At 43.1% G+C, this 72,089-nt stretch overlaps 2 protein-coding genes and 1 long non-coding RNA gene across 4 annotated transcripts; 2 read left to right on the top strand and 1 right to left on the bottom strand.

The window, feature by feature from the left end:
- Window positions 1–30,888: 30,888 nt before the first annotated feature.
- Window positions 30,889–33,010, bottom strand: LOC127326147 (uncharacterized). The gene is made up of 2 exons (XR_007867652.2): window positions 32,011–33,010; window positions 30,889–31,927 (listed from the first exon to the last, which is right to left on the bottom strand). It is a non-coding gene; the product is annotated as an uncharacterized lncRNA (long non-coding RNA).
- Window positions 33,011–50,213: 17,203 nt separating this feature from the next.
- LOC127326170 (uncharacterized) lies at window positions 50,214–53,485 on the top strand. Of its 2 annotated transcripts, none has more exons than XM_071819092.1 (2): window positions 50,214–52,311; window positions 52,955–53,485. In XM_071819092.1, exon 1 carries the CDS (start codon window positions 50,281–50,283, stop codon window positions 52,204–52,206), a length of 1,926 nt encoding a protein of 641 aa, XP_071675193.1. In that variant the 5' UTR covers window positions 50,214–50,280; the 3' UTR covers window positions 52,207–52,311; window positions 52,955–53,485. The 2 variants fall into 2 exon arrangements, with proteins under 2 accessions (XP_071675193.1, XP_051208994.1); XM_051353034.2 differs by lacking the exon at window positions 52,955–53,485 and adding an exon at window positions 52,398–52,457.
- Window positions 53,486–56,084: 2,599 nt separating this feature from the next.
- Window positions 56,085–59,247, top strand: LOC127326178 (tyrosine N-monooxygenase-like). The gene is made up of 2 exons (XM_051353041.2): window positions 56,085–57,044; window positions 58,493–59,247. The coding sequence occupies exons 1-2, from the start codon at window positions 56,094–56,096 to the stop codon at window positions 59,135–59,137; spliced, it is 1,596 nt and encodes a 531-aa protein (XP_051209001.2). The 5' UTR covers window positions 56,085–56,093; the 3' UTR covers window positions 59,138–59,247.
- Window positions 59,248–72,089: the final 12,842 nt, after the last annotated feature.

The following is a 72,089-nucleotide window of genomic DNA, read 5'->3' as shown; positions in this document are numbered from 1 at the left end:
TTAATTATAGTAGATTGCATCGTAGATTAAAAGTTAGAGTTTGTCTCGTGCACGGTGGGGATTATTCCCACGTTAGAAAGTCCCCTGGACTATAAATATGTATCTAGGGTTTATGGAATAAACAACAACCAACGTTCAACCAACAAATCAATCTCGGCGCATCGCCAACTCCTTCGTCTCGAGGGTTTCTACCGGTAAGCATCATGCTGCCTAGATCGCATCTTGCGATCTAGGAAGCATAAGCTTCATGTTGTTCATGCGTTGCTCGTACTGAAGCCTTTTTGATGGCGAGCAACGTAGTTATCATAGATGTGTTAGGGTTAGCATAGTTCTTCGTATAACATGCTATCGTAGTGCAACCCTTGCATATCTAGCCACCCTTACACCTATCTTAGGTGTAGGGGCGGCACCCCGCTTGATCATTATTTAGTAGATCCGATCCGTTACGGTTGCTCCTTGTTCTTCAAGGATTAGTTTAATATCTGCAATAGTTAGGCCTTACAAAGGGTTGGAGGATCCAGCGGCACGTAGGGTGTCGTTTGCTAGTCCTAGACAGGATGTTCCGGGGATCAACCTCGTGTTGGTTTTTAGGCCCTATCTAGGATCGGCTTACGATCACCGTGCGTGGCCGCGAGGCCCAATCGTGAGTAGGATGATCCGATTATGCGGTGAAAACCCTAAATCGTCATAGATCGCATTAGCTTTATCTTGATCAAGCAGGACCACCATATATTCGTGCACCTCGTACGAATCATGGGTGGATCGGCTCCTTGAGCCGATTCACAGGATAACCTGAGAGCCGATCGAGGCTCGTATTTAATGTTTACGTGTATGCCATGCAGGAAACTAAGCGAGGCATCTCCATCACCTTCCTGACCAGGTATAGGTCAGGTGGCACGCCCTTGCATCAGCATCGGACGTGTGTACCAGAGGCTTTGCGGGCCGTCGCTCGGAGGGACCAGGGCCAGCCGCAGCCCTAAGTTGTTCCCGGCTCTACTGTGTTGCCCGTCGCTGCCCGCCGGTGGGTTTTGACCGCAACAGACACGCTCCGCTGTTATGCATGTTTATTTTGGAGTGAGACACGCTCCACTGTTATGCATTTTGCGTTGGAGAGAGACACGCTTCACTTTTATATTTATTTGTGTATCAATAGCTCTCTGGACATTTACTTGTTTTTAATATATGAGAGTTGTTTGGTTTCATTTGGTTGGCGTTGGAAGCATGAATTTTTTTATGTGTATGTGATACGTCTCAAACGTATCTATAATTTCTTATGTTCCATGCTAATTTTATGATGATACACACATGTTTTATACACACTTTATGTCATATTTATGCATTTTCCGGCACTAACCTATTGACAAGATGCCGAAGAGCCAGTTGCTGTTTTCTGCTGTTTTTGGTTTCAGAAATCTTACAAAGGAAATATTCTCGGAATTGGACAAAATCAACGCCTAGGGTCTTATTTTTCCACGAAGCTTCCAGAAGACCGAAAGGACTACGAAGTGGGGCGTCGAGGCGCTGCCACACTAGGGCCGCGCGGCCAGGATGGGTCCCGCGCCGCCCTGGCGTGTGGGGCCCTCGCACCGCCTCTAAACCTACCCTTCCGCCTACTTAAAGCCTTCGTCGCGAATACCCCAGTACCGAGAGCCACGATACGGAAAACCTTGCAGAGACGCCGCCGCCGCCAATCCCATCTCGGGGGATTCAGGAGATCGCCTCCGGCACTCTGCCGGAGAGGGGAATCATCTCCCGGAGGACTCTTCATCACCATGATCGCCTCCGGATTGATGTGTGAATAGTTCACCCCTGGACTATGGGTCCATAGTAGTAGCTCAATGGTTGTCTTCTCCTCATGTGCTATCATTGTTTGATCTTGTGAGCTTCCTATCATGATCAAGATCATCTATTTGTAATGCTACATGTTGTGTTTGTTGGGATCCGATGAATATGGAATACTATGTTATGTTGATTATCAATCTATCATATATGTGTTGTTTATGATCTTGCATGCTCTCCGTTGCTAGTAGAGGCTCTGGCCAAGTTGATACTTGTAACTCCAAGAGGGAGTATTTATGCTCAATAGTGGGTTCATGCCTCCATTTAATCTGGGACAGTGACAGAAAGTTCTAAGGTTGTGGATGTGCTGTTGCCACTAGGGATAAAACATCAATGCTTTGTCTAAGGATATTTGTGTTGATTACATTACGCACCATACTTAATGCAATTGTCTGTTGTTTGCAACTTAATACTGGAAGGGGTGCGGATGCTAACCTGAAGGTGGACTTTTTAGGCATAGATGCATGCTGGATAGCGGTCTATGTACTTTGTCGTAATGCCCAATTGAATTTCACACTACTCATCATGATATGTATGTGCATTGTTATGCCCTCTTTATTTGTCAATTGCCCAACTGTAATTTGTTCACCCAACATGCTTTATCTTATTGGGGAGACACCACTAGTGAACTGTGGACCCCGGTCCATTCTTTTACATCGAATACAATCTACTGAAAACATTGTTCTTTACTATTCTTCGCATACAAACATCATCTTCCACACTATACATTTAATCCTTTGTTACAGCAAGCCGGTGAGATTGACAACCTCACTGTTAAGTTGGGGCAAAGTATTTGGATTGTGTTGTGCAGGTTCCACGTTGGTGCCGGCATCCCTGGTGTTGCGCCGCACTACACTCCGTCACCAACAACCTTCACGTGCTCCTTGACTCCTACTGGTTCGATAAACCTTGGTTTCTTACTGAGGGAAACTTGCTGCTGTACGCATCACACCTTCCACTTGGGGTTTCCAACGGGCGTGTGCTTTACGCGTCAACAAGCTAAATTTCTGGCGCCGTTGCCGGGGAGATCAAGACACGCTGCAAGGGGAGTCTTCCACTTCCAATCTCTTTACTTTGTTTTTGTCTTGCTTTACTTTATTTTATTTACTGCTTTGTTTGCTTTCTTATATCAAAATACAAAAAAAATTAGTTACTTGTTTTACTTTATTTACTGTCTTGTTTGCGTTCTCCATATTAAAAACACAAAAAAAGTAGTTACTTGCATTTACTTTACTTATTTCATCATGTTTCCTCCTAAGTTCACTCTGAAAGATATACCGGTAGGACGAGGGTCTATCATTGGAAAAGATAATATAGAAGATTTTTTCACTCATATTAGTACGGTTGAAGATTTTGAAGATAGGCACTTGGTAGAACTTGCTCCTACTTATGAAATTGCTGCTGCTTCTTTAGTACACATGTTAGAAGCTAGATTTGTTAATCTCAACCCCGTAATGCAACATATGTTTCTTACACTCTGTGATATGGAAGAAGGAGAAAAGAAAGATTTTTTCTTAGAAACCCTTCTTAAAGAATTTGGTGATGTAGCAAGAGAAGCTAGAAAAGTCTTTACTAAATATAAGATGCTTGGCTCTTATACCAACTTTGCTAGTACCCTTGAAAAGATGGAAAAAGATAGACAAAAGTACACTAATAAAGTTAATTATGAGGGGGATATTAAAACATCAATACCTTGCAAGCTCTTAGGAATGTGCGAGGCACTAGAAAAGAATTATGATTGGATTGTTCCTGAAAATTTGTTTGATGAGAATAGCAAGCCTAAGAGTAATGAAAGAGGAGCCTCTGAAACTTACATAGATAAGATACAATGCATAGTTGAGGAAACTCCGAACCCCTCTGTTGATGCTTCATCTCTTGATAATACTTGATTCACACTTTCTGCGGCTAGCTGAAAGGCGTTAAAGAAAAGCGCTTATGGGAGACAACCCATTATTTTACTTCTGCACTTTTGTTTTATATTTGAGTCTTGGAAGTTGTTACTACTGTAGCAACCTCTCCTTATCTTTATTTTATCGCATTGTTGTGCCAAGTAAAGTCTTTGATAGTAAAGATGATACTAGATTTGGATTACTGCGCAGAAACAGATTTCTTGCTGTCACGAATTTGAGTATTATTCTCTTTAGGTAACTCAGAAAAATCTGCCAATTTACGTGCGTGATCCTCAGATATGTACGCAACTTTCATTAAATTTGAGCATTTTCATCTGAGCAAGTTTATTGCCCCAGAAAAATTCGTCTTTACAGACTGTTCTGTTTTGACAGATTCTGCCTTTTATTTCGCATTGCATGTTTTGCTATGTTTGATGGATTTTTTTGTTCCATTAACTTTCAGTAGCTTTGTGTAATGTCTAGAAGTGTTAAGAATGATTATGTCACCTCTGAATATGTGAAATTTTGATTATGCACTAACCCTCTAATGAGTTTGTTTTGAGTTTGGTGTGGAGGAAGTTTTCAAGGATCAAGAGAGGAGGATGATACAATATGATCAAGGAGAGTGAAAGATCTAAGCTTGGGGATGCCCCCGTGGTTCATCCCTGCATATTTCAAGAAGACTCAAGCATCTAAGCTTGGGGATGCCCAAGGCATCCCTTTCTTCATCGACAACTTATCAGGTCACCTCTAGTGAAACTATATTTTTATTCCGTCACATCTTATGTGCTTTACTTGGAGCGTCTTTATGTTCTTGTTTTTGTTTTGTTTGAATAAAATTGGATCCTAGCATTCTTTGTGTGGGAGAAATACACGCTCCGCTGTTGCATATGAACACATATGTTCTTAGCTTTATTCTTAATGTTCATGGCGAAGGTTGAAACTGCTTCGTTCATTGTTATATGGTTGGAAACAGGAAATGCTACATGTGGTAATTGGTATAATGTCTTGAATAATTTGATACTTGGCAATTGTTGTGCTCATATCGATCATGTTTAAGCTCTTGCATCATGTACTTTGCACCTATTAATGAAGAAATGCTATAGAGCTTGTTGACATTTGGTTTGCATGATTGGTCTCCCTAAAGTCTAGATATTTTCTGGTGAGGGTTTGAACAACAAGGAAGACAGTGCAGAGTCTTATAATGCTTGCAATATGTTCTTATGTAAGTTTTGCTGTACCGGTTCATACTTGTGTTTGCTTCAAACAACCTTGCTAGCCTAAGCCTTGTATTGAGAGGGAATACTTCTCGTGCATCCAAAATCCTTGAGCCAAAAACTATGCCATTTGTGTCCACCATACCTACCTACTACATGGTATTTCTCTGCCATTCCAAGTAAATACTTCGTGTGCTACCTTTAAACCATTCAAAATTTATTATCTCCTATTTGTGTCAATGTTTTATAGCTCATGAGGAAGTATGTGGTGTTTTATCTTTCAATCTTGTTGGGCAGCTTTCACCAATGGACTAGTGGCTTCATCCGCTTATCCAATAATTTTGCAAAAAGAGCTAGCAACGGGGTTCCCAGCCCCAATTAATTAACCTTCATTAATAATTCTCTTCACATGTGTTTCTCTGATTCATCAGTAAGCAACTTAATTTTGCAAATAGACATTCCTCCATGGTATGTGAAAGGTTGGAAGGCACCCGAGGATTCGGTTAGCCATGGCTTGAGAAAGCAAAGGTGGGGAGGAGTGTCATCTAAATAAAACTAAAATAAATAGACACTCCTTCATGGTATGTGATTGTTGGAAGGCACCCGAGGATTCGGTTAGCCATGGCTTGTGAAAGCAAAGGTTGGAAGGAGTGTCACCCAAAAATAAAATAGACCACACTAAAGTACATGTGTAAACAAAAGAGAAGAGGGATGATCTACCTTGGTGGTAGAGATAACGTCCTTCATGGGAGCCGCTCTTTGAAAGTCTGCTTGGCAATGGAGTTAGAGTGCCCACTACCATTCGTTGACAACAACAAACACCTCTCAAAATTTTACTTTTATTCTCTCTATATGATTTCAAAACTTGAAAAGCTCTATGATACGTCTCCGACGTATCGATAATTTCTTATGTTCCATGCCACATTATTGATGTTATCTACATGTTTTATGCACACTTTATGTCATATTCGTGCATTTTCTGGAACTAACCTATTAACAAGATGCCGAAGTGCCAGTTCCTGTTTTCTGCTGTTTTTGGTTTCAGAAATCCTAGTAACGAAATATTCTCGGAATCGGACGAAATCAACACCCAAGTTCCTATTTTCACCGGAAGCATCCAGAACACCCGGGAAGGACCAGAGGGGGGGCACTGGGCCCCCAGACCCTAGGCCGGCGCGGCCCAGGCCCTGGCCGCGCCGCCCTATGGTGTCGTCGCCCCTTCGACCCTCCTGCGCCGCCTCTTCGCCTATTTAAAGCCCCTGGATCGAAAACCCTGATACGATTGGCGAAAACCACAGAAACCTTCCAGAGCCGCCGCCATCGCGACGCCAAGATCTGGGGGACAGGAGTCTCTGTTCCGGCACGCTGCCGGAGCGGGGAAGTGCACCCGGAAGGCTTCTCCATCGACACCGCTGCCATCTCCACCGCCATCTTCATCACCGCTGCTGCTCCCATGAGGAGGGAGTAGTTCTCCATCGAGGCTCGGGGCTGTACCGGTAGCTATGTGGTTAATCTCTCTCCTATGTACCTCAATACAATGATCTCATGAGCTGCTTTACATGATTGAGATTCATATGAGTTTTGTATCACTACTATCTATGTGCTACTCTAGCAAAGTTATTAAAGTAGTTCTATTCCTCCTGCACGTGTGTAAAGGTGACAGTGTGTGCACCGTGTTAGTACTTGGTTTATGCTATGATCATGATCTCTTGTAGATTGAGAAGTTAACTATTGCTATGATAATATTGATGTGATCTATTCCTCCTACATATGCATGAAGGTGACAGTGTGCATGCTATGCTAGTACTTGGTTTAGTCTATTGATCTATCTTACACTATAAGGTTACTTAAATATGAACAAATTGTGGAGCTTGTTAACTCCGGCATTGAGGGTTCGTGTAATCCTACGCAATGTGTTCATCATCCAACAAAAGTGTAGAGTATGCATTTATCTATTCTGTTATGTGATCAATGTTGAGAGTGTCCACTAGTGAAAGTGTAATCCCTAGGCCTTGTTCCTAAATACTGCTATTGCTGCTTGTTTACTGTTTTACTGCGTTACTACTGCTGCAATACCACCACCATCAACTACACGCCAGCAAGCTATTTTCTGGCACCGTTGCTACTGCTCATATATATTTATACCACCTGTATTTCACTATCTCTTCGCCGAACTAGTGCACCTATTTGGTGTGTTGGGGACACAAGAGACTTCTTGCTTTGTGGTTGCAGGGTTGCATGAGAGGGATATCTTTGACCTCTTCCTCCCTGAGTTCGATAAACCTTGGGTGATCCACTTAAGGGAAAACTTGCTACTGTTCTACAAACCTCTGCTCTTGGAGGCCCAACACTGTCTACAGGAAAGGAGGGGGAAAGTAGACATCGAGCTATTTTCTGGCGCCGTTGCCGGGGAGGAAAGGTAAAAGGTACTCACACTCCGGACCTCGGCTACCAAGCTATTTTCCGTCGTCGTAAGTACTCAAAGCTATTTCCTTTAGATCCTGCAATTGCAACTTTTTGTTTCTTGTTTACACTAGTAAGGCATAATGGAAAACATCTGTGAGCTTTTTATTCTATTTCCTGAGTCAAGACATGAATGGTTTAATGCAAAAATTAAAAAACCCATGGAACATGTTAGCATGAATACTTTGAACACCATTGTTGCTAATGATATGGAAAATTCTAAGCTTGGGGAAGCTGGTTTTCATGATCTTTTTAGTCCCCCAAGCATTGAGGAGAAAATTTTCTTTGATGATACTTTGCCTCCCATATATGATGATTATAATGATAGTGGTCTTTTGGTGCCACCTACTATGGAGAGTAAATTTTGTTGTGATTATACTATGCCTCCTACACTTGATGAGAATAATAATGATAGCTACTTTGTTGAATTTGCTCCCACTACAACTAATAAAATTGACTATGCTTATGTTGGGTGTAGTAATTATTTTATGCATGAGACTCATGATAAGAATGCTTTATGTGATAGTTATATTGTTGAGTTTGCTCATGTTGCTACTGAAAGTTATTATGAGAGAGGAAAATATGGTTGTAGAAATTTTCATGTTACTAAAACACCTCTCTATGTGCTGAAATTTTTCAAGCTACACTTGTTTTATCTTCCTATGCTTGTAACTTTGCTCTTCATGAAGTTGTTTATTTACAAGATTCCTATTCATAGGAAGCATGTTAGACTTAAATATGTTTTGGATTTGCCTCTGGATGCTCTCTTTTGCTTCAAATACTATTTCTTGCGAGTGCATCATTAAAACTGCTGAGCCCATCTTAATGGCTAAAAAGAAAGAACTTCTTGGGAGATAACCCATGTGTTATTTTTCTACAGTACTTTGTTTTTATTTTGTGTCTTGGAAGTTGTTTACTACTGTAGCAACCTCTCCTTATCTTAGTTTTGTGTTTTGTTGTGCCAAGTAAAGCCGTTGATAGAAAAGTAAGTACTAGATTTGGATTACTGCACAGTTCCAGATTTCTTTGCTGTCACGAATCTGGGTCCACCTCCCTGTAGGTAGCTCAGAAAATTAAGCCAATTTACGTGCATGATCCTCAGATATGTACGCAACTTTCATTCAATTTGAGCATTTTCATTTGAGTAAGTCTGGTGCCATTTTAAAATTCGTCAATACGAACTGTTCTGTTTTGACAGATTCTGCCTTTTATTTCGCATTGCCTCTTTTGCTATGTTGGATGAATTTCTTTGATCCACTAATGTCCAGTAGCATTATGCAATGTCCAGAAGTTTTAAGAATGATTGTGTCACCTCTGAATATGTTAATTTTTATTGTGCACTAACCCTCTAATGAGTTGTTTCCAGTTTGGTGTGGAGGAAGTTTTCAAGGGTCAAGAGAGGAGGATGATATACTATGATCAAGAAGAGTGAAAGCTCTAAGCTTGGGGATGCCCCGGTGGTTCACCCCTGCATATATCAAGAAGACTCAAGCGTCTAAGCTTGGGGATGCCCAAGGCATCCCTTTCTTCATCGACAACACTATCAGGTTCCTCCCCTGAAACTATATTTTTATTCCATCACATCTTATGTGCTTTTTCTTGGAGCGTCGGTTTGTTTTTGTTTTTTGTTTTGTTTGAATAAAATGGATCCTAGCATTCACTTTATGGGAGAGAGACACGCTCCGCTGTAGCATATGGACAAGTATGTCCTTGGTTTCTACTCATACTATTCATGGCGAAGTTTCTCCTTCGTTAAATTGTTATATGGTTGGAATTGGAAAATGATACATGTAGTAATTGCTATTAATGTCTTGGGTAATGTGATACTTGGCAATTATTGTGCTCATGATTAAGCTCTTGCATCATATGCTTTGCACCCATTAATGAAGAAATACATAGAGCATGCTAAAATTTGGTTTGCATAATTGGTCTCTCTAAGGTCTAGATAATTTCTAGTATTGAGTTTGAACAACAAGGAAGACGGTGTAGAGTCTTATAATGTTTACAATATGTCTTTTATGTGAGTTTTGCTGCACCGGTTCATCCTTGTGTTTGTTTCAAATAACCTTGCTAGCCTAAGCCTTGTATCGAGAGGGAATACTTCTCATGCATCCAAAATACTTGAGCCAACCACTATGCCATTTGTGTCCACTATACCTACCTACTACATGGTATTTTCCGCCATTCCAAAGTAAATTGCTTGAGTGCTACCTTTAAAATTCCATCATTCACCCTTGCAATATATAGCTCATGGGACAAATAGCTTAAAAACTATTGTGGTATTGAATATGTAATTATGCACTTTATCTCTTAATAAGTTGCTTGTTGTGCGATAACCATGTTCACTGGGGACGCCATCAACTATTCATTGTTGAATTTCATGTGAGTTGCTATGCATGTTCGTCTTGTCTGAAGTAAGAGCGATCTACCACCCTATGGTTAAGCATGCATATTGTTAGAGAAGAACATTGGGCCGCTAACTAAAGCCATGATCCATGGTGGAAGTTTCAGTTTTGGACATATATCCTCAAATCTCAAATGAGAAAATTATTAATTGTTGTTATATGCTTATGCATAAAAGAGGAGTCCATTATCTGTTGTCTATGTTGTCCCGGTATGGATGTCTAAGTTGAAGAATAATCAATAGCGAGAAATCCAATGCGAGCTTTCTCCTTAGACCTTTGTACAAAGTGCATAGAGGTACCCCTTTGTGACACTTGGTAAAAACATGTGCATTGTGATGATCCGGTAGTCCAAGCTAATTAGGACAAGGTGCGGGCACTATTAGTACACTATGCATGAGGCTTGCAACTTGTAAGATATAATTTACATGATACATATGCTTTATTACTACCGTTGACAAAATTGTTTCATGTTTTCAAAATCAAAGCTCTAGCACAAATATAGCAATCGATGCTTTTCCTCTATGGAGGACCATTCTTTTACTTTCAATGTTGAGTCAGTTCACCTATTTCTCTCCACCTCAAGAAACGAACACTTGTGTGAACTGTGCATTGATTCCTACATACTTGCATATTGCACTTATTATATTACTCTATGTTGACAAATATCCATGAGATATACATGTTACAAGTTGAAAGCAACCGCTGAAACTTAATCTTCTTTTGTGTTGCTTCAATGCCTTTACTTTGAATTATTGCTTTATGAGTTAACTCTTATGCAAGACTTATTGATGCTTGTCTTGAAGTGCTATTCATGAAAAGTCTTTGCTTTATGATTCACTTGTTTACTCATGTCATATATATTGTTTTGATCGCTGCATTCACTACATATGCTTTACAAATAGTATGATCAAGGTTATGATGGCATGTCACTCCAGAAATTATCTGTGTTATCGTTTTACCTGCTCGGGACGAGCAGAACTAAGCTTGGGGATGCTGATACGTCTCCGACGTATCGATAATTTCTTATGTTCCATGCCACATTATTGATGTTATCTATATGTTTTATGCACACTTTATGTCATATTCGTGCATTTTCTGGAACTAACCTATTAACAAGATGCCGAAGTGCCAGTTCCGTTTCTGCTTTTTGGTTTCAGAAATCCTAGTAACGAAATATTCTCGGAATCGGACGAAATCAACACCCAAGTTCCTATTTTCACCGGAAGCATCCAGAACACCCGGGAAGGACCAGAGGGGGGGCACTGGGCCCCCAGACCCTAGGCCGGCGCGGCCCAGGCCCTGGCCGCACCGCCCTATGGTGTCGTCGCCCCTTCGACCCTCCTGCGCCGCCTCTTCGCCTATTTAAAGCCCCTGGATCGAAAACCCTGATACGATTGGCGAAAACCACAGAAACCTTCTAGAGCCGCCGCCATCGCGATGCCAAGATCTGGGGGACAGGAGTCTCTGTTCCGGCACGCTGCCGGAGCGGGGAAGTGCCCCCGGAAGGCTTCTCCATCGACACCGCTGCCATCTCCACCGCCATCTTCATCACCGCTGCTGCTCCCATGAGGAGGGAGTAGTTCTCCATCGAGGCTCGGGGCTGTACCGGTAGCTATGTGGTTAATCTCTCTCCTATGTACCTCAATACAATGATCTCATGAGCTGCTTTACATGATTGAGATTCATATGAGTTTTGTATCACTACTATCTATGTGCTACTCTAGCAAAGTTATTAAAGTAGTTCTATTCCTCCTGCACGTGTGTAAAGGTGACAGTGTGTGCACCGTGTTAGTACTTGGTTTATGCTATGATCATGATCTCTTGTAGATTGAGAAGTTAACTATTGCTATGATAATATTGATGTGATCTATTCCTCCTACATATGCATGAAGGTGACAGTGTGCATGCTATGCTAGTACTTGGTTTAGTCTATTGATCTATCTTACACTATAAGGTTACTTAAATATGAACAAATTGTGGAGCTTGTTAACTCCGGCATTGAGGGTTCGTGTAATCCTACGCAATGTGTTCATCATCCAACAAAAGTGTAGAGTATGCATTTATCTATTCTGTTATGTGATCAATGTTGAGAGTGTCCACTAGTGAAAGTGTAATCCCTAGGCCTTGTTCCTAAATATCGCTATCGCTGCTTGTTTATCGTTTCTTTATCGTTACTACTGCTGCAATACCACCACCATCAACTACACGCCCGACAAGCTATTTTTACGGCACCGTTGCTACTGCTCATATATATTTATACCACCTGTATTTCACTATCTCTTCGCCGAACTAGTGCACCTATTTGGTGTGTTGGGGACACAAGAGACTTCTTGCTTTGTGGTTGCAGGGTTGCATGAGAGGGATATCTTTGACCTCTTCCTCCCTGAGTTCGATAAACCTTGGGTGATCCACTTAAGGGAAAACTTGCTACTGTTCTACAAACCTCTGCTCTTGGAGGCCCAACACTGTCTACAGGAAAGGAGGGGGAAAGTAGACATCACTCTAGCACATGATTTTATCCATGCTTCCCTCTGCGAAGGGCCATTCTTTTACTTTTATGTTGAGTCAGTTTACCTACTTATTTCTATCTTAGAAGCAAACACTTGTGTCAACTGTGCATTGATTCGTACATACTTGCTTATTTGCATTCATCGTATTACTTTGTGTTGACAATTATCCATGAGATAAACATGTTGAAGTTGAAAGCAACCGCTGAAACTTATATCTTCCTTTGTGTTGCTTCAAAACTTTCTACTATGAATCTATTACTTTATGAGTAAACTCCTATGCAAGTCTTATTGATGCTTGTTTTGAATGTACTATTCATGAAAAGTCTTTGCTATATGATTCAATTGTTTAATCATTGTCTTTACCATTGCTTCGAATCACTTCATTCATTACATATGCTTACAATAGTATTGATCAAGATTATGATAGCATGTCACTTCAGAAATTATCTTTGTTATCGTTTACCTACTCGAGGGCGAGTAGGAACTAAGCTTGGGGATGCTTGATACGTCTCAAACGTATCTATAATTTCTTATGTTCCATGCTACTTTTATGATGATACTCACATGTTTTATACACACTTTATGTCATATTTATGTATTTTCCGGCACTAACCTATTGACAAGATGCCGAAGAGCCAGTTGCTGTTTTCTACTGTTTTTGGTTTCAGAAATCCTACAAAGGAAATATTCTCGGAATTGGACGAAATCAACGCCCAGGGTCTTATTTTTCCACGAAGCTTCCAGAAGACCGAAAGGATTACGAAGTGGGGCGACGAGGCGCCGCCACACTAGGGCCGCGCGGCCAGGATGGGGCCTGCGCCGCCCTGGCGTGTGGGGCCCTCGCGCCGCCTCTAAACCTACCCTTCCGCCTACTTAAAGCATTTGTCGCGAATACCCCAGTACCGAGAGCCACGATACGAAAAACCTTCCAGAGACGCCGCCGCCGCCAATCCCATCTCGGGGGATTCAGGAGATCGCCTTCGGCACCCTGCCGGAGAGGGGAATCATCTCCCAGAGGACTCTTCATCACCATGATCGCCTCCGGATTGATGTGTGAGTAGTTCACCCCTGGACTATGGGTCCATAGCAGTAGCTAGATGGTTGTCTTCTCCTCATGTGCTATCATTGTTTGATCTTGTGAGCTGCCTATCATGATCAAGATCATCTATTTGTAATGCTACATGTTGTGTTTGTTGGGATCCGATGAATATGAATACTATGTTATGTTGATTATCAATCTATCATATATGTGTTGTTTATGATCTTGCATGCTCTCCGTTGCTAGTAGAGGCTCTGGCCAAGTTGATACTTGTAACTCCAAGAGGGAGTATTTATGCTCGATAGTGGGTTCATGCCTCCATTTAATCTGGGACAGTGACAGAAAGTTTTAAGGTTGTGGATGTGCTATTGCCACTAGGGATAAAACATCAATGCTTTGTCTAAGGATATTTGTGTTGATTACATTACGCACCATACTTAATGCAATTGTATGTTGTTTGCAACTTAATACTGGAAGGGGTGCGGATGCTAACCTGAAGGTGGACTTTTTAGGCATAGATGCATGCTGGATAGCGGTCTATGTACTTTGTCGTAATGCCCAATTGAATTTCACACTACTCATCATGATATGTATGTGCATTGTTATGCCCTCTTTATTTGTCAATTGCCCAACTATAATTTGTTCACCCAACATGCTTTATCTTATTGGAGAGACACCACTAGTGAACTGTGGACCCCAGTCCATTCTTTTACATCGAATACAATCTACTGCAAACATTGTTCTTTACTGTTCTTCGCATACAAACATCATCTTCCACACTATACATTTAATCCTTTGTTACAGCAAGCCGGTGAGATTGACAACCTCACTGTTAAGTTGGGGCAAAGTATTTGGATTGTGTTGTGCAAGTTCCACGTTGGCGCCGGAATCCCTGGTGTTGCGCCGCACTACACTCCGTCACCAACAACCTTCACGTGCTCCTTGACTCCTACTGGTTCGATAAACCTTGGTTTCTTACTGAGGGAAACTTGCTGCTGTACGCATCACACCTTCCACTTGGGGTTCCCAACGGGCGTGTGCTTTACGCGTCAACAGTATGTGATGCAAATGAAAGCATTTTCAGACTATGACATAGTTATTTTTGCATATCTTGCTAGATATTATTCTCATGATGAGCTTGTTAATTAATTATGTTCTCATTATGATTAGTCTCAAATACTGAGAGTGTTTAGTGTGCCATTGAAGGTTTCATGCATTGTTTTTAGCATACAATAGAAAAACATAATATTGTGGTATATATTCTCCTACGAATGTTTTTATTTGGGTCGACTTGGTACATGTTCTGCAACATGTTATGACTACATTCCAGTCAATTCTTGCTATGATCATTTAGTTTGCAACTTGTGTATCTCTTTATGCTTTGATTAATATATTTTGTCGTTGTGCATGATTATGGCCATTATGCTCTCTTAGTTGGTCGCACCCGGTCTTTTTCTACCCTTCATTTGTATGAGTATTTTATTCATGCATCCAACCACCAAAAACCAAATATGCCAAAGTGTCCACCATATCTACCTATATGTGGTATTTCATTGCCATTCCATAGTAGTTTGCTCGTGTGCTACCTTTAAAACATTCAAACAGTTCCTCGTTTTGTGACATTGTTTTTAGCTCATGAGGAAGTAAACTAAAATTGTGGTTGTCGTCTTCCATAATAGTTAAGTAACTCAAATACTCGCGAGCTTCATCTTGCTTGTCACATAAAAAAAGGTATATAAAAAAGAGCTGGTTTGACCACAACTTCCAATAGGGGAAGAAAATAGGAAAATTATAAGAAAAGGGCACTCCTCCATGGTTTGTGATTGCTTGGTCGGCACCCAAGGATTCGGTTAGCCATGGTATGTGTAAGCAAAGGTTGGGAGGAGTGTCACAAATTTATAAGTAGTATAAATGAAAAGAGGATTCGCCAAATATTTCGGAACCGCTCTCAAACTTGCTTAGTATGGAAGATGAATAAAGCTTTTTTTACTACTCGTTGACATGAACAACCACCTCTCAAAAGTGCATTTTATACTCTTGTTGTTTCAGTAAAAAGCTCTAGCACATGAGTGATTGATGTCTACTCACGCTTCTTTTCCTGTAGACAATGTTGAGCCTCCAAGAGCAGAGGTTTGTAGAACAACAGCAAGTTTTCCCTTAAGTGGATCACCCAAGGTTTATCGAACTCAGGGAGGAAGAGGTCAAAGATATCCCTCTCAAGCAACCCTGCAATCACGATACAAGAAGTCTCTTGTGTCCCCAACACACCTAATACACTTGTCAGATGTATAGGTGCACTAGTTCGGTGAAGAGATAGTGAAATACAAGTGGTATGAATGAATATGAGCAGTAGTAACGACGCCAGAAAATAGCTTGCTGGCGTGCAGTTGACGTGGGAGATATTGCAGGAAGTAAAGATGCAGTAGAACAGTAAATAAGCGATGATTGCAGTATTTGGAAACAAGGCCTAGGGATTATACTTTCACTAGTGGACACTCTCAACATTGATCACATAATAAAACCACTCTACACTCTCTTGTTGGATGATGAACACCATTAATTGTGTAGGGCTACAAGAGCACCTCAATGCCGGAGTTAACAAGCTCCACAACATTCGATATTCATATTTAAATAACCTTAGAGTGCATGATAGACCAACGCAATTATACCAAGTACTAACATAGCATGCACACTGTCACCAACAGACTATGAAAGGAGGAATAGATCACATCAATACTATCATAGTAATAGTTAACTCCATAATCTACAAGAGATTACAATCATAAACTACGCCAAGTACTACATGATGCACACACTGTCACCATTACATCATGGAGGAGGAATAGAGTACTTTAATAACATCACTAGAGTAGCACATAGATTAATAGTGATTCAAAGCTCATCATATGAATCTCAATCATGTAAGGCAACTCATGAGATCATTGTGTTGAAGTACATGGGAGAGAGATTAACCACATAGCTACCGGTACAGCCCTTAGCCTCGATGGAGAACTACTCCCTCCTCATGGGAGACAACAGCGTTGATGAAAATGGCGGTGGAAATGGCGGCGGAGATGCCTTCCGGGGGCAATTCCCCGTCCCGGCAGGGTGCCGAAACAGAGACTTCTGTCCCCCGAATTGCAGTTTCGCGATGGCGGCGGCTCTGGAAGGTTTTCTCGTGTTTCGTCAATCCGTGTCGATGTTTTAGGTCAAGGAGCTTCTTATAGGCGGAGAGTTGGAGTCGGAGGGGGTCTGGGGCCGCTAGAAAACAGGGGGCGCGCCCCCCTGGGCCGCGCCGCCCACACGTGTGAGGCTGATACGTCTCCGACGTATCGATAATTTCTTATGTTCCATGCCACATTATTGATGATATCTACATGTTTTATGCATACTTTTATGTCATATTTATGCGTTTCCGGAACTAACCTATTGACGAGATGCTGAAGGGCCAGTTCCTGTTTTCTGTTGTTTTTGGTTTCAGAAATCCTAGTAAGGAAATATTCTCGGAATCGGACGAAATCAACGCCCAGCATCCTATTTTTCCACGAAGCTTCCAGAACACCCGAGAGTCGCCAGAGGGGAGCCCTGGTGGGCCCAGGAGGTAGGCCGGCGCGGCCCAGGCCCTGGCCGCGCCGCCTTATCATCTTACCGCCTCTTCGACCCTCTGACGTCGCCTCTTCGCCTATTTAAGCCTCCTCGACCTAAAACCTCGAGACGAAAAAGCCACGGTACGAGAAACCATCCAGAGCCACCGCCATCGCGAAGCCAAGATCTGGGGGACAGGAGTCTCTATTCCGGCACGCCGCCGGGACGGGGAAGTGCCCCCGGAAGGCTCCTCCATCGACACCACCGCCATCTTCATCACCGCTGTTGTCTCCCATGAGGAGGGAGTAGTTCTCCATCGAGGCTCGGGGCTGTACCGGTAGCTATGTGGTTAATCTCTCTCTCCTATGTACTTCAATACAATAATCTCATGAGATGCCTTACATGATTGAGATTCATATGATGATGCTTGTAATCTAGATGTCATTGTGCTAGTCAAGTGGATTTTACTTATGTGATCTCCGGAGACTCCTTGTCCCACGTGTGTAAAGGTGACAGTGTGTGCACCGTGTGGGTCTCTTAGGCTATATTTCACAGAATACTTATTCACTGTTATGAATGGCATAGTGAAGTGCTTATTTATATCTCTTTATGATTGCAATGTGTTTTGTATCACAATTTATCTGTGTGCTACTCTTGTGATGTTATTAAAGTAGTTTATTCCTCCTGCACGGTGTAATGGTGACAGTGTGTGCATCGTGTAGTACTTGTGAAAGTGCATGGAGCCCCCATGTGTGGTTTTGGTAATTAATGACAATCCCTATGGACTAATGTTTGCATTGAGTTATATTTGTAGGAGTTGTCCATAGGCAATTCTTGAACCATATGTTGGCTTCAAGGTTGCAATAAGAAGAAATTGATGAAGGTTATCAAGTGTCAAGTATGTCTTGAAGATGAAGATGAAGTGAGCCCTCAAGCTACTTCAAGACATCAACATGATGAAGAATGAAGAAATGAAGTGCAAGTTCAAGATGAGCCATCTCGAAGAGATCCTTTGCTTGAGTCTTGCCATCCATATGGTGATCATGGATATGTGAAGATGCGCCGAAGAAGAAGCTCTCCCATGGTGGATTATGGGGGAGCAATCCACAAGACTTCGTCAAGCAAGCACAAGCAAGAAAGGCGTTCCATCTTGTTGAGGTCAAGATCGTCGTCATCGAGCTCAAGTGGAATGCGCAAGTATAAGGTTTGCTCTTGATAGGGTTTGTTTCTCACCGGTCTCATAGTGTAGTTGGAGACCGGTTTATAGTTTAGTTGCCGTACTATCAAGAGGGCTCTCGAGTGAGTAACTCGATCGTATCGTTCGGAGAGAGCTCAAACCTTTGCATCCTTGCATCATCTTTCTTGGTTGTTATTTGGACCTTATCCATGTGATGTTTTAGAGCTTGTGCTTATTCTCATGACAAGCTCTAGTTCATCGAAAACGGATTTCGCATAGATCACTTGTTGCGTTTTCGAGTTTGGTTCATCATCTTTCTTGGTTGTTATTTGGACCTTATCCATGTGATGTTTTAGAGCTTGTGCTTATTCTCATGACAAGCTCTAGTTCATCGAAAACGGATTTCGCATAGATCACTTGTTGCGTTTTCGAGTTTGGTTCATCATCTTTCTTGGTTTTATTTGGATCTTATCCATGTGATGTTTTAGAGCTTGTGCTTATTCTCATGACAAGCTCTAGTTCATTGAGAATGGTTTTTCCATGGGCAACTTGTTGCATTTTCAAGATTGGAGGTTTTACCGGTATGTCTTTTTGAGATAGGTCAAACCTTTCTTCATTTGTTTCTATCCTCCTTTGCTGGACTATGATGTTTCTATGCATATTGTTGTAGAGCTCGTTGTTGTGATTTCAACGAGCCCAAGATCATCGAAATCGGAGTCCGGATGCAAAAGTTATGCCCGTTTTAGTTTTGGTGTTTCTAAGTTTTCTTAGGCCGGATATTTTGGAAATATCCGGGCCGGATTATCCGGGCCGGATATTTCAAATATCCGGCCCCCGAAATCGTCTAAGGACCGGAAGAAAAGCAGCTCTGGATAGGGGCCGGATTTTTGGCCGGATTTTGTCCAGGTTTTGTCCCCGAGGCCGGATTATCCGGCCCTGGATAATCCGGCCCCAACTTGGGCCGGAATATCCGCCCTGTTTTTGCCCAAACGGCTCGATTTTCTTGGGGGTATAAATACCCCCCTTCTTCCTCCTTGGGCTGTGCTTCTCTCACTCTCTCTCTCCTCCATTGTTGAACTAGAGAAGCTTGCACTATCTCTCAATCCCTCCATGATTCTTGCCCCCATTTGAGGGAAAAGAGAGAGGAGATCTAGATCTACTTTTCTACCAATCAAATCCATCTCTTTGTGAGTGGAATCCTCTAGATCTTGATCTTGGTGTTCTTTGTGAATTCCTTTGTTCTTCCTCTCTTATTCCCCCAATAGCTTTTGTAGCTTTGTTGGAATTTGAGAGAGAAGGACTTGAGCATCTTTGTGGTGTTCTTGCCATTGCATTTGGTGCATCGGTTTGAGTTCTCCACGGTGATTCGTGGTGGTGAAAGCAAGAAGGTTGTTACTCTTGGGTTCTTGGAACCCTAGACGGACTCTAGGCCTTTGTGGCGGTTTGTTGGGAGCCTCCAATTAAGTTGTGGATGTGTGCCCCAATCTTTGTGTAAGGCCCGGTTTCCGCCTCGAAGGAAATCCCTTAGTGGAACCGTGACCTAGGCCTTTGTGGCGAGGGTCACCGGAGATTTAGGTGAGGCGCCTTCGTGGCGTTCGGTGTGTGGTGTGAGTACCGCATCTTGGGGTGAGGCCTTTGTGGCGTTGGTGTGCATCGAGCAACCACACCTCAAGGTGAGCCTCTTGTGGCGTTCGGGAGCACTAAGCAACCGCACCTCTCCACCGGAGATTAGCACTCGCAAGAGTGTGAACTCCGGGATAAATCATCGTCTCCCGCGTGCCTCGGTTATCTCTATACCCGAGCTCTTTACTTATGCACTTTACCTTGTGATAGCCATCGTGCTTGAAGTTATATATATCTTGCTATCACATACTTGCTTGTATTGCTTAGCATAAGTTGTTGGTGCACATAGGTGAACTCTTGCTTAGAATAAGTTGTTGGTGCACATAGGTGAACCATAGTATATAGGCTTTGGGCTTGACAAAGTAAACGCTAGTTTTATTCCGCATTTGTTAAGCCCATCTCGTAAAAGTTTTAAATCGCCTATTCACCCCCCCTCTAGGCGACATCCGTGTCCTTTCAATTGGTATCAGAGCAAGGTCTCTCATTCTTAGGCTTCACCGCCTTGAGAGTAAAGATGTCGGTTAGGGGATTAGCGCACAATAACTTGGTTATATTTGATGGCACAAATTATGATCTATGGAAAATTTATGTGCTTAATATTTTGCGGCGTATGTCTCGGGACATGGAGCGATTTCTTGGCATGGGTTTTTCTTCTCCTAAGGATCCTCAAAATTTATCTCTTGAGGAGGAGAAAAACTCTTGCCTCGATGCTCTTGCTTCTCATGTGTTTTCCATTGTTGTGAGCAATGTAGTTACTTCTTCAATCATGCCTTTTGGGAGCGCTCATGAGTTATGGACAAAAATTCAAGATAAATATGATGTGTCCAATATTATTAAGGATGATTGCATTGCTTCCACTTCCGGCCGTGATGAGTTCTCATCTTCATCCACTTCACCAAAGTGTGTCAAGACACAAGGTAATGATATGGTGAGTGGTGATGAAAATTGCAATGTTGATATTAAGCTTTCTATTGATGATTCTTCATCTCTATCTCAATGCAATGTTTCATCTACGGACTCAAACACATCTAGCACTAGAAATGATTTACATGCTTGTGTTGATAGTCCTTGCATATCATGTGTAAGTTGCTTGAATAAATCTAATGATGATATGCTTGCTTTGTCTTGTGGCCATGATAAAAATGCTTCTATTTCCTCTAGTTGTTGTGTGACTAACATTGTAGAGGAAACCAAAGATTCTATTGGTCAAGACAAGATCTTGAAAGGAGCCTCAAGTAACTCCTCATCTTTATCTCACGGTTCTCATATGTGCCTTATGGCCAAGGGTTCCACGGTATCTCCTACCATGGAACCTCATACTTCTCGTGGTGATAAGGATGAGGATGTTTATGAAGAAGAGGATTGGGTTGTCTCTCTACGCGATAAGGGTAAGAGTGTATTCAAGATTATTTGCAAAGATAAAATTGCTAGCACTCACTTCTTTGAAATCTTGACTACCGCTATTGAGAGCCAAAAACTTATTTGGATGCATGAGAACACCATTGATAAAAAGGGTGCTCTTGAACGAGAGTATGCCGATGATGTAGCATCTTTAAAGAATGAACTTGAAGAAGAACAAACCATCAAGGAAGCTCTTGAGGAGACCTTTGCTCTAGAATTGTCTAGAGAAAAGGAAAACCATGATAGAGCTCTTGAGATGGCAAATGAACTAAAGCTAAAAAATGATAAGCTTGTGTTTGTTAATGCTAAACTCCTTGAGGATTTTGAGCAACTCAAAAAGGGCTCAAGGGTCATTGAGAGTGCGCTCACCAAACTCACCGAGTCGCATGAGCAACTTAAAGCTTCTTATCTAAAAGTGCATGCCAACTTGCCTTCTCCTATTGCTATTGATAATGATGCTTGTGCTACTAACTCTACTTCTTGTGAAGCATCTACCTTGAAGGAGAATGTTGAGCTAAGGGCTCAACTTGATTTGCTAACTAGCAATTATGGGAAATTGGGAGAAATTCATGGAAAGCTTTCTAGCTCCTATGAGGATCTTCTAGCCTCTCATGATAGGCTAAAGTTAGCTCATGAGGCTATAATATCTAAGGCAACACCTTGTGAGCCTCATGTGGGTACTAGCACTACTACTCAAAATGTTATATTGCCATGTGCTAGTCCTAGTAATTCATCCACTCATAATATTGCTAAATCTTGTGATGAATTATCTTCATTGCCTTGTTGCTCTAACAATGAAGGTTCTACTTCCACTAGTACTTGTGTTGTTACTAACCATGTAGAGGAAATCAAAGAGCTCAAGGCCCAAGTCTCTTCTTTGAAGAACGACTTGGTAAAGGGTCATGAAGGGAAATGCAAACTTGATAAGATGTTAAGTGTGCAACAATCCCCCAATGACAAGAGTGGACTTGGATTCAACTCCAACAACAAGATCAAGTCCAAGAACAACAAGAAGAAGAAGGGCAAAGTACAAGTCAAAGACCCGGCCAAGATCGTTTGCTTCAAGTGCAAAATTGAAGGGCACCATGTTAGATCTTGCCCTTTGAAGAAGAAGCAAAAAGGGAAGCGGCCTCAAGCTCAAACTCATATTCAACCTCAAGTTGAAGAAATGCCACTTCCCAAGAAGAATCAAGCCAATGCTCCCATTGTGGAGAAATCTAGTGAGAAGAAGGAGAAGAAAAGAACTTGCTACATATGCCGTGAGAAGGGTCACATCTCCTCCTTTTGCACTATTGGTACCTCATCCAACTCTATCACCATTGATGATGTTTATTCTCTTCGTAAGGATGAGGGTGGCAATGTGTTTGCCAAATTTGTTGGTGCTCAAAGTGGTGTCAAGAAAAGAACCATTTGGGTTGCCAGGCCTATTGTGACTAACCTCTTAGGACCCAACTTAGTTGGGGACCAACAATCCAAAACTTGATCAATAGGTGCTTGTTGGAGGGCATTGGAGACTTGGCTACATCATGAAGAGTTAAGGGATCTTCATCATTTATACTATCTCAAGCCAAGTCTTTTGGTTATCTTACTTCTATCATACACCCAATGTTCCTCCTTGCGGTAACATGTGCTCAACTCATTTATATTGAAAGTTACTCGCCCCTTTGCATGTGTTAGTTTTGTTCCTAACATGTGTTTGTATATGTTGTGCATCCTACGTGTTTTTCTTGAGAAATCAAGGCTATGTATGTTAGGTTGCACACCATGTATTTGTGCTTGTGTTGGAGCCTCTTTGCATCTTGTTGTATCTTATATGGCTCTTATGAGAGATTATTGGACTATAACATTTTGGGGGAGTGATATGCCTTTAGGAATTTCACAATCCTAACAATGTGTGTACATGAGGAATATCACTTAGAATTGATATTGCAAGATTATCTAGTCTCTATGTGGTATGTCATCTTCATGAGAAATTCAAATTCTAATGTTCATTAATATCTCTAGTTGGATCTTATTTGCCTCTTGTGAAAATAAATTCCTTATCACATTATGGGGGAGTAATAAGCTTTGTGCATATTACAAGCCTAGGAAATGTGAACATTTGAGGTTGTGTCACATAGAATTGATATTGTAGATTATCTCTCCTATGTGGCATGTTTGCTCAAACAAGCTCCAATTTGCTTAAATGGCTTCATTGCTAATATCTTTGTGGATCTTATTTGTGTAAGTTTTTCTTGGCATGGTTTTTCACAACGTGTCCCTCAATACATTTTTGGAAAACCATGTGCTTCAAGTCATACTATTAATTGCTTTGCATGTTGGTATGAATACTATTAATTGCTTTGCATGTTGGTATGAATACTATTAATTGCTTTGCATGTTGGTATGAATACTATTAATTGCCTTGCATGTTGGTATGACTAAATGAAGCTATCAAGAAACTTTCTTTGCATGATGGTTAACTCTTATCTTTTACCATATGCTTTGTTCGTTGTAAATATGATCTTATGTATACTTACAAACTACCACCGGGAAATATTTCCTAATACCTCTTGTCCTAGGACAATTGGTAATCAATTATGAGGTAGATATTTATTGATCATATTTACATTGGCTCTTGTGTTTAAATTGTCTTATTTATTGCCATGAATGTGTTGTGCTTTGACTCCCATGTGTCTTCCTTGCATCTTATGGATCTAATTTGTCTATTCAAACTTTCTTAGCATTTTAGTAGATATAGGTAGCGTGATGATCCTAGTTTTGTGCATTTAGTATTCATATGCAAAATCCTAGATAATGCACTAATCTTGGGGGAGCTCTCCTATATTTGTTAGAATGCTTAACATCTCTTGATCATTATCAAAATTTGGTTTTGGGAGACATAAATTTTCTTTTTGGTACTTTGTGCCATCATAAAAAGTATCGAGGGTTTGGTTTATTTGTTGGAACCTTGCTCTCTTGGGAGTTGGTTATCTCATTCCTTTGTGCTTAGGTTTAATTAGCTTCTTATAATGAGATAAGTCTTTGGAGTCAATCTTGTGTTGATTTGATTCTTTGATATAATTTGGACAACCATTGTCTCTTGGTTTATTTGGTGTTTTGTCCAAATTGTATCTTCCTTTGGTTCTTGAAAGTATTGTGCATGCATATTTAATATATGTATATCTTATGGCATGTGTCACTTTCTTTGATCCAATATATAGGGTAAACTCCATCAAATCCTAATTTGACTAAGATGTGCATGAAATTCAATTTCATATCTATATGCACATAGAATTGTGGAGTTTGTCCTATATGTTGTAGTGTGTCTAACTACTTCGGACCCAATTAGTTTGGGGACCATTTTGTACTTACCTTTGTGTTAGGTACAATGGATATGCATTGAATGCTTGTCTCACTCTTGGAAAGAAGTGGTGACTCAATGGTAACGTGAGGCAAGCTAGGATGATCAACGAACACATATTTACTACATCCACACCAATGCTATCTTGGTAACAAGTATCTTCTCATGCATACTTTTCTTGTATCCAACCTTATGGTTGCATCTTGGCATGAATCTCTTGATTTGCAAATGTTGTGCTTCTTGCAAAAGTCTTAATGAAACCTCTTTATTGTGAATGTGAGTAATTTGAGATGAGTGCATGTGTTGGGAAGTATTTTAAATCATGCTCATGATTCATCCATCCCAACTATGCCTATCTAGCAATTTTGTTGCATATCAATTCCTCAAGGCTCTCACATGTGCAATATAGATGAAAGTGCAAATTTAGTTACTTCTTTTGGTATCCCCGTTTGTGATACTTGTTGCCTTTCTCAAATGCATCCCAACTATCTTCTATCCCTTGTTGATATTTGTGATGTATTTTAGTTGTTTGTGGTTGAAGTTCATGAATGTACAATAAGATAATATTGAGCCTTTGGCCATGCTATTAAGCAAAAATCTTATTGGTATATTGCATGACTTCGTCTTGGATATCATGCTATTTTTCTTGTGTATCTATTTGGTGTGTGCATGTTTCTTTGTGGATAAATATCTTTGTGATATTGTCCACTTAGAGAAACTTATACACATAAGAGATGATACATCTCCATTTGATATCTTTTTTATTTGTTGCATGTTGATTGGTCATGCTAAGAAATATAATTCATTGAAGACTATGATGATGCTTTTTGCTCATCCATATAATAGTCTTATAATATGCTTTATCATGCCTTTCACATATCTTCTTGGTTGAGCCTTTTATTATGGTGCCTCTTACTTTTTGCTCAACTATTTGTTTGTTGCAAGTGTTAAGCTTATTTCTCTATCTATGATCTATTCCAAATGTTTGTGTTTTAAATGGTAATGAGGGAGTGAGGATTCCATGTTATGCATATTGTATTCAAATACAACATTTTAATTTATGCATGTACCTTGGGGAGCTTCCTCATTTGATTTAGAGCACTATCTTGTGGTGATCATTAGAGTTTGATTCACTTGGTATCTTTTGTTTTTGAATGATATTATGGGAGTGATGATTCCATGTTTGTGCACTTTATACTCCAATGCAAATTGTCTAGTTTTGTGCACAAACCTTGGGGAGCTTCCTCATATTATTTAGAGCAATCTTCTTGATCTTATCATAATATCTATCTTTCTTTTGGTATCTTCCTTGTGGTTCATTTGGTTGCTTGCTTCATTTGTTGAAGCTTCTTGACTTTGTTATCTTTTTGCAATCTTTGATCCTATCTATAGTGTGATTCCTTTCGAATATTCGTCATTGGATATGTGCATTTGATTCCACTCAAATTATGAGAAATGCACACGCTATGGAGGAAATCTCACTATATTGGCCTTCTAAATTTTTCACCCATTTCGGAAATTGGTGTCAATGGGGGAGAAGTTTGGAGGGTTTAAGGGAATTTGGTTATGTCTTTGCTTTGTGCTTAAGCATGTGCCTTTATTGCATTGCATCTTGTTGCTTTGCATAGTTGAATATTTAGAGGAAACTCCACTAGGCTTTGAATGCCAATATATGCAATGAAAGTCAAGATCATTCACACATGCATATATTATGGGGGAGTTTGCTCTATATATTCAACTTATTTGTTACTTAAATTCCTTATATAAACCCTCTCAAAGAGATTGTCATCAATTACCAAAATGGGGGAGATTGAAAGTGCATGGAGCCCCCATGTGTGGTTTTGGTAATTAATGACAATCCCTATGGACTAATGTTTGCATTGAGTTATATTTGTAGGAGTTGTCCATAGGCAATTCTTGAACCATATGTTGGCTTCAAGGTTGCAATAAGAAGAAATTGATGAAGGTTATCAAGTGTCAAGTATGTCTTGAAGATGAAGATGAAGTGAGCCCTCAAGCTACTTCAAGACATCAACATGATGAAGAATGAAGAAATGAAGTGCAAGTTCAAGATGAGCCATCTCGAAGAGATCCTTTGCTTGAGTCTTGCCATCCATATGGTGATCATGGATATGTGAAGATGCGCCGAAGAAGAAGCTCTCCCATGGTGGATTATGGGGGAGCAATCCACAAGACTTCGTCAAGCAAGCACAAGCAAGAAAGGCGTTCCATCTTGTTGAGGTCAAGATCGTCGTCATCGAGCTCAAGTGGAATGCGCAAGTATAAGGTTTGCTCTTGATAGGGTTTGTTTCTCACCGGTCTCATAGTGTAGTTGGAGACCGGTTTATAGTTTAGTTGCCGTACTATCAAGAGGGCTCTCGAGTGAGTAACTCGATCGTATCGTTCGGAGAGAGCTCAAACCTTTGCATCCTTGCATCATCTTTCTTGGTTGTTATTTGGACCTTATCCATGTGATGTTTTAGAGCTTGTGCTTATTCTCATGACAAGCTCTAGTTCATCGAAAACGGATTTCGCATAGATCACTTGTTGCGTTTTCGAGTTTGGTTCATCATCTTTCTTGGTTGTTATTTGGACCTTTATCCATGTGATGTTTTAGAGCTTGTGCTTATTCTCATGACAAGCTCTAGTTCATCGAAAACGGATTTCGCATAGATCACTTGTTGCGTTTTCGAGTTTGGTTCATCATCTTTCTTGGTTTTATTTGGATCTTATCCATGTGATGTTTTAGAGCTTGTGCTTATTCTCATGACAAGCTCTAGTTCATTGAGAATGGTTTTTCCATGGGCAACTTGTTGCATTTTCAAGATTGGAGGTTTTACCGGTATGTCTTTTTGAGATAGGTCAAACCTTTCTTCATTTGTTTCTATCCTCCTTTGCTGGACTATGATGTTTCTATGCATATTGTTGTAGAGCTCGTTGTTGTGATTTCAACGAGCCCAAGATCATCGAAATCGGAGTCCGGATGCAAAAGTTATGCCCGTTTTAGTTTTGGTGTTTCGGCAGTTTTCTTAGGCCGGATATTTTGGAAATATCCGGGCCGGATTATCCGGGCCGGATATTTCGGAAATATCCGGCCCCCGAAATCGTCTAAGGACCGGAAGAAAAGCAGCTCTGGATAGGGGCCGGATTTTTGGCCGGATTTTGTCCAGGTTTTGTCCCTGAGGCCGGATTATCCGGCCCCCGGATAATCCGGCCCCAACTTGGGCCGGAATATCCGGCCCTGTTTTTGCCCAAACGGCTCGATTTTCTTGGGGGGTATAAATACCCCCCTTCTTCCTCCTTGGGCTGTGCTTCTCTCACTCTCTCTCTCCTCCATTGTTGAACTAGAGAAGCTTGCACTATCTCTCAATCCCTCCATGATTCTTGCCCCCATTTGAGGGAAAAGAGAGAGGAGATCTAGATCTACTTTTCTACCAATCAAATCCATCTCTTTGTGAGTGGAATCCTCTAGATCTTGATCTTGGTGTTCTTTGTGAATTCCTTTGTTCTTCCTCTCTTATTCCCCCAATAGCTTTTGTAGCTTTGTTGGAATTTGAGAGAGAAGGACTTGAGCATCTTTGTGGTGTTCTTGCCATTGCATTTGGTGCATCGGTTTGAGTTCTCCACGGTGATTCGTGGTGGTGAAAGCAAGAAGGTTGTTACTCTTGGGTTCTTGGAACCCTAGACGGACTCTAGGCCTTTGTGGCGGTTTGTTGGGAGCCTCCAATTAAGTTGTGGATGTGTGCCCCAATCTTTGTGTAAGGCCCGGTTTCCGCCTCGAAGGAAATCCCTTAGTGGAACCGTGACCTAGGCCTTTGTGGCGAGGGTCACCGGAGATTTAGGTGAGGCGCCTTCGTGGCGTTCGGTGTGTGGTGTGAGTACCGCATCTTGGGGTGAGGCCTTTGTGGCGTTGGTGTGCATCGAGCAACCACACCTCAAGGTGAGCCTCTTGTGGCGTTCGGGAGCACTAAGCAACCGCACCTCTCCACCGGAGATTAGCACTCGCAAGAGTGTGAACTCCGGGATAAATCATCGTCTCCCGCGTGCCTCGGTTATCTCTATACCCGAGCTCTTTACTTATGCACTTTACCTTGTGATAGCCATCGTGCTTGAAGTTATATATATCTTGCTATCACATACTTGCTTGTATTGCTTAGCATAAGTTGTTGGTGCACATAGGTGAACTCTTGCTTAGAATAAGTTGTTGGTGCACATAGGTGAACCATAGTATATAGGCTTTGGGCTTGACAAAGTAAACGCTAGTTTTATTCCGCATTTGTTAAGCCCATCTCGTAAAAGTTTTAAATCGCCTATTCACCCCCCCCCCTCTAGGCGACATCCGTGTCCTTTCAACTTGGCGTAGGCTATGATTGTGATCTCTTGTAGATTATGAAGTTAACTATTGCTATGATGGTACTGATGTGATCTATGCCTCCTTTCGTAGCGTGAAGGTGACAGTGTGCATGCTATGTTAGTACTTGGTTTGGTTATGTTGATCTGTCATGCACTCTAAGGTTATTTAAATATGAACATCAAATATTGTGGAGCTTGTTAACTCCGGCATTGAGGGTTCGTGTAATCCTACACAGTTAGTGGTGTTCATCATCCAACAAGAGGGTGTAGAGTCTAGCATCTATTTATTTATTCTGTTATGTGATCAATGTTGAGAGTGTCCACTAGTGAAAGTATGATCCCTAGGCCTTGTTCCTAAATATCGCTATCGCCGCTTGTTTATCGTTTTATCGCATCTCTACTGCCCGCAATATTACCACCATCAACCACACGCCAGCAAGCACTTTTCTGGCGCTGTTGCTACTGCTCATACTTATTCATACCACCTGTATTTTACTATCTCTTCGCCGAACTAGTGCACCTATTAGGTGTGTTGGGGACACAAGAGACTTCTTGCTTTGTGGTTGCAGGGTTGCATGAGAGGGATATCTTTGACCTCTTCCTCCCTGAGATCGATAAACCTTGGGTGATCCACTTAAGGGAAACTTGCTGCTGTTCTACAAACCTCTACTCTTGGAGGCCTAACACTGTCTACAAGAATAGAAGCTCCCGTAGACATCAAGAACTTTTCTGGCGCCGTTGCCGGGGAGGAAAGGTAAAAGGCTCTCATACTCCGGTCCCAGGTAAAGTACTTTTCTGGCGCCATTGTGTGAGTGCTTGAAGCTATTTCCTTTAGATCCTGCAATTGCATCTTTTTGTTTCTTGTTTACACTAGTTAGGCATAATGGAAAACAACAAAAATATGAGAGATCTTTATGAACTTTATCTTGAATTAGGACATGATGTGTTTGAAGAGAGAATTAAAAAACCCATGGAACTTTATATGCATGCTAATGGGAATGTTATTAATATGAATGCTTTGAACACTATTGTTGCTAATGCTATGGAAAATTCTAAGCTTGGGGAAGCTGGCTTCGATGAGCATGATCTCTTTAGTCCACCAAGCATTGAGGAGGAAATTTACTTTGATGATACTTTGCCTCCTATTTATGATGATTATAATGATAGTAGTCTTTTAGTACTGCCTGTTATGGAGGATAAATTTGACTATGATTACAATATGCCTCCTATATTTGATGATGAGAATAATAATGATAGCTACTTTGTTGAATTTGCTCCCACTACAATTAATAAAAATGACTATGCTTATGTGGAGAGTAATAATTTTATGCATGAGACTCATGATAAGATGCTTTATGTGATAGTTATATTGTTGAGTTTGCTCATGATTCTATTGAAAGTTATTATGAGAGAGGAAAATATGGTTGTAGAAATTTTCATGTTACTAAAACACCTCTCTTTTTGCTAAAAATCTTGAAGCTGCACTTGTTTTATCTTTCTATGCTTGTTGCATTATGCTTGTTGAATTTATTTATTTACAAGATTCCTATGCATAGGAAGCATGTTAGGCTTAAATTTGTTTTGAATTTTCTTCTTGATGCTACAAGAGATCTGATATACTGTGATGAGCTCAATACGTCATGCAATAGCAATAAACGTCACGAAAGACCCCTTCGTGACGTAGTTTGAGCGTCACAAGCATCGTCACGGAATCCCCGTCACAGATTACTACCTAGTGACGCGGCGCACGAGAAAACGTCACCAAATATGGATGACGTCATATGTGATGTCAGCACATAGGAGACCATCGCAGGGCTAAAGAACGTCACAGATTAGCGTCACGGATGTGGATGACATCATAGGTGATGTCATGAGACTAGTTCATTAAAAATCCTAGATTATTAATTCGTATTTTTCCAAAAATAAATAAATATTTTGAATTTATGCTTTGATTGGCATCTTTACTAATTCAGTTTTTGTTGAATCATCGGAAATGGCCCATACATATTTGTGCGGCACCCTATGGACGTGTTTAGTTTCATAGTAAATCTTTCTTTATTGCTTGAAAGTAGAAAGTACATACTGTCTTTACAAAGTATCACTGTGCTGAAATAAATTGACACTGAAACTCATAAATTGCACGCACTAGCTATTCCATTGCACCGATCAGAAACTACACTACTAATGTTTTTCTCCAATTCTACAAACACACATGGTTATTCTTCACTTCCGTGCAGACTGAAGTTGAAGCAAACGCGAGAAGCCAAGAATTGTTTCCAACCGAAGTATCCTCAGGTCCACTCTATGTTTGAGCCTGCTGCACTCAATTAGAAAGTTTTATACAGGAATTTGATTTCGATTGACACAAGAGTGCAACCTAACAATAAATGTAGCATCATACCTTGATGTTATGAACAGAACCTGCAGCGGTTAACTAAGTAACATCTCTAAATGGACATACTAGAAAAAACAAAGGATGTAGATTTTTACCTAGTCTAGATTTTTTTCCAACAGGTTGTGCATCCTTCTTGGACCTAAAAAAATAATTAGCGGCATTTACCCATAATAATTTTAGCATTCAAATTTACTAAAATTTGAAATAAAATATAATGAAGCATAGTAAATCATGAAACTGTGTCCAGATGTAGATGCATACACATACTGCCATACTGGTACCTAGTAGTAAGTGTGAGATTTTCAGAATATGATTCATACACTTGAGTCAATAATAACCTATGGTTACAAGTCCAAACTTGCCAAGAGTGATACCCAAGATTTACTACTACGCTATCAATCACGTTGATCCTAATAAAGTGATGTTTCTCCATCCTCCAAGGAGGAAACCCCACATGTATTGACCTGCAGATGATAAGAAATTTTTGCTACTACACTATCAATCACGTTGATCCCAATATAACAAGTTTAACATACATTGTGAATGCAAAGCAGTATTCCAGTATATAGTGCGCATATATCATATAGCATAGAGTATAAAACTTCAAGTAGGTAAACTAATGCTTGAGCATTCAAATTGGTACCTTGCGCCCATGATCTGCATATATGTAATCCAATGGAAAGGGCAACTGCAGCAAATATAATTTAGATACTTAGGGCTGAAACAAAATATAAATATTACCAGTAACTCTTCACATCATATATGACTAACTGCAGTGTGAGCCATGCATTGCGTACAATTTCCCAAATGAGGGGAATAAGTTATTAAACCATCAGCCGGACTCTGCAATTACAACAATGATAGATTGCAATTACCAGTAGCATCTTATACTAGGTAAGAAATTAGCAAAGGAGCTAATAAAGTTGGCGATCAATAGTAGTTCAAAATTAACATGCTTTTGCATGTGTTTAATGTGTTACCTGATCCTAAACCAAATAACAATCCCAACTTCAAGAACCTTCTGAAGGAAGAAAGCTAACAGCAAAAAAAAATGGCATGAAAGAACAGATTTGACAATGCAACTATCAAATAGATAAATATAAAGAGTGAATCAAGGAAGTCTGTGGTAGACATTAGATACAAATACAAAGGAAAATTAATGACTTACTAATCTCACAGTGAATTAGGCTACAACCAAGTCCGCTCAATCAAAACCTGACAGTGATTAATCTAGGCAAATCACGGAGCCACATCAAGATCAATGGCGAATTGCAGCAGAAGGTAGCAAAGCTTACTAGTGAACAAATTTGCAAGTTGAACTAACTAGCACGTAACCAGATACTACACTGTATCCCATACTATTGCTTTGTTTCAGCATGAACGCCACAAGTAAAACGCAGAGGAATCAAATCGTTAAGGAGTACCTGTCATCGAACAGAAGTTGAATCAGGGGCGATTGGGGGAGGGCGTCGGGAAGAGGCGCTGGGGCGCGCTCGTGGTAGTTTATCAGGGATGAGGCACTGGGCCAAGGTCGCGTGAGTCCATCTGGGATGGGGCACGGAGTAGGACGTCGCACGTGAGGCGGGAAGCATCGATCCAACAGGATATGCCGGCGGCGAAGATGCAGCGTGTTGGGGCAGGGTAGTTCGCAGGAGAGGCCGGCAGCGACGCAGCTACGCGTTGGGATCGTGTTGATCGGAGGGGAGTCCGACGGTACGCACATTGGGGAGGTCGGATCGGAGGGCTCCTCCTCCGATCTGATCGATGGCGTGAAGCGGTGGAATAGGAGCAAGAAAACAGGGAGGGGGCTACGCGCGGAATAAGATCGTGGGGTGATTTATTTTGCTGACCGACGGTTGGGGCACACTAGGTTAGATTTTTTTTCTTTTTTGAGCATACCACAGTAGGTTAGTTACGGCCCGGAATTTAGGAAAAGGAAAAAAAATTGCTAACTATCTATATTTTTTTGTGAAAAAGGGCGGGGGTAAATGAAGGATTGTTTGACAAAAATAGAAGGATTTTCCCGTCAGTTACATCTAATTTAAAAAGTAGGAAATATATAACTTTAAAAATCTTAGAGTTCCATGGTCCAACCCCTAAGACGTAAAAAGGGACATCAACATGTTTTTTTTTCAACATATCGGTTCCACTTCCCGCGCACACACGGAAGAACGTGGTTCTATCCGTTGGTCCTCAATTTAACTGATTTTTTAATGTTGAAGACACTACAGGGTTAATAAGGTTGTAGGTTGACTCCCGACTATACACATCTTTGCACAACGATTTTTCTATAGCTTTTTATCTTTTTATGATTTTACTTATTTTTTTGCTAACATTTGGGTTCCACCTACATGTATCCCACTTTAATTGTAAATAAGTGATGAAAGTCTAGCACCACCGAGTAAATTCTTCTATGACCCAACCACGTTCGTCATGGAAACTAGCGATATCGTCACAGAATGTTGTAACACGTGACGGTGATTAACTGAGTGTCACGGATTTCTGCGAATCTGTGACGCTAGGTGTGACACGTCACATGTTACCCTATTCCATGACGCTACGACCCACCGTCATGAGGATTTTCGTCACAGTATATCAACTCTCTTGTAGTCTCTTTTGCTTCAACTACTATTTCTCGCGAGTGCATCATTAAAACTGCTGAGCCCATCTTAATGGCTATAAAGAAAGAACTTCTTGGGAGATAACCCATGTGTTTATTTTGCTACAGTACTTTTATTTTGTATTTGAGTCTTGGAAGTTGTTACTACTGTAGCACCCTCTCCTTATCTTAATTTTGTTGCATTGTTGTGCCAAGTAAAGTCGTTGATAGTAAGGTTCATACTAGATTTGGATTACTGGGCAGAAACAGATTTCTTTGCTGTCACGAATCTGGGCCAAATTCTCTGTAGGTAACTCAGAAAATTATGCCAATTTACGTGAGTGATCCTCAGATATGTACGCAACTTTCATTCAATTTGAGAATTTTCATTTGAGCAAGTCTGGTGCCTCTTTAAAATTCGTCTTTACGGACTGTTCTGTTTTGATAGATTCTGCCTTTTATTTCGCATTGCCTCTTTTGCTATGTGGGATGGATTTCTTTGTTCCATTGACTTCCAGTAGCTTTGAGCAATGTCCAGAAGTGTTAAGAATGATTGTGTCACCTCTGAACATGTAAATTTTAATTGTGCACTAACCCTCTAATGAGTTGTTTCGAGTTTGGTGTGGAGGAAGTTTTCAAGGGTCAAGAGAGGAGGATGATACAATATGATCAAGAAGATTGAAAGCTCTAAGCTTGGGGATGCCCCGGTGGTTCATCCCTGCATATTTCAAGAAGACTCAAGCATCTAAGCTTGGGGATGCCCAAGGCATCCCCTTCTTCATCGACAAATTATCAGGTTCCTTCTCTTGAAACTATATTTTTATTCGGTCACATCTTATGTACTTTACTTGGAGCGTCTGTTTGTTTGTTTCTATATTTGTTTTTGTTTGAATAAATGATTGTGTGGGAGAGAGACACGCTCCGCTGGTTCATATGAACACATGTGTTCTTAGCTTTTAATTTTCATGGCGAAGGTTGAAACTGCTTCGTTAATTGTTATATAGTTGGAAACGGAAAATGCTACATGTAGTAATTGGTAGAATGTCTTGGATAATGTGATACTTGGCAATTGTTGTGCTCATGTTTAAGCTCTTGCATCATATACTTTGCACCTATTAATGAAGAAATACATAGAGCTTGCTAAAATTTGGTTTGCATAATTGGTCTCTCTAAGGTCTAGATAATTTCTAGTATTGAGTTTGAACAACAAGGAAGACGGTGTAGAGTCTTATAATGTTTACAATATGTCTTTTATGTGAGTTTTGCTGCACCGGTTCATCCTTGTGTTTGTTTCAAATAGCCTTGCTAGCCTAAACCTTGTATCGAGAGGGAATACCTCTCATGCATCCAAAATCCTTGAGCCAACCACTATGCCATTTGTGTCCACCATACCTACCTACTACATGGTATTTCTCCGCCATTCCAAAGTAAATTGCTTGAGTGCTACCTTTAAACAATTCAAAATGCTTCTCAATTTGTGTCAATGTTTTATAGCTCATGAGGAAGTATGTGGTGTTTATCTTTCAATCTTGTTGGGCAACTTTCACCAATGGACTAGTGGCTTCATCCGCTTATCCAATAATTTTGCAAAAAGAGCTGGCAATGGGATTCCCAGTCCCAAATTAATTAATAAAAATAGACACTCCTCCATGGTATGTGATTGTTGGACGGCACCCGAAGGATTCGGTTAGCCATGGTTTGAGAAAGCAAAGGTGGGGAGGAGTGTCATCATAATAAAACTAAAATAAAAAGGCACTCCTTCATGGTATGAGATTGTTGGCAGGCACCCGAAGGATTCGGTTAGCCATGGTTTGTGAAAGAAAGGTTGGAAGGAGTGCCACACAAAAATAAAAATAAAATGGGAGCCGCTCTTTGAAGGTTTGTCTGGCAAGGGGGTTAGAGTACCCGCTACCATTCGTTGACAACAACAAACACCTCTCAAAATTTTACTTTTATGATCTCTATATGTTTTCAAAAACCAAAGCTCTAGCACAAATATAGCAATCGATGCTTTCCTCTTTGAAGGACCTTTCTTTTACTTTTTATGTTGAGTCAGTTCACCTATTTCTCTCCATCTCAAGAAGCAAACACTTGTGTGAACTGTGCATTGATTCCTACATACTTGCATATTGCATTTGTTATATTACTCTATGTTGACAATATCCATGAGATATACATGTTACAAGTTGAAAGCAACCGCTGAAACTTCATCTTCCTTTGTGTTGCTTCAATGTCTCTACTATGAATTATTGCTTTATGAATTAACTCTTATGCAAGACTTATTGATGCTTGTCTTGAAGTGCTATTCATGAAAAGTGTTTGCTATATGATTCATTTGTTTACTCATGTCATTTACATTGTTTTGATCGCTGCATTCATTACATGTGCTTACAATAGTATGATCAAGTTTATGATGGCATGTCACTCCAGAAATTATCTTTGTTATCGTTTACCTGCTCGGGACGAGCAGAAACTAAGCTTGGGGATACTGATACGTCTCCGACGTATCGATAATTTCTTATGTTCCATGCCACATTATTGATGATATCTACATGTTTTATGCATACTTTATGTCATATTTATGCGTTTTCTGGAACTAACCTATTGACGAGATGCCGAAGGGCTAGTTCCTGTTTTCTGCTGTTTTTGGTTTCAGAAATCCTAGTAAGGAAATATTCTCGGAATCGGACGAAATCAACGCCCAGCATCCTATTTTTCCACGAAGCTTCCAGAACACCCGAGAGTCGCCAGAGGGGAGCCCTGGTGGGCCCAGGAGGTAGGCCGGCGCGGCCCAGGCCCTGGCCGCACCGCCTTATCATCTCACCGCCTCTTCGACCCTCTGACGCCGCCTCTTCGCCTATTTAAGCCTCCTCGACCTAAAACCTCGAGACGAAAAAGCCACGGTACGAGAAACCATCCAGAGCCGCCGCCATCGCGAAGCCAAGATCTGGGGGACAGGAGTCTCCGTTCCGGCACGCCGCCGGGACGGGGAAGTGCCTCCGGAAGGCTCCTCCATCGACACCACCGCCATCTTCATCACCGCTGCTGTCTCCCATGAGGAGGGAGTAGTTCTCCATCGAGGCTCGGGGCTGTACCGGTAGCTATGTGGTTAATCTCTCTCTCCTATGTACTTCAATACAATAATCTCATGAGCTGCCTTACATGATTGAGATTCATATGATGATGCTTGTAATCTAGATGTCATTGTGCTAGTCAAGTGGATTTTACTTATGTGATCTCCGGAGACTCCTTGTCCCACGTGTGTAAAGGTGACAGTGTGTGCACCGTGTGGGTCTCTTAGGCTATATTTCACAGAATACTTATTCACTGTTATGAATGGCATAGTGAAGTGCTTATTTATATCTCTTTATGATTGCAATGTGTTTTGTATCACAATTTATCTGTGTGCTACTCTTGTGATGTTATTAAAGTAGTTTATTCCTCCTGCACGGTGTAATGGTGACAGTGTGTGCATCGTGTAGTACTTGGCGTAGGCTATGATTGTGATCTCTTGTAGATTATGAAGTTAACTATTGCTATGATGGTATTGATGTGATCTATGCCTCCTTTCGTAGCGTGAAGGTGATAGTGTGCATGCTATGTTAGTACTTGGTTTGGTTATATTGATCTGTCATGCACTCTAAGGTTATTTAAATATGAACATCGAATATTGTGGAGCTTGTTAACTCCGGCATTGAGGGTTCGTGTAATCCTACACAGTTAGTGGTGTTCATCATCCAACAAGAGGGTGTAGAGTCTAGCATCTATTTATTTATTCTGTTATGTGATCAATGTTGAGAGTGTCCACTAGTGAAAGTATGATCCCTAGGCCTTGTTCCTAAATACTGCTATCGCTGCTTGTTTACTGTTTTACTGCATCTCTACTGCCCGCAATATTACCACCATCAACCACACGCCAGCAAGCACTTTTCTGGCGCTGTTGCTACTGCTCATACTTATTCATACCACCTGTATTTCACTATCTCTTCGCCGAACTAGTGCACCTATTAGGTGTGTTGGGGACACAAGAAACTTCTTGCTTTGTGGTTGCAGGGTTGCATGAGAGGGATATCTTTGACCTCTTCCTCCCTGAGATCGATAAACCTTGGGTGATCCACTTAAGGGAAACTTGCTGCTGTTCTACAAACCTCTGCTCTTGGAGGCCCAACACTGTCTACAAGAATAGAAGCTCCCATAGACATCAGGGGCCCACAGGGCTCCCCTCTGGTGCCTCTCCGGTGTTCTGGAAGCTTCGTGGAGAAATAAGATACTGGGCGTTGATTTCGTCCAATTCCGAAAATATTTCCTTACTAGGATTCTGAAACCAAAAACAGTAGAAAACAGGAACTGACACTTCGTCATCTTGTCAATAGGTTAGTTCCGGAAAATGCATCGAAACGATATAAAGTGTGAACAAAACATGTAGGTATTGTCATAAAACAAGCATGGAACATCAAAAATTATAGATACGTTGGAGACATATCAGCATCCCCAAGCTTAGTTCCTACTCGTCCTCGAGTAGGTAAACGATAACAAAGATAATTTCTGAAGTGACATGCTACTTACATAATCTTGATCATACTATTGTAAAGCATATGAGATGAATGCACGATTCAAAGCAATGGTAAAGACAATGAATAAACAACTGAATCATGTAGCAAAGACTTTTCATGAATAGTACTTTCAAGACAAGCATCAATAAGACTTGCATAAGAGTTAACTCATAAAGCGATAGATTCAAAGTAAAGGCATTGAAGCAACACAAAGGAAGATATAAGTTTCAGCGGTTGCTTTCAACTTTCAACATGCATATCTCATGGATAATTGTCAACATAAAGTAATATGATGAATGCAAATATGCAAGTATGTAAGAATCAATGCATAGTTAACACAAGTGTTTGCTTCTAAGATAGAAGGAAGTAGGTAAACTGACTCAACATAAAAGTAGAAGAATGGCCCTTCGAGGAGGGAAGCATGGATTGCTATATTTGTGCTAGAGCTTTTATTTTGAAAACAAGAAACAATTTTGTCAACGGTAGTAATAAAGCATATGTGTTATGTATAAGATATCCTATAAGTTGCAAGCCTCATGCATAGTATACCAATAGTGCCCGCACCTTGTCCTAATTAGCTCGGATTTACATGGATTATCATCGCATAACATATGTTTTAACCAAGTATCACAAAGGGGTACCTCTATGCCGCCTGTACAAAGGTCTAAGGAGAAAGCTCGCATTGGATTTCTCGCTTTTGATTATTCTCAACTTAGACATCCATACCGGGACAACATAGACAACAGATAATGGACTCCTCTTTAATGCATAAGCATTCAACAACAGATAATATTCTCATAAGAGATTGAGGATTGTTGTCCAAAACTGAAACTTCCACCATGGTTCATGGCTTTAGTTTGCGGCCCAATGTTCTTCTCTAACAATATGCATGCTCAAACCGTTCAACTCATGATAAATCACCCTTACTTCAGACAAGACGAACATGCATAGCAACTCACATGATATTCAACAAAGGATAGTTGATGGCGTCCCCAGGAACATGGTTATCGCTCAACAAGCAACTTAATAAGAAATAAGATACATAAGTACATATTCAATACCACAATAGTTTTTAAGCTAATTTTCCCATGAGCTATATATTGCAAAGACAAATAATAGAATTTTAAAGGTAGCACTCAAGCAATTTACTTTGGAATGGCAGAAAATACCATGTAGTAGGTAGGTATGGTGGACACAAATGGCGTAGTTTTTGGCTCAAGGATTTGGATGCACGAGAAGTAATCCCTCTCAATACAAGGCTTAGGCTAGCAAGGTTGTTTGAAGCAAACACAAGTATGAACCGGTACAGCAAAACTTACATAAAAACATATTGCAAGCATTATAAGACTCTACACTGTCTTCCTTGTTGTTCAAACCCTTACCAGAAAATCTAGACCTTAGAGAGACCAATCATGCAACCCAAATTTTAGCAAGTTCTATGTATTTCTTCACTAATAGGTGCAAAGTATATGATGCAAGAGCTTAAACATGATCTATATGAGCACAACAATTGCCAAGTATCAAGTTATTCAAGACATCATACCAATTACCACATGTAGCATTTTCTGTTTCCAACCATATAACAATGAACGAAGCAGTTTCAACTTTCGCCATGAACATTAAAAGCTAAGAACACATGTGTTCATATGAACCAGCAGAGCGTGTCTCTCTCCCACACAAGCATGAATTTATTCAGAGAATTAAAATAACAAAACGAAAATAAAAGCACACAGACGCTCCAAGTAAAGTACATAAGATGTGACGGAATAAAAATATAGTTTCAGTAGAAGAAACCTGATAAATTGTTGATGAAGAAGGGGATGCCTTGGGCATCCCCAAGCTTAGATGCTTGAGTCTTCTTGAAATATGCAGGGATGAACCACAGGGGCATCCCCAAGCTTAGACTTTTCATTCTTCTTGATCATATATCATTCTCCTCTCTTGACCCTTGAAAACTTCCTCCACACCAAACTCGAAACAAACTCATTAGAGGGTTAGTGCATAATCAAAAATTCACATGTTCAGAGGTGACACAATCATTCTTAACACTTCTGGACATTGCACAAAGCTTCTGAAAGTTAATGGAACAATGAAATCCATCCAACATAGCAAACGAGGCAATGCGAAATAAAAGGCAGAATCTGTCAAAATAGAACAATCCGTAAAGACGAATTTTTCTGGGGCACTAAACTTGCTCAGATGAGAAAACTCCAAACTAATGAAAGTTGCGTACATATCTGAGGATCACTCACGTAAATTGGCAGATTTTTCTGAGTTACCTACAGAGAACCCTGCCCAAATTCGTGACAGACAGAAATCTGTTTCTGCGCAGAAATCCAAATCTAGTATCAACCTTCTATTAGAGACTTCACTTGGCACAACAATGCAATAAAATAAAGATAAGGAGATGTTGCTACAGTAGTAACAACTTCCAAGACTCAAAAAACAAAAATTGTTGTAGTAAAATAAAAACATGGGTTATCTCCCAAGAAGTTCTTTCTTTATAGCCATTAAGATGGGCTCATCAATTTTAATGATGCACTCCCAAGAAATAAGAGTTGAAGCAAAAGAGAGCATCAAAAAGCAAATTCAAAACACATTTAAGTCTAACCCACTTCCTATGAAAAGGAATCTTGTAAATAAACAAATTCATGAAGCATAATGCAACAAGCATAGAAAGACTAGACAAGCGCAACTTAAAGATTTTCAGCATATACAGAGGTGTTTTAGTAACATGAAAATTTCTACAACCATATTTTCCTCTCTCATAAATATTTTCAGTAGCATCATGAACAAACTCAACAATATAACTATCAAATGAAACATTCTTATCATGAGCTTCATGCATAAAATTATTACTACTCCCAACATAAGCATAGTCATTCTTATTAATTGTAGTGGAAGCAAATTCAACAAAGTAGCTTTCATTATTATTCTCATCATCAAATATAGGAGGCATATTGTAATCATAATTAGATTTATCCTCCATAGTAGGTGGCACCAAAAGACTACTATCATTATAATCATCATAAATAGGAGGCAAAGTATCATCAAAGTAAATTTTATCCTCAATGCTTGGGGGACTAAAAATATAATGCTCATCAAAACCAGCTTCCCCAAGCTTAGAATTTTTCATATCATTAGCAACAATGGTGTTCAAAGCGTTCATACTAATATGTTCCATAGGTTTTTTAATTTTCGCATCAAACCATCCATGTCTTAACTCAGGAAATAGATTAAAAAGCTCCATGTTGCTTTCCATTATGCCTAACTAGTGAAATAAAAACAAGAAACAAAAAGATGCAATTGCAGGATCTAAAAGAAATAGCTTCGAGCACTTACAATGGTACCAGAAAATAACTTAGTTACCTGGGACCGGAGTGTGAGTGCCTTTTACCTTTCCTCCCCGGCAACGGCGCCAGAAAATAGCTTGATGTCTACTCACGCTTCTTTTCCTGTAGACAGTGTTGGGCCTCCAAGAATAGAGGTTTGTAGAACAGCAACAAGTTTTCCCTTAAGTGGATCACCCAAGGTTTATCGAACTCAGGGAGGAAGAGGTCAAAGATATCCCTCTCAAGCAACCCTGCAATCACGATACAAGAAGTCTCTTGTGTCCCCAACACACGTAATATACTTGTCAGATGTATAGGTGCACTAGTTCGGCGAAGAGATAGTGAAATACAAGTGGTATGAATGAATATGAGCAGTAGTAACGGCGCCAGAAAATAGCTTGCTGGCGTGCAGTTGACGTGGGAGATATTGCAGGAAGTAAAGATGCAGTAGAACAGTAAATAAGCGATGATTGCAGTATTTGGAAACAAGGCCTAGGGATCATACTTTCACTAGTGGACACTCCCAACATTGATCACATAATAAAACCACTCTACACTCTCTTGTTGGATGATGAACACCATTAATTGTGTAGGGCTACAAGAGCACCTCAATGCCGGAGTTAACAAGCTCCACAACATTCGATATTCATATTTAAATAACCTTAGAGTGCATGATAGACCAACGCAATTATACCAAGTACTAACATAGCATGCACACTGTCACCAACAGACTATGAAAGGAGGAATAGATCACATCAATACTATCATAGTAATAGTTAACTCCATAATCTACAAGAGATTACAATCATAAACTACGCCAAGTACTACATGATGCACACACTATCACCATTACATCATGGAGGAGGAATAGAGTACTTTAATAACATCACTAGAGTAGCACATAGATTAATAGTGATACAAAGCTCATCATATGAATCTCAATCATGTAAGGCAGCTCATGAGATCATTGTATTGAAGTAAATGGGAGAGAGATTAACCACATAGCTACCGGTATAGCCCTTAGCCTCGATGGAGAACTACTCCCTCCTCATGGGAGACATCAGCGTTGATGAAGATGGCGGTGGAGATGGCGGCGGAGATGCCTTCCGGGGGCAATTCCCCGTCCCGGCAGGGTGCCGGAACAGAGACTTCTGTCCCCCGAATTGGAGTTTCGCGATGGCGGCGGCTCTGGAAGGTTTTCTCGTGTTTCATCAATCCGTGTCGATGTTTTAGGTCAGGGAGCTTCTTATAGGCGGAGAGTTGGAGTCGGAGGGGGTCTGGGGCCGCCAGACAACAGGGGGGCGCGCCCCCCTGGGCCATGCCGCCCACACGTGTGGGGCCCATAGGGCTCCCCTCTGGTGCCTCTCCGGTGTTCTGGAAGCTTCGTGGAGAAATAAGATACTGGGCGTTGATTTCGTCCAATTCCGAAAATATTTCCTTACTAGGATTTCTGAAACCAAAAACAACAGAAAACAGGAACTGGCACTTCGGCATCTCGTCAATAGGTTAGTTCCCGAAAATGCATCAAAACGATATAAAGTGTGAACAAAACATGTAGGTATTGTCATAAAACAAGCATGGAACATCAGAAATTATAGATACGTTGGAGACGTATCAGTGATCTTACTTGCCTCTCAAAGAGAGACCTTCTGTTACTTTTATGTTGAGTCTCCACTTTCTAGTTTATGCACCACTTATGAGAGCATAGTTGTCATTCTTATTTTTATGTGCATGGTCCCAAGATTTTATTGATTGATTCATAATTATGGTATTGCTTGTTCAAACTTTTTGTTTCTAGTCATCCTTATAATCTTTTAAAGGTGTCCAAGCATTTATGTATTGCTTCCACTTTTGGGACAAGCTGAGTACCACTTTATTATGTATCTATGCTATGCTCTTGACAATCACTTTGCTTTCCATGCACGTTACACATTTTCTTTTGTTTGATTACTATTCATGTTTTAGCATGGTTATTAAGTTTCATTGTTTGATTATATCTATCATGCTTATGTTAGGATTCTATGATTCCAACTATGTTTGCTTTTAAACTTAGATTGATCAAACTAGTGTGACAACATGTCACCTCAAAAATTATTTGTTTGTTATCACTTACCTATTCGAGGACGAGAGGAGTTAAGCTTGGGGATGTTGATACGTCTCAAACGTACCTATAATTTTTGATGCTCCATGCTTGTTTTGTTACAATTCATAACGTAGTGCCGCAGTGCCAGTTCCTGTTTTCTGCAGTTTTTGTGTTTCAAAAAAGTTGTACATGAAAGTTTCTTGGAATTGGGAGAAAAAACCCCAGAGTTTATTTTTTCGGGACGAAGACAGAACCAGAAGGACACGCGCAGGAGAGCTGCCATGTGGCAGTACGTAGGGCAGCCGCGTCCCCACCCTTGGCCGCGCCTGGTCCATGTACTAGCGCCTCGTCGCCTCGTTTGCTCCGCCCTTCCGCCTATTTCTTCCTCGTATTGAGAAAACCCTAGGGACCGAGCCTCCATCGATGAAAAGTTCCGACGCCGCCGTCAACCGAAACCCTAGTTCGGGAGGGTTCTGCAGTCCATCTTGGCACCCTGCCGGAGAGGGAAACCACCGCCAGAGGCCTCTACATCGCCATGTCTTCATCCGAGGTGATGCGTGAGTAGTCCTCCACGGGACCATGGGTCCATAGCAGTAGCTAGATGGCTGTCCTCTCCTTGTTGTGCTTCATGTATAGATCTTGTGAGCTGCCTAACATGATCAAGATCATCTATTTTAAATTGCTACATGTTGGTTTGATGTGGATCTGATTTATAGAGAGATTGCTTTGGTTGAGATTATGTATTATGTTATTATGATCTTGCATGCTCTCCGTTTCTAGTAGATGCTCTGGCCAAGTAGATGCTAGCGACTCCAAGAGGGAGTATTTATGCTCGATAGTGGGTTCATGCCTCTATTTAACCATGGGAAGTGACCTTGTTCTCTACGATTGTAGATGTGCTGTTGCTACTAGGGAGAAAACAGTGGTGTTCTATTCAAGGGTAGTTTCATTGTTTACTTTACACACATTGCTTAAAGCGATAGTCTGTTGCTTGCAACTTAATACTGGAGGGTGTCGCAGATGCAATCCTGAAGGTGGATTATTAGTCATAGATGCAGTTGGATTACGGTCTATGTATATTGTTGTAATGCCCGCATACTTTCATAGCATGTATTTTGCACCAACCATTAGCGTAGAATCTCTGTTTGTCAATTGCCCATCTGTAATTTGTTTACACAACATATTTATTTTATTGGGGAGGCGCCTCTGGTGAACTGTAGACCCCAACCCTTCTTCTTTTAATTGCAATCTTCTACAGTATTTTTCTGTTCAGTTCTCTGCAAACAACTCTTCTTCCACACGGTTCGTTTAATCCTTTGTTTTCAGCAAACCCAGTGAGCTTGACAACCTCGTTGAAAGTTGGGGACAAAGTACTTGGTTGTTTGTGTGCAGGTCTCCACGTTGCCGCTGACGCCGGCAGTCAGCCCTGCCACGATAAACCTTGGTTTCTTACTGAGGGAAAAGTTCCTGCTGTGCTCATCATACCTTCTGAAAGAACATTTCTTGCCCTTTTGGGTTTTGTGTGTTTGATGTCAACAATAGGTATCTATTTATGTGTGTTGATGTAGACAGGTACATGGTCTCATTATATATACATGGCTGGTGGATTGGAATGACAGATCTGAAGACTCTGCTGCCTTTTTACTTCAGGCGGAAGTTCCGGCCCCTGCTGGCGGAACTTCCGCCCAGATGCTCATTTCAGCAGATCTCGGCGCCTCCCAAGATAAAGTTCGGCGGAAGTAGGCCGAAAGTTCCGGTCAACGGAACTTTCGCCCTACTTCCGGGCAAGTTCTGAAAATAGCGTTTTGTGTTACAGATTATTCCAGTATGGTTTTCGCGCGATTCCGGAAGTTAGCCGGAACTTGGCCGGAACTTCCGGTCACCGGAAGTTCCGCCCGCCCGTAGTCCGTCAGATGCTTTGTTGCGGAAGCATCGAGCCGGAACTTCTGGCCCTTCTGGCCGGAACTTCCGGTGTTACACAAAAACACCCACAATGGTCAGATCTGAAGCCCTACTCATATAAATGGCTTTCTTCTCCATTGGGACAAGTTTCTCAATCATTGCACAAGGTCATCCACCATTAGAGCCACTTCAAGAAACACAGTATTCACAAGATCTTCTCCTCTAACCATCCAAAGCTCTTGATCTTTGGAGATCCGAAGGAGAAGACCCCGATCTACATCCTCACCGAAGCGATTCTCATTTCCCCCTCATATGCTTGAGGGCCCCTTTGCTAGTGTTCCTCTTTTGAGAAACCCTAGTTGTTTATAGTTGATATTGTTCTTATTCTTGTTGTTGTTACAGATTTGGGAGACTCCAATTTGGTTCTGGATGTGTGCCCCAAGAACCTTGTAAAGGCCCGGTTTCTGCCTCGAGGAAATCCCTTAGTGGAAGTGGGCTAGGCCTTCGTGCCGTTGCTCACCAGAGACCTGAGTGAAGCCTTCGTGGCGTTGGTTTGGCTTTCGTAGCAACCACACTCCTCCAAACGTAGACGTACCTTCTTGCAAAGGAAGGGAATTACGGGAATCAACTCCGTGTCTCCGCGTGCTCCACTCTCGGTTACCTCTATCCTATTATCTCCCTATATATATTGCGTAGCTATATCTTGCTTAGTCGTTGACCTTGTCATACAGGTAAATTCACATAGTTGCATATCTAGAGAATTTACCTTTGTGTCTTGAAAAAGAACTAAAAATTGGTTAGCACCTATTCACCCCCCTCTAGGTGCGGCATATGATCCTTTCACCTTCCTCTTGGGGTTCCACTCAACGTTGCGCATAAATTCTTCTTCATCAACTCCACGCTCAGCAATGAACAAAACATGTTGTTTGATCATGATTTTGGTATACCTCACTCCAGCTCCTAGAAAATGCTTACTGATGTAGAGGATTTCTTCTACTGGTTGCTGTTGAGGTTGAGCTTGATCTCCTCCTCCTGGCTGGGTGGTTCTTGTTCTATTTCACCATTTATTCTCAACAACTCTTTGTTCTTGATGAAGAAGAGCTTGAACCGTTTGTTGTTCTTGGTGGTTTTTGCTACTGGTGGTTTGTGTCGATGGATATCTAGGGTTTTGCTGGCACTGTGCTACTTATAGCATCTGACAGTCTCTTCCTTGGTCGACACCAAGGCTGTATGCACTTGGTGACTAACCCAGGTGTGTGTGCTGGGAGGCATGCACTGTGCCTTGTAAGCTGCATGTGAGTTCCATGTTGGAACTTGGGATGGATGGATCAGCTCGTATGGACTTTGATATTATCCCCTTAGGTTTTTTCCTTTGACATCCAAGTGGCATTGCCACTTGTCCAAATGGTTTGTTTGATTTTGTTGTGCAGGAATTCAGGATGAGCAAATGCTTCTGGATGATCAAGATGATCAAGGCAGTAGCTAGGAATTTTAGAATAGGCCACATTGTATTCTTGTACTTTTTTTATTATTCATTTTTGAATTGGTGTATTGAAATATAAATGAATATTGTAAAGACAATGTATTATGTGGGATGATCAATAAAGCTCAAAGTTTCTATATTGAGCTATTTGTAACTTATTTATATTCTTTTATTGTTTAAATTATATTTTATATGACAATATTGTTTTAAGTATTCATCAACTTATTCAATGTGCATTGTTTTAGTTTGAATGTCAACTCAAACTCCTTTCAATTTCAAATATTCAAATGTGAGTATCAATTCAATGGATTCCCCCTTTTCAAAACCCTAATTCAAAGAGGTCATGTTCAAATTTATCGCACTCTCGAAACCCTAACCCTAAATGGTGTCGAGAGAGAAACTTGGCCCCTCTTAGGTTTTTATGCAAATAAGCGCGAAATTTTTCCTAGTTTTACGATGCAATGCACAACCATTTCTAATTCTACCCCGCAATCATCTGGAAACCCGGGGTGTTACACCACCTTTGCCAGCATCACCTAGTCTCTGACCAAATGATGATTAAACAGGGTACTTCTACCCTATGAGATTCTCCTGTTGAGCATGCTTATGCATTTATGAACAAAACCCTGGGGTTGTTCACGAGTTTGGTATACCTCACTCCAGCTCCTAGATTATATGGTGTTGGTGTAGAAGATTGCTTCAGTTGCTGCTGTTGATGTGCGTTTGGTTGTCCTTCTCCTCCTAGCTGCTGTGGCTTGCAAAGGCTCTAGCTTTTTGGTTTGTAGGGTTTGTATTCTTGAGGATGAACAACTGTGTTGTTACTGATGAACTGGTGGCTTTGTGTGGCGATGGATGGTTGATTTCCTTGGATTTGCTATTTATATCCCTAGGCAAGCTTCCCCTTGGTCGTCAACAAGGCCGTGTTGTATCTGTGACTAGCCAAAGTGCACGTGTGTCGTGAGGCATGCACTATGTCTTGTGAGTTGTGTGGTTGTTCCCTGTTGGAACTTGATCCAGTGTGGATCAGCTTGGCTGTGTTGGTGTTTATCCACCAGATGGTCATTTTTCTTAACAGCTAAGTGGCATTGCCACTTGGTAATTCTTGTGTTACTTTGTTTGTTTCTTGAAGGGTTTAAGAAGAATAAGTGATCAAGATGCTCAAGATGAACTAGGAAGTAGCTAGGTTTAGCATAGATTTATGTAATATTGTTGTATATTTCCCTTTTCTTTTCTTTATTTATTTCCAATTCAATTTGTTGTAACATAATTGGATATTGTAAAGACAATGTATCTTGTGTGATTATCAATAAAGCTCAACTTTCTATATTGAGCTATTTGTAATTTATTCATTGTCTTATTATTTGAATTGCATTATTATTTCAATATTATTTTATATATTTATTGTCTTATTCAATTTGAATTGTTTTAGTTTGAATACTAATTAAAACTCATTTCATTTTCAAATAATTCCACTGTGTGTAACAATTCAATTGATCCTCTCTTTTCAAAACTCTAATTAAAAATAGGTCATGTCCAAGTTTGTCGCACTCTCAAAACCCCAAATGGTGCCGAGAGAGAAACTTGAGCCCCCTTAGGTTTTTATGCAATTAAGCGCGAAATTTTCCTAGTTTTTTGCGATGAGATGCACATCCCTTTCCTAAATCTACCCTGCAATTGTCTGAAAACCTGGGGTGTTACAATAGTTTTGCTTGGCGGTTGTTGCGTCGAGCTCTACCCATATGTAAGAAGGCGAGCAAATTTTCAAAGCACATCAAAGAAGAGTGCAACAGGTGCGGCGGTGTGGAGGATGAGATGCACATGCTCTTTGTTTGTGCTTTGTCAACAACAGCCTGGTTTTCTGCTCCTTGGTTTATCCGAACTGGGATACTTGCCGAGAATCATCGATCAATACCCCAGATGATCCAGCCTTTACTCTTAATTAGCCATCCTAATATAAATATTTCTACCTTGTATACCTTTCTATGGTGTCTTTGGAAGACAAGAAATGATGCACTTTTCAACAGAAAATATATTAATCCAATCCAAATTTATCCCGTTGTTAATGCAATCTTGCAGGGATTCATACTCGAAGATAATGGTTCCCAACAGGATCATCGACACATCGTCTCCGTGGAACATCATTTGGAGCCACAAATGGACCCTTTTTCTCTTGCTGGTAATATCATATGTTGTGATGCAGCCTGAAAGAGTTTGGACAATAAAGAACCAACTCCTCAAGGTTAGGGATCATCATTCAAATCCAAAATAACCATCATTGCTAGCAGATACATATAGCTCCGGTAGCTCATTCTTCTCTCCAGGATGAAACTTTCAGACAGCTGCTTGGCTCTAAAGTTGCAGATCTTCTACACATAGAAGATTCACGATTCTTCACTGATTGCTCCACACTGGATTCAACAACAAAGGCTAACTCAACTTTTCATGTTCCAGGAGGTTATTGGATCATCAGACCAATTGTAGCTGATATTCAAGCAACACGTACCTTTCATCTAAACAGAATAGCCCATATAAGCAGGTGTTTCAATGTGAAGGCTAGACTAGGTCTCAGACTAGAATATTCTTCTCTAGCTTTTAGATGTCTCTCCCCCTGTGATCTTGTTTGGTACTAGAGTTTTTGCAGGGATAGTGGGGATAATCTCCACTTACTTCTAAAAAATTGTTTGGTACTAGAGTATGAGCGAGTTTAATCTTCACTTATTTCCACTTTTTTTCTAAATCTTAATGTGTTTTTTTTTAATCCCAATATTCTACCCTTAGATAGTGAATTGGAGATGAGATTTTGTGGAGATTGAGTGACGATAGGAGATCACCCAATACTCTAAAGTATTATCCACAATAATTTTAGAAAAAACTGTAGTACCAAACAAAGCCTGCATGGATAATGTTGGCTAGCGTGAATCCTTATGTCTGTAAAATATTGCTGAGATAAATGTTCGAAAAGAAAAGAAATTGTCCGGAAATATCTGAATTGTAGCCTAGCATAGTACCATGGCAATCCAAACGTCCGCTATCCGGTGGAGCGCTCGCAGTGGCCACAGCTTCTCCTCCTCGCCCCGGCCAACTTGCAGATGCTCACCTCCTCGCTCCCGCCTCCCACCCTCTCGGGCTCCAAGCTCGTCGCCGCCACCGCCACCGCCACCGCCACCGCCATCTCCACCGCAGCCACTTCATCCTCTGAACCAGCACTCGCCGGCGGGACCGGCCGCATCTCCGCCCTCATTCGCTCCCTCTGCGCCGCCGGTCGCACCACCGATGCTGCGCGCTCCCTGGACGCTGCGGGCGCCGCCGCCGGCATCGTCGCCTACAACGCCATGGTTGCTGGATACTGCCGCGCCGGCCAGGTCGCCGCTGCGCGCCGCCTCGCGGCCGTCGTCCCGGTCCCGCCCAACGCCTACACCTACTTCCCCATCGTCCGCAGCCTCTGCGCGCGGGGACGGATCGCCGACGCGCTCACGGTGCTCGACGAAATGTCCCACAGGGGATGCGCGCCTATCCAGCCCATGTACCACGTCATCATCGAGGCCGCCTGCAGGGGCGGCGGCTTCAGGAGCGCCGTGAGGGTTCTTGAGGCAATGCACGCCAAGGGTTACACTTTGGACACCGGCAACTGCAACCTGGTCATCAACGCCATCTGCGAGCAAGGGTGCGTGGACGAGGGAGTAGAGCTGTTGAGGAAGTTGCCTTTCTTTGGCTGTGAGCCGGACGTCGTTAGCTACAACGCTGTGTTGAAGGGCCTGTGCATAGCCAGGCGATGGGGGGACGCGGAGGACCTCATGGACGAGATGGTTGCGGTCGATTGCCCGCCCAATATCATTACTTTCAATACCCTCATTGGTTATTTGTGCAGGAACGGCTTGTTTGAGCAGGTGCATCAGGCCCTTTTGCAGATGTCCGAGCATGGGTGCACACCAGATATAAGGATGTACGCGACCATCATCGACGGGATTTGCAAGGAGGGGCATCACGAGGTTGCAAATGAGATTTTGAGTAGGATGCCTTCTTATGGTCTCAAGCCCAATGTTGTCTGCTACAACACTGTGTTGAAGGCACTATGCAGCGCTGAGCGGTGGGAGCAAGCCGAGGAGTTACTCGCTCAGATGTTTCACAAGGATTGCCCCCTGGATGACGTGACATTCAATATACTTGTTGATTTCTTTTGCCAAAACGGGTTGGTCGACAGGGTCATTGAACTTCTCGAGCAGATGCTGGAGCATGGATGCATGCCAGATGTCATCACCTACACTACGGTTATCAATGGATTTTGCAAACAAGGGCTAATCGACGAAGCTGTCATGCTTCTCAAAAGCATGTCATCCTGTGGATGCAAGCCAAATACCATAAGCTATACTATTGTGCTGAAAGGTTTGTGCAGCGCAGAGCGGTGGGTTGATGCTGAGGAGCTTATGTCTCATATGATTCAGCAAGGCTGTCTTCCAAATCCTGTTACATTCAATATGTTCATGAATTTCTTGTGCAAAAAGGGAATGGTGGAGCAGGCAATCGAACTTCTTAAGCAGATGTTACTGAATGGATGCAGTCCTGACCTTATTACTTATGGTACACTAATTGATGGACTTGGTAAAGCTGGCAAGACGGAGGAAGCATGGGAACTCTTAAATGTTATGGTCAGTAAAGGGATCACTCCAAATTTAATAATTTATTCATCAATGGCATCTGCTCTGTCTAGTGAAGGTCGAATTGACAAGGTTATTCAGATGTTTGACAGCATCCGAGATGACACAATAAGGTCTGATGCAGTTCTCTGCAATGCAGTCATTTCTTCGCTTTGCAAAAGATGGGAAACAGATCGTGCTATTGATTTTCTTGCTTACATGGTGTCAAATGGATGCATGCCCAATGAATCAACCTACACTATACTTATTAAAGCTTTAGCTAGTGAGGGATTTGTAAGGGAGGCACAAGATTTGCTGACTGAACTGTGCTCCAGAAGAGTTGTAAGAAAGCACTTGATGAGGCATTTTGGTGTTGTATGAACAAATAGTCCTTAACACCATATGCTGGTGAAAGGAGGAGATTAATGTGCTGCAATTGGCAGGATGGGTTTGTCTACTTGAAGCTTCAGCAGCTCATGATGGTTGGTAGGTCAAACCTTGAGAACCCTGTAGGTTGCTTTTGTTTTGCACAATATGATGTAGTATGGCTTTTTAATTGTAGTTTCTGATAGGTGAAAGGTGGATACATAAGTTAAGGATACAGCATTATTTGAATGAAAATATTATGGATAGTTGCATCTTTCCGCTGGGTTTTGGTGAAGATATCAAGAAATGGAACTCACTAGGGCTGTAACTTAACTGCTCTTTGTTCATAGCCTATTGGAACTTAGAAGTGTCATTCTGATGCAGGGACCATCTTTGTTTTTTCATTTATTTTAGAAAATGTTCTGCAGATTTGACAGTCAGATGTTCTAACTAGTCTTTTTTTAACAGGAACACCATATGAAAAACTTGCCTAAATATAGTAAATGATTATTGGGAATATACCCGTGTCCAAAGAAAAATCTGAACAAAAGAAAATAGACCTTAACCGATGTGTTATAAACCATAGCAAAAAACTTCCAACCTTCTAGGTACATATAAATGGCTCAGCATTGCCATAGAGCAGACATGGTAGTAAGAAACTTGGACTCACTGTTTACATCATTTCTCTTGAGTTTACACATCATGAGGCTAATAATGTTCATTTGCAAAATCTTACATTTCCTTTTTTACTCTAACTTTGTAGACCTTAGTTCTTCATATCAGCTGTAGCATTAATCTGCAGACAGAAGACTTCAAACAGTTACGAAGGAATTAACCCGCAATCCAGCCTTTTCTGGCTGATATCTCCTGTTACAATTTCATTGTGGTGCCGATTAACTGTCAGGACCCAAAGTCTGACGAGATAAAAAAACCAGTGTTCAGATGCAGTTAACTGTTTCAGTTTGGAGGATACTCTGTGTATCGGAATCAATATCAACCGCTGAACATTTCAGCTTGCTACTTACCGCGTCAACTCCCTCGAGCTATTGACATGGATCCTGCATCCAACAGCCGGGACTCCTCCAACGGTAGCTGTTCAAATCAGCTCTGCTTTACACCTGTACTTTGACTCAACCACTCTGTTGTTTTTCATATTTTTCGCTTAGCTTTATAGTCCCGCTCCCTCTAGGTTTTGGGCATCATTCTTGTATTGTGTTAAACCCTAGTCTGTCCTTACCTTCCTCTGTAGTCGACTATATCGCTTGCAATCAATCACTGAGCTTCGTGCTATTTACTGGCTGTTTCTGAATCTCACTTGAATCTCATTCGACGGTACTGAATTCTTAGTTCAGGCCTGTCATTAGCAGATTAACATTAAGAGGCCACATGGACCAAGTTTCACCACGAAGTGTAGCATGGATGTGTTCAATCAGTTTGGCCCATGCAAACTTATACTGCACTGGTCTTGCGGCATGTGCATTCACGTTCTTATTTTGGAACTAACAGACCATTTTCGCACCGATACAGGTATACAGCTATCATGTTGTACACTTACATACATGTCGTCGATGTCGACATACTTAGATACTCTGCAGTCTGGAATTAGGTTCTCCTGCACGGGAAGTGCTCCACACTGGTTGATTCAGTTTGATGGATCTCAGTCTCCTTTTGGCGTATGAACCAAGTAGAGCAACATAACCATGTTTCCGCCGTTTATGGAACAGTAATTTACTAGGAATGTCAGCTGTATTTCTTACCAGCGGCCAAATTTCCCTTGCTGATAGATACAATGGACGTTACAAATTCACTACGCTGAATGTCAAGTCTTTAAATATATATACTACCTTCGTTGTAAAATAAATATTGCAATTTTGTTTAGATTTGGATGTACACAGACACATTTTAGTGTGTACATCTGTATCTAGAAAAAGTTGCGACACCTACTTTAGAACGGAGTAATTTACAAAATTAGTTTACTTTGCAAACTCAAAAGAGTGATACCGCTATTTTCAACCTTGAAATGTAAAACCTAGACTATGCCCATCTTTGTGTATGTTGCCATACATTTAGTTTCGCCGATTTGGAGAAATAATATCAATTTTTTTTGAAGAAAGGATCGACCTCAAAGGGCCAAGAGCTATCCATACATATCAGCGGTGGCATTACATTTTACATAAAGGGCCTTGAAGAAACTAGAATTTAAAGTCAAGTCCATACAAATTGCACAAAGGACCTTGGGAAGAAAAGCTAAAAAGCAATCAGTTCTAGCTCCATGACCACCACCGAGAAGCTCGATGCTGCCAAATTCACCGCCGCCGGGAACGTTACCACTTGGTGCGGAGAGGCGGGACCTAGCAACGCTGTCGCTAGAAGGCCTCCAATGCGGCTTGAAAGCCTGGAGGTTGATATCCATCCAGCGCTGGGCGGGGCACACCATAACCAACACACGAGGTGGGAACGGCTGCCTTTTGGCTCTGCAGAATGATGACGAAGATGTCGCCGTGATTATTCTCCCAAGAGAAGTGTAGAAACTCCCCTGCCACATATCTGATCTCCAACCACCACTGGAAAAAGATCCTTGCCTCTTCCCACCTCCACAGCGAGGAAGAGGAATGGAATCTTGGCCGCCCGCGAAAAGTATCAGATCTACAAGAAACCACCGAGCTTATTCAAGAAGGAGATGTCAATGGTGCTCCATCCAGAATCCCATGATGCCACACCGTCAGCACTAGCAAGAGCATCACCAAGCGCCGCCACACGCCGCTCGGGGCGGCATCGATCTAGTCCTAGACCACGACATAAAGCCTAACTCCGGCATGGCGCTAAACCCTAAACCTATACTCCTACCACTAACATTTACAGGGTTCGGACTCCGTCCCCCAACCCCTCCAGCCAGCGAGGCCACTGGAGAAGAGGAGGGAAGGAGCCAGAGATACTTTCAAAGGCGGGTGTGAGCGAGAGCGGGGTGGGGCGGGGGAGGGGGTGAGCGGTGTATATCAAATGAAATACATACCTTCATATAGTATGCATTTGGTATTGTAAATGTTGACATTTTTCTATATAATTGATCAAATTATAGAAAATATGATCTCGAACGGAATTTATATGTCACAAATAAAACTTGTACCACGCAGTGCTCTGTCCGTTCCATTATTCCTATCGTGGTTTTTTTTCTTCAGATTTAAACTAAACAATCACAATTATGTACGTAACATAAGGAGTACTTGATTGTTAACAAGCACATCAGTTCTTTCGGGCTTTGCAGCATGCTCAAACCTCCGCGTCACAGTTGCGATTTGTCGGCGTCGTGCCGATTCCGACGCTAGATCTCACCGTCGCGGCTCACGACCAACCTTAAATAAATCCTTATTGCTTCATTCTTGTGACAGATGCATTACAATTTGCACAGGTTTAATCGATCTTCATCTAGAGTACATCTTTTCTCATGAACCTGCTTAAAGTTCAAATGTTCATCATCCAGCACTGGGGCAGCAATGAAGCTTCGTTCCCATGCACGCATGCAAATGCACATTCTACAAACTGCGTGCGTGCCGGCACCATCGATCGATCGACTTGAATGGTAGTGCTGACTATGCACTGGTTCCTGCATGAATCACGACCTCGCGCGTTGCCCTGCTTGCATCTGTCAAACATTTCATTTATGTTGTCTCTCGCGCGGCGATCGACTAGATTCTTCCTGTATTAATATGATCGAAATTTGGCTACAAAACCAATTTGATTCGCTGGGACCAACACCCTCTCTCCAAGGCGATCCACCACCATAAATAGTTGAGTTGAACGTTCGATCCACAGCCATGATACTACTAGACCAAGAGATGAGCTCATCTAACGCCACCATCGCCATGCCACTGGTAAACAACACCGGCGCACCGGCCCTTGCAATGCTAGCCCCCATGGCTGCCACCTTCCTGCTCGTCGTGGCGCTATGGCGGCACCGGAGCAAGACCGCCGTATCCGAGGGCGGCACTATCGTCGGGCGCGGGCTGCCGCCGGCTCCTCCTGGATTGCCGGTGGTGGGCAACATGCACCAGATGCTCGCGAACAAGCCCGTCTTCCGGTGGTTGCACCGCCTAGTAAAGCATTCCGGTGGGGAGATCCTGCGTGTGCGCCTCGGTCCCGTGAACGTCGTCGTCGTGACGTGCCCCGAGATGGCCCGGGAGGTGCTGCGCAAGAACGACGCCGTGTTCGCCGACCGACCCACCACGTTCGCCGCCGAGTCCTTCAGCGTCGGGTACCGCAGCGTCAGCATCTCCCCCTACGGCGACCAGTGGAGGAAGATGCGGCGCGTGCTCACCGCTGAGATCCTCTCCCCGGCCACCGAGCGCCGCCTCCGCCGCACGCGAGAGGACGAGGCTGACCACCTCCTTCGCTACGTTCATGCCCAGTGCGCAGCAGACACCGGCGGCGGCGTCATCGACGTGCGCCACGTGGCCAGGCACTTCTGCGGCAACGTCATCCGGAGGCTCACCTTCGGGCGTCGGCATTTCCGCTGTCCGGCTGTCGCCGTGGCGGGGCCGGATCCAGACGAGGTGGAGCACGTGGACGCGCTGTTCGCCGTGCTCAGCTACCTGGACGCCTTCTGCGTCTCCGACTACTTCCCGGCGCTGGTCGGCCTCGACCTGGACGGCCACGAGAAGGTCATCAGGGACGTGATGAGGACGCTGAATCGGCTGCACGACCCCGTCATCGAGGAGAGGGTGGAGGAGTGGCGACTGCTGCGGAAAGCCGGCGAGCGGAGGGACATCGTCGACTTCCTTGACGTGCTCGCCTCGCTTGACGGCGGGGCTGGAAGACCACTGCTCACGGTCCAAGAGATCAAGTCACAGGCCATTGTAAGTTACTAGTTTCAGTTACTGAGTAATATAATTTGCATCCCGGGCATGCCTTTTCAGATTTGCAGGTTAAACATTTCTCTTTTTTTGCGAAAAAGACCACCGATCTATTAATCATCATCAACAACACTACAAAGAAGACCAAAGGTAATAAAATAAAAAAAAAATCTTTGGACCACCTAGCAGAGACTACAGACACTGGAGCAAGCCGAAGGCGCGCCACCATCCTCGCCCCTCCATCACCATAGCCGGGCAAAAAGCCTGTCGAAGTAGAGAGCTTGTTGTAGTAGGCAGACGAAAAATCGTTCTGCTAAGTCCCTAAAGAACCAACGCGGTAGAGCAGCGACCAACAATTGAGTAATATAATTTGCAGCCCAGGCATGGCATTTTCAGCTTTGCAGGTTAAACATTTCAATAATATGGTCTACTATACTACAGAAAATCGGCACATGGGAGTACTACTACTAAATACATCAAAGAGTGTTGCAAATTAAACATCTATATATGTGTTCAAGCCATATAATAGATATTTTCCCCGCAAAAGAAGCCATGCATATACTCCCTCTATTTCTATAAATAACGTGCATGCACATTTCGGGGTTACTTTGACCTAGTTAAAGGTTGGGCGGCAATATCTTAGTTATATAGAAAATAATTGATATTTTTTATTTCATATTGAAAAATTCTTTCAAATATATTTTATTTACCTGGTTTAGCTCTTTGTCAAGAACAAATCTTAGAAAACGTGAGCACCTTATTCATTGAAATGGAGAGCGTGGACGTTCAAATATTCTTGGAAGGTTTGTATTTTGCGACTAGTTGCCCAAAAGAGACATAGTGATAATGCTTTCTTGCACATTAGTTAATATGTGTTACGGAGTACTTCCTGCAATCGGTAATAAGTGTGGGGATTTTAATTCAAATCCAAACTAAAACCCCGATACATTTTATGACCGGATGGGGTAGATGTTAAGAAAACTCGCAATATTCAAAAAAAGTAATGTCATTTTAGCGAGTACTCCGTATATTGAATACCACAAATGCATGTGGGGTTCATTCATTGGCACTGCCTACAGAAGGTCACTGCCATGTCGCCTTCATGTTTTCATCTGGCCACTAAAAGGTTCCTATAGTATTTGTCCTGGTTAATTGATTACTCTTTTTTTATTTGTCCTGGTAATGGCACTGCCTACAGAAGAGAGTACAAATTGATATATGATCTCTGTAAAAAAGGTTAATTACATGTGCGCTAGAACTTCCCGCTAGTGAAATCACAATACTGGCCCTGCAGCGCTACGTACCTAATCTTGCGTTGCGTTCACAAAAAATATATCTGCAGCTGAGTCGCAGTTTGTTGTGCACGTGTTCTTCATTTACACAACTGCAGATGGTGCATATATAAATATTGCTGCGTCTGATGGACTGACTGGCCTGCGTGCTACGTGCAGGACATCATGATCGCCAGCGTGGACAACCCATCGAACGCAGTGGAGTGGGCGCTCGCGGAGATGGCGAACAAGCCGGAGATCATGCGGAAGGCCATGGCGGAGCTCGACGGCGTCGTGGGGCGGGACCGGCTGGTCCAGGAGCCCGACCTCCGCGGCCTGAACTACCTCAAGGCGTGCATCCGGGAGGCCTTCCGCCTCCACCCGTACCACCCCTTCAACCCGCCTCGCGTCGCCATGGCCGACACCACCGTCGCCGGCTACTCGATCCCCAGGGGCAGCCAGGTGATCCTCAGCCGCGTCGGCCTCGGCCGGAACCCCAAGGTGTGGGACGACCCGCTCGAGTTCCGGCCGGAGCGGCACCTGCTTGCCGCCGATGACGACGCCGTCGTGGGGCTCGGCGAGCCGGAGCTGCGGTTCGTGTCGTTCAGCACCGGGAGGCGGGGCTGCCCTGGGATCTCGCTGGGCACCATCATCACCTTGACGCTGCTTGCGCGGCTCCTGCAGGGCTTCACCTGGAGCAAGCCGCCCGGCGTCGACAGGGTGGAGCTGCGAGAGGCGGAGACGAGCCTCGTGATGGCCCAGCCGCTGCGTCTGCATGCTAGGCCACGCTTGCCTGCTCATCTCTACGAGGCCAAGCACGACTGAGAAGTGTAGAAGGTGAAGGGATAACAGAAGCTGCCGTGCACGCGGGAGCACGTGTTCGATCTCCTGTAAATATCTGCAATAAACGTCGCCCTACCCAAAAGCTAACCTTTTCGTGCTTGCAAGTTTTTTTTTTTCCTTTTTTTTGCTGAATAAAGTGGTTAAGTTGTGTATATGAGGTGGTTAACTGCAACATAAGTTTTCAACATAAGGTTTAGGGTTCGTCTACGTTTCAATCGAGCGAGATCCTCTTCTCAACTGATTCAGAAAAATACAGATCTACCATAAATAAGAAGTGTAACACCGCCACTACGGGAACCCGCCGACGTGCCGACGGCCAGAATCTGTGCCGACGGCCGCCGTCGGCACAGCCTCGCTCGCCGTCAGCCCAGCAAAGTAGCCGTCGGCACAGCCTGGCCGTCGGCACAGAACCACCAGGACCGACGGCCGCCGTCGGCACACTTTGGCCGTCGGCACAAACACTATCTGTGCCGACGGCACGTAGCCTAGCCGTCGGCACATGGTCATATGGTGGGGCCACAGACAGCCACCGACAACGGCGTCAGCAGGTGGCAAACGGCGTGAAGTGGGCCGACGGCCAGGCCGTCGGCACAGCTTCCCCGCCAAATTTTCCTTCTTCCCGCCCTTATTCGCGCCATTTTTTCGCGCCACTTCCTATGTAGGCCGACGGCCAGGCCGTCGGCATAGGTTCCCGCCATTTTTCCCCCTCCTTCCCTCCCGCCATTCTTCTCGCGCCCATTCTCTCCCGCCAATTATTCCCGCCGTTTCAGCCCTCGTCGTCCTATATATAGCCATGTCTTCTCAACACTAACATCAGCAACAACATTTCTCTCCTCATCAACTCTCTCATCCAAAAAAACACCACAGAATCCTCTGAGCTCAGCTGCCGTCGAGATGGCTCCTCGTCGCCGTAGCAACACGGGCTTCATCGGCGTTCGCCAGCGGGCCGCGGGCCATTTCGCGTCCGAAATCTCCGCCGGTGGTGTGCGTGTGTGGCTCGGCACCTTCTACACGAAGGAGGCTGCTGCCCGCGCATACGACGTTGCGGCTTGGAGGTTTGGCCGGTCGCGCCACGAATTGAACTTCCCGGAGGTCAGGTCTGCGGCGGAAGCCGAGAGTCTCTCTACTGAGCCGCTACTTCGCTCAGAGGGTGAAGCGCAGCGGTTCAGAGATGGCCAGCGGCGGATTGATACCACCGAGGCGGACGAGCAGTTCATGGCACAGTGGCGCAGAGACCATCCCGGAGACGTCGCGGCCACGCGCATTCTGGAAGGAGAAGCAGGCGTACAGGAGAGAGAGGAGGGCGGGAAAGCGGCAGAGGAGGGCCGAATATGACGCGGAGTACGCCAAAGGAGAGGCGTCGACATGGGGGGAAAATGATGAACGGTGGTTTTCGTACCTCTCAAGTACCGCTTCAGAGGACACCCCTAGCGAGGACGAAGATTTCGAGAACTGATTAGTATGTGTGTGTGTCGAGTCCATGTGTCTAACGGGTCATGTGTCGACCCAGTGTTAAGTGCTTTGTTCGTGTGTGGGTTTAGTTGTTTAAGTGTTTTGGTTTGTGTGTTAGTAGTGTAGTTTTTAAGTGCTTTGCTTCGTGTGTGGGTGTAGTTCTTTAAGTGCTTTGGTTTGTGTGTGGTCTAGTTCTTTAAGTGTTTTGGTTTGTGTGTGGGTCTAGTTACGTGTGTGGGTCTCAAGTTCTTAAGTGTATCATTATTGTGTGTCGTCAGAAATCGAGCATCGGAGGGTGGGAATGGTCCCAAAACTCAGGCAGATTATAGACTATAGGGGTAAAATCCAGGATCTGTATGTGGAAACTCCTGGTAAGCCCAACCTATGGTTTCCCATGTACATATGTCCTAAACAAACCAAAGCAAATAAAAAAATCCATTGTTACACCGTCACACGGAGAAAGCTATAGGGGTAGATCTGCGGGGTCCCCGCCCTAGGGTTTCCGAAGATACGGAACGGCGGAGCGTCGGAACCGCTTAAAAACTTGCATATGTCCCTAGCATATGTGCACAAGTGTGATGTAGGGTTTGGCTAACCTTGCATGTACCCGGCGTTGACGATTTTCGCAGACATGGGCCAGCACTTGGTGAAAATCCAGGATCTGTATGTGCAAACTCCTGGTACGGCTAAAATGGAGCCTATTTTATGGTAAAGTAAGCCCAACCTATGGTTTCCCATGTACATATGTCCTAAACAAACCAAAGCAAATAAAAAAATCCATTGTTACACCGTCACACGGAGAAAGCTATAGGGGTAGATCTGCGGGGTCCCCGCCCTAGGGTTTCCGAAGATACAGATCAGCGGAGCGTCGGAACCGCTTAAAAACTTGCATATGTCCCTAGCATATGTGCACAAGTGTGATGTAGGGTTTGGCTAACCTTGCATGTACCCGGCGTTGACGATTTTCGCAGACATGGGCCAACACTTGGTGAAAATCCAGGATCTGTATGTGCAATCTAGTGGTACGGCTAAAATGGAGCCTATTTTATGGTAAAGTAAGCCCAACCTATGGTTTCCCATGTACATATGTCCTAAACAAACCAAAGCAAATAAAAAAATCCATTGTTACACCGTCACACGGAGAAAGCTATAGGGGTAGATCTGCGGGGTCCCCGCCCTAGGGTTTCCGAAGATATAGATCAGCGGAGCGTCGGAACCGCTTAAAAACTTGCATATGTCCCTAGCATATGTGCACAAGTGTGATGTAGGGTTTGGCTAACCTTGCATGTAGCCGGCGTTGACGATTTTCGCAGACATGGGCCAGCACTTGGTGAAAATCCAGGATCTGTATGTGCAAACTCTGGTACGGCTAAAATGGAGCCTATTTTATGGTAAAGTAAGCCCAACCTATGGTTTCCCATGTACATATGTCCTAAACAAACCAAAGCAAATAAAAAAATCCATTGTTACACCGTCACACGGAGAAAGCTATAGGGGTAGATCTGCGGGGTCCCCGCCCTAGGGTTTCCGAAGATACAGATCAGCGGAGCGTCGGAACCGCTTAAAAACTTGCATATGTCCCTAGCATATGTGCACAAGTGTGATGTAGGGTTTGGCTAACCTTGCATGTACCCGGCGTTGACGATTTTCGCAGACATGGGCCAGCACTTGGTGAAAATCCAGGATCTGTATGTGCAAACTCCTGCACGGCTAAAATGGAGCCTATTTTATGGTAAAGTAAGCCCAACCTATGGTTTCCCATGTACATATGTCCTAAACAAACCAAAGCAAATAAAAAAATCCATTGTTACACCGTCACACGGAGAAAGCTATAGGGGTAGATCTGCGGGGTCCCCGCCCTAGGGTTTCCGAAGATACGAGATCAGCGGAGCGTCGGAACCGCTTAAAAACTTGCATATGTCCCTAGCATATGTGCACAAGTGTGATGTAGGGTTTGGCTAACCTTGCATGTACCCGGCGTTGACGATTTTCGCAGACATGGGCCAGCACTTGGTGAAAATCCAGGATCTGTATGTGCAAACTCCTGGTACGGCTAAAATGGAGCCTATTTTATGGTAAAGTAAGCCCAACCTATGGTTTCCCATGTACATATGTCCTAAACAAACCAAAGCAAATAAAAAAATCCATTGTTACACCGTCACACGGAGAAAGCTATAGGGGTAGATCTGTGGCTTTTAGGGGAAATGAGTAGGAAACGGCCCGTTTCACCACATAGTTTGTCGGAACGAGGCCATATTTGGCACGTGCGTGGGCCCTAGGATGGGAAGCAAGGCCCCGGTCGCGGATTTCCAATCCGAACCACGGGCGACGGTTTTTCCATTTTCGGGTGCCGGAAGGGCTTTTTTTGTGAAGCGGCTACATGGTGCGCATTTCAAGATCGCGCGGGACCTCCGCGCAGCGGTAGGATACCTCCTACGCACCACCTATCACATGCCATATGCGCGCGGAAGCCATCTGGGAATCCCACCCGCTTCCTGCGGTGCCCCGCCGAATCCGTTGGAAACTGACCAGATTTGAACTGGGGCGACACTTTCCTTCGCTCAATAAATGGAGGGAAAAATGGTTTTAGGTCTAGGACGCGTCATTTTATGTGCTAAATGTTTTCCGTTTTGCGCGTTGGCGGACGGGTGCAACCGCGCGCCCGGTACGGCCATACCGCATGTCCCGGCGGCCCCGTTTTGCGCAGTTGGCAAAGCAAACGGAGCCAAAAAATCGAGCGGAGCCGCGTGGCGTCATTTTATGTGTCCTAGTAACCACTGCAAAAGACGGAACTGGGATACGGCAATTATCTTGGAGAACCCTTCACGAACAGGGCTATCTCGTCCGGAGTTCTATGGCTTTTAGGGGAAATGAGTAGGAAACGGCCCGTTTCACCACATAGTTTGTCGGAACGAGGCCATATTTGGCACGTGCGTGGGCCCTAGGATGGGAAGCAAGGCCCCGGTCGCGGATTTCCAATCCGAACCACTGGCGACGGTTTTTCCATTTTCGGGGTGCCGGAAGGGCTTTTTTTTGTGAAGCAGCTACATGGTGCGCATTTCAGTATCGCGCGGGACCTCCGCGCAGCGGTAGGATACCTCCTACGCACCACCTATCACATGCCATGGACGTGCCAAATGGCAGGTGCGCCCAGCGGCAGCGCGGAGCGGGCGGCAGCGCGTCTGGGCCGAAGGACCTGGGCCGACGGCTTGGCCGTCGGCACAGGAGCAGGGGCGTGGACGCGTGGCAGCCTCTGGTCCTCCGATGGCAGCATCTGGGCCGACGGCTTGGCCGTCGGCACAGCAGCAGGGGCGTGGACGCGTGGCAGCCTCTGGTCCTCCGATGGCAGTGTCTAGGCCGACGGCTTGGCCGTCGGCAAGACTCCCTTGACCTAACGGCCGTTAGACGCTCCGCGGGCCCCACGTTGATCGTGCCGGCTACTGTGCCGACGGCGTCGTTTGACCGTCGGGCTGGAGTCTGTGCCGACGGCAAAGGCTGGGCCGACGGCGAGCCAGTCTGTGCCGAGGCGATACTGTGCCGACGGCGGTGTGCCGATGGCGGCCGTCGGCACAGACGTGGGCCGACGGCAGGTGATGCTGTGCCGACGGCCGCCGGCCATCGGCCCCTCCGCTGGTTCCCGTAGTGCGCCTCCATCCCTCAACGTCCCCTGCAGCTGGCGCTCTCCCATGGTGCTCCCAATCTGCCATGGACAGCCTCGATTTATAGTTAGAAATACATTAATTTCACCTACTGAACTCGAGGGAAACAAAAGAGCGCCATGGCTGGTGAGTCCATGCCGCCTAGCCAGATTCATCACCAGCGGGTCCTATTCGGTGAAGTCGGTGCTCCAGCAGAAGGTTACTTCTCCATATTATGTTGTATGAGTCTTTTTTCAGATGCTATAAACTCGTGTGCATTTTGCTCCGACGGCACAAGCAAAATATTGCTACGATTTTTGAGCATCTGCTGCAAATCTTGCTCAATGTTGCTTATGTTTTGTCAATAGCGGCAAATGTTGTCCTCCCATGCTTCATAAGTGTATTGACTTCTTTTTTTATCTTGGAGTTCTGTTGTTGCGGACTGGCATTTTTCTATGATCAGTGTGAATTTGTTGCACACTCGTATCTTTTTGTTGTATAGGGTGTCTTGAAATATTATCATGTTTTTTTGTATGATTTTTGTGGAAAGGTATTGGAGATTGCACATCACCAATTGGGCCGGCTGCTCATGTATATATAGATGGACACATGTACAATTACAGGTACAACCCTGACAAAACACGGAGACCTATACCTAGTACAATATGTTACTCAACACCTCCCGCAGTCGAAGGGTCGGCACCGACACATAGACTGGAGCGAAACTCAGGAAAAGTCGTCGACGGTAATCCCTTCGTCATGATATCAGCAAACATGTTCGCCTCCCAACCGGCCTGGGCGCCGGCGGGGCCGGTCCATGTCCCGGTCGGACCGGGTGGGTGACCGGGTGGGTGGAAGCCCGGAGGAGGACCCATGGGGCGAGGCGCAGGGGCGGGAGCGGGGGTGCGAGGCGCGGGTGCCTGGGCACCGCGGGAGAGGCCGACGACGAAGGCGGTGTGGGCCGCCCGAGCCCGGAGATGCTTGAGGCGGCGCTCCTCGAGGCGCAGGTAGGCCACGGCCTGCCTCGAAGGAGGGTGTGGTGAGGAGCGTGAGTTTGGAGGCGGCATTGCTGAGATCCTCGCCGAGACCCGCCGACAGGGTGGAAAGAATGATCTTGTCATCGATCGGAAACTCCAAGTTGTGAAGCTCGTCGGAGAGGCTCTTCAGCTTGAGGACGTACTCATCGAGAGAGTGGTCGTTCTGGTGGGTGCCGAAGAATTCCTGCTGGAGGAAGGTGACCCGCTGGATTTTGTTGTCGGTGAAGAGGCCGGTGATCTTAGCCCAAACTGTGTGTGCGGAGTCGCCGTCGTGGACGACGGTGCGGAAGATGTCGTTGGAGACGGTCTGGTAAAACCAGCGGATGATGGTGGTGTCGATCGCGAGCCACTCGGGGTTGTGCGGCATGGCGAGGAGGTCGATGGTGTCGTCGACGTGATCGAGGAGATCATACTCGCGGAAGAGCAGCCCGAAGTACGTTTTCCACAGGAAGAAGTTGGCACCAGCGGTGGTGGAGAGCGTCACCGGCACGCGCTTGGCGATGGGGATGCCGCAGATGACGGTGATGGAGGGGCCGGCAAAGGGGTTGCTGCTACTGGAGCGGGAGGAGAAGGGATCGGAGGGGCCGGAGGAGGAGAAGGCCATGGCGGAAGCAATGGTGGTGGTGGGAGGCGACGGCTAGGGAGAGGGAGGGGCGGCGCCCGGGGAGGGAGGGGGCGGCGGCTAGGGTTGGGGGGGGGGGGGGGGGAGGGGGCGGCGCCCGGGGTAGGGAGAGGTGCGGCGGCTAGATCAGGATCAGAGGGCCTCTGATACCATGTGGAAAGGTATTGGAGATTGCACATCACCAATTGGGCCGACTGCTCATGTATATATATAGATGGACATATGTACAATTACAGGTACAATCCTGACAAAACACGGGGACCTATACCTAGTACAATATGTTGCTCAACAATTTTGACGCGGAATAAAATGCTCCAGCGATGCTATAGTAGCATAAAAGTTTGCCAGTAATGCTACACCTACAAAATTTGTTTACGGATTAGTCTTACGGAGGTGACCTGATTCACCACGATTGGAGAGTCCACAGCAGTTGGTCCGATTTTCCCGCTTCCAGATTCATGGCTGATTGCCAAATCAGCCCATAAATCTACCCGTAGCAGATTTTGCCCGTAAATCTAGCATTTTCGAAAGTTTTCTAAGAGGGTAGTAATGCTGCATTAATCGATGAATGATATTTTTTTTTTTACTTTTAGTGAGTTGGGACCAGCATGGTATGTGGTGGTCGTCGGGTTAGACAGTTTGTATGTCTCTTGGGAGACAATCATAAGGGCATCTTCAACAAGGGACACAAATTAACAAACGCGGAGCGACCGTTTGCGACTTTGAAAAATGTGCCCGCGTCTAGGTCTAGCGGCCTGATGCATAGTGACCGTGTTATCTGCAAAGACACAAACGCGGCTCCAATATGCACCTCGGATGCATCTTAGCGGACACTAGGCGGTCGTGCTGTGTGACCGCTCGCTTCTTCCACGGGCTCGCCTGGCAGCGAATTAGGTCAATGCATCTTGTCAAGTGCGATGGCGACGAGGCATCGCATTAGCAGTCTGCGCCCCGTTAATGGCGATGTCTTGGCTGCAGAGCGGCTGCCGCCACTGATACGTCTCCAACGTATCGATAATTTCTTATGTTCCATGCCACATTATTGATGTTATCTACATGTTTTATGCACACTTTATGTCATATTCGTGCATTTTCTGGAACTAACCTATTAACAAGATGCCGAAGTGCCAGTTGCTGTTTTCTGCTGTTTTTGGTTTCAGAAATCCTAGTAAGGAAATATTCTCGGAATTGGACGAAATCAACGCCCAGGGTCCTATTTTGCCACGAACCTTCCAGAAGTCCGAAGAGGAGACGAAGTGGGGCCACGAGGCGCCCAAACCCTAGGGCAGCGCGGCCCCCCCCTTGGCCGCGCGGCCCTATGGTGTGGGGCCCTCGTGTGGCCCCCTGACCTGCCCTTCCGCCTACTTAAAGTCTCCGTCGCGAAACCCCCAGTACCGAGAGCCACGATACGGAAAACCTTCCAGAGACACCGCCATCGCCGATCCCATCTCGGGGGATCCAGGAGATCGCCTCCGGCACCCTGCCGGAGAGGGGATTCATCTCCCGGAGGACTCTACGCCGCCATGGTCGCCTCCGGAGTGATGAGTGAGTAGTCTACCCCTGGACTATGGGTCCATAACAGTAGCTAGATGGTTGTCTTCTCCCCATTGTGCTTCATTGTCGGATCTTGTGAGCTGCCTAACATGATCAAGATCATCTATCTGTAATTCTATATGTTGCGTTTGTTGGGATCCGATGAATAGAGAATACTTGTTATGTTGATTATCAAAGTTATGTCTATGTGTTGTTTATGATCTTGCATGCTCTCCGTTATTAGTAGATGCTCTGGCCAAGTTGATGCTAGTAACTCCAAGAGGGAGTATTTATGCTCGATAGTGGGTTCATGTCTCCGTGAATCTTGAGGGGTGACAAGAACCTCTAAGGTTATGGATGTGCTGTTGCCACTAGGGATAAAACATTGGTGCTATGTTCAAGGATGTAGTCACTAATTACATTACGCGCAATACTTAATGCAATTGTCTGTTGTTAGCAACTTAATACTGGAGGGGGTTCGGATGATAACCTGAAGGTGGACTTTTTAGGCATAGATGCATGCTGGATAGCGGTCTATGTACTTTGTCGTAATGCCCAATTAAATCTCACAATACTCATCATAATATGTATGTGCATGGTCATGCCCTCTTTATTTGTCAATTGCCCAACTGTAATTTGTTCACCCAACATGCTGTTTATCTTATGGGAGAGACACCTCTAGTGAACTGTGGACCCCGGTCCAATTCTCTATCTTGAAATACAATCTCTTGCAATCTTGTTCTCTTGTTTTCTGCAAACAATCATCTTCCACACAATACGGTTAATCCTTTGTTACAGTAAGCCGGTGAGATTGACAACCTCACTGTTTCGTTGGGGCAAAGTACTTTGGTTGTGTTGTGCAGGTTCCACGTTGGCGCCGGAATCCCTGGTGTTGCGCCGCACTACATCCCGCCGCCATCAACCTTCAACGTGCTTCTTGGCTCCTCCTGGTTCGATAAACCTTGGTTTCTTTCTGAGGGAAAACTTGCTGCTGTGCGCATCATACCTTCCTCTTGGGGTTCCCAACGAACGTGTGAGTTACACGCCATCAAGCTCTTTTTCTGGCGCCGTTGCCGGGGAGATCAAGACACGCTGCAAGGGGAGTCTCCACTTCCCAATCTCTTTACTTTGTTTTTGTCTTGCTTAGTTTTATTTACTACTTTGTTTGCTGCACTAAATCAAAATACAAAAAAATTAGTTGCTAGTTTTTACTTTATTTGCTATCTTGTTTGCTATATCAAAAACACAAAAAAATTAGTTACTCGCATTTACTTTATTATCATGTCTAGTCCCGTAGTTGTTACTCTATCACCTGAGGAATCGATCTTCACCTTTAAACAAGGAGGTGAAGAGAATTTTAAAGAAGCATGGTCTAGAATTTTTGATGCTTATAGTAAAACTGAACCTAAAATGACCTTAAGTTTGCTTCTTAGTAATTTCTATTTCGGGCTTATTCTTCGCTATAGATATGCTTTAGATGCTGTAGTGGGAGGAGATTTCCTTCATTGTGATGGGGATCAAGCTTTTAATGCTATAAGGAAATTGATTACATCATTTAGCTCTGATAATAATTTTGATCCATCTCATGCTAGCATGCATAATAGATTAAACACTATTGAAACAAATATATCCTGTTTAAAAGAAGTGTATAACCGAATTCGCGAATATTATGATTATGTTCCATCAAGCTTCGAACCTTCAATGTGGGTGCCTACCGTTAAAGCTACTATTGGTGGTGAAACTTTTCCTGCTCGTTGTGATATTATGTCCGAGTTTTGCCTCATGCCTGAAAAAATTTATAAATCTTTGACACTTTGGGGACTTACTGAAGGGGGAGAAGAAATAACTCTTACGGATAACTCTGTTGTAATTCCTAAGGGTATAGCTGAAGGTGTTTTCACAACCTTTCTTGGAAGGACGGTATCCACTGATTATCTCGTTATTGAATGTGTAGGGACAGGACAAATCACGCTTGGAAGATCCCTGCTGAAACTCATGGGAGCAGTCATAGATGTTGGGAAAGGCACTCTAAATTTTACCTCTACACCCGGATGCGGTCATGTATTCCCTAGACCAAAGAGTAGGAATAAGAGTAAGAAAGGTAAGAGCAACACCCCTGGTAAGAATGCCGATGTACCATCCTTCGATAATACTTGATACACACTTTCTGCGCCTAGCTGAAAGGCGTTAAAGAAAAGCGCTTATGGGAGACAACCCATGTTTTTACCTACAGTACTTTGTTTTTATTTTGTGTCTTGGAAGTTGTTTACTACTGTAGCAACCTCTCCTTATCTTAGTTTAGTGTTTTGTTGTGCCAAGTAAAATCGTTGATAGAAAAGTTCATACTAGATTTGGATTACTGCGCAGAAACAGATTTCTTTGCTGTCACGAATCTGGGCTGTTTTCTCTGTAGGTAACTCAGAAAATTATGCCAATTTACATGAGTGATCCTCAGATATGTACGCAACTTTCATTCAATTTGAGAATTTTCATTTGAGCAAGTCTGGTGCCTCGATAAAATTCGTCAATACGAACTGTTCTGTTTTGACAGATTCTGCCTTTTATTTCGCATTGCCTCTTTTGCTATGTTGGATGAATTTCTTTGATCCATTAATGTCCAGTAGCTTTATGCAATGTCCAGAAGTGTTAAGAATGATTGTGTCACCTCTGAACATGTTAATTTTTATTGTCGCTAACCCTCTAATGAGTTGTTCTAAGTTTGGTGTGGAGGAAGTTTTCAAGGATCAAGAGAGGAGTATGATGCAACATGATCAAGGAGAGTGAAAGCTCTAAGCTTGGGGATGCCCCGGTGGTTCACCCCTGCATATATCAAGAAGACTCAAGCGTCTAAGCTTGGGGATGCCCAAGGCATCCCCTTCTTCATCAACAACATTATCAGGTTCCTCCCCTGAAACTATATTTTTATTCCATCACATCTTATGTGCTTTGCTTGGAGCGTCGGTTTGTTTTTGTTTTTTGTTTTGTTTGAATAAAATGGATCCTAGCATTCACTTTATGGGAGAGAGACACGCTCCGCTGTAGCATATGGACAAGTATGTCCTTAGGCTCTACTCATAGTATTCATGGCGAAGTTTCTTCTTCGTTAAATTGTTATATGGTTGGAATTGGAAAATGATACATGTAGTAATTGCTATAAATGTCTTGGGTAATGTGATACTTGGCAATTGTTGTGCTCATGTTTAAGCTCTTGCATCATATACTTTGCACCCATTAATGAAGAAATACATAGAGCATGCTAAAATTTGGTTTGCATATTTGGTTTCTCTAAAGTCTAGATAATTTCTAGTATTGAGTTTGAACAACAAGGAAGACGGTGTAGAGTCTTATAATGTTTTCAATATGTCTTTTATGTGAGTTTTGCTGCACCGGTTCATCCTTGTGTTTGTTTCAAATAAGCCTTGCTAGCCTAAACCTTGTATCGAGAGGGAATACTTCTCATGCATCCAAAATACTTGAGCCAACCACTATGCCATTTGTGTCCACCATACCTACCTACTACATGGTATTTCTCCGTCATTCCAAAGTAAATTGCTTGAGTGCTACCTTTAAAATTCCAGCATTCACCTTTGCAATATATAGCTCATGGGACAAATAGCTTAAAAACTATTGTGGTATCGAATATGTAATTATGCACTTTATCTCTTATTAAGTTGCTTGTTGTGCGATAACCATGTTCACTGGGGACGCCATCAACTACTCTTTGTTGAATTTCATGTGAGTTGCTATGCATGTTCGTCTTGTCTGAAGTAAGAGCGATCTACCACCTTATGGTTAAGCATGCATATTGTTAGAGAAGAACATTGGGCCGCTAACTAAAGCCATGATCCATGGTGGAAGTTTCAGTTTTGGACAATATCCTCAATCTCATATGAGAAAATTATTAATTGTTGTTACATGCTTATGCATAAAAGAGGAATCCACTATCTGTTGTCTATGTTGTCCCGGTATGGATGTCTAAGTGGAGAATAATCAATAGCGAGAAATCCAATGCGAGCTTTCTCCTTAGACCTTTGTACAGGCGGCATAGAGGTACCCCTTTGTGACACTTGGTTAAAACATGTGCATTGTGATGATCCGGTAGTCCAAGCTAATTAGGACAAGGTGCGGGCACTATTAGTATACTATGCATGAGGCTTGCAACTTGTAAGATATAATTTACATGATACATATGCTTTATTACTACCGTTGACAAAATTGTTTCATGTTTTCAAAATCAAAGCTCTAGCACAAATATAGCAATCGATGCTTTTCCTCTATGGAGGACAATTCTTTTACTTTCAAGGTTGAGTTAGTTCACCTATTTCTCTCCACCTCAAGAAGCAAACACTTGTGTGAACTGTGCATTGATTCCTACATACTTGCTTATTGCATTTATTATATTACTCTATGTTGACAATATCCATGAGATATACATGTTATAAGTTGAAAGCAACCGCTGAAACTTAATCTTCCTTTGTGTTGCTTCAATGCTTTTACTTTGAATTATTGCTTTATGAGTTAACTCTTATGCAAGACTTATTGATGCTTGTCTTGAAGTACTATTCATGAAAAGTCTTTGCTTTATGATTCACTTGTTTACTCATGTCATATACATTGTTTTGATCGCTGCATTCACTACATATGTTTTACAA

The sequence above is a fragment of the Lolium perenne genome, chromosome 4 (assembly GCF_019359855.2).
Source record: "Lolium perenne isolate Kyuss_39 chromosome 4, Kyuss_2.0, whole genome shotgun sequence".
NCBI classification, from domain to species: Eukaryota; Viridiplantae; Streptophyta; class Magnoliopsida; order Poales; family Poaceae; genus Lolium; species Lolium perenne.
Note: the sequence above shows the minus strand (reverse complement) of the source record. Positions and strands in the feature narration are given on the sequence as shown.

Coding starts and splice junctions, on each gene's coding strand:
- LOC127326170 (XM_071819092.1), top strand. CDS start 50,281: ATGCTCACCTCCTCGCTCCCGCCTCCCACCCTCTCGGGCTCCAAGCTC.
- LOC127326178 (XM_051353041.2), top strand. CDS start 56,094: ATGCTAGCCCCCATGGCTGCCACCTTCCTGCTCGTCGTGGCGCTATGG. Junction 57,045..58,492: donor AGATCAAGTCACAGGCCATT/GTAAGTTACTAG, acceptor TGCTACGTGCAG/GACATCATGATCGCCAGCGT.